The sequence below is a fragment of the Calonectris borealis genome, chromosome 2, assembly GCF_964195595.1.
Source record: "Calonectris borealis chromosome 2, bCalBor7.hap1.2, whole genome shotgun sequence".
NCBI lineage: Eukaryota > Metazoa > Chordata > Aves > Procellariiformes > Procellariidae > Calonectris > Calonectris borealis.
In genome coordinates, this window is record NC_134313.1 from 94,867,360 (window position 1) to 94,939,448 (window position 72,089).

The following is a 72,089-nucleotide window of genomic DNA, read 5'->3' on the forward strand; positions in this document are numbered from 1 at the left end:
ACGATATCTGCATTTTATGTAATTCACATTGAAATACAGCAACTGGTACCTGGGAAATCAGACCTTGATTTTTCCCTATTCCCATCAACACCCAACCACTATCCTGTGCAGCACAGTACTTTCTACGCAGGTGGGAGTGAGGTGTTCAAGAATAAGCAAGAAGCCACCACAGCTTCTTGCCTTGCTTCAGAATCTGTGTTACGAAGGTATTTTAACACCCCTCAGCTGGAGAGCAGCTACCTCATTTATCAATACACAACCAACACCGATGCAGTGCATTTCATTAGGGGCTTCGCAGAGCCGTACCGCGGAAAGTCATAATGCTTCTTCCCCATTTCATTGGGAAAATGAAGCAAACCAGAACTGAAGCAACTTGCCTAGTCACACAGCAGGTTGTAGGAGATTTGGGAACAGAATCCCAAATGCTTCTCAGTCCAGCATGTTATGGGTTAGACAAAGGTGGCTGACTCAATATGCCTTCTTGATAAGCCAAAACCAAAAGACTTTTGCGTCAAAAAGGACTATTGAATTTCCTAGCCTGTCTTACCGCATCGCAGGTGCTCTTGTAACCCTTTCTATGCCGTTTTGGAAATTTATGTGCATATCAGGGATGATAAAATTCTAAGGAAGAAAAGCCCCACTAGAAATATGTGAGATCTCACACAACGAACATTTCCTCCAGTGCAATCAACTTGATGCAAGGTGACCACCCCGGGGAAATGAAGGTCAACTCTAAACATGCCAGAAGCCCCACCTCAGTGCCTTGAAAAGAAAATATGGTTAAGGAAGAGTATTTAAGATCCTTCCAGTGACAGCAAAGTCCAGAGTGCACTTGCAGTGAATTAGTACCTCGCTATAATATACCCCTCGTGGGTTTTGTATTGCGACAAACCTTTTCCCATTCCTCCCCAAAACCTGTAACTGATGGTTAACTTTAGAGTCATACAGCCTTACCCAGCTGAGAAACAATAGAGGTATATTTGCACAGCCTCCAAGAACTGCAGAGATGCAAATGGCTTTCAGTATTCTCAAACAGAAGAGTCATTTTTTCTCTGGGGTAAATGGTAGCACTAGCCACTAACAGCCCAACCAGTTCACTTGTGTGCAACAGAGGCACCTTCCGCATCTTGCAAACGGGCCCAGGCTGCAGACTTCTGCAAAAATGAGGCTTTACTCAGAGGACACAGGCTGTTGCGTGACATACCCTACCTTCCAGAGGAACGGAGATCTTTATCAGGTCTGGTAAGAACCTCACTGCAAACCAGACATTACCAAGTAAATAAGCTACCTAAGAACAGAAGAATCTCATGTCTAAAATCTGAGGATTTGACCAAAGCTTGCACTGCACTCGTGTGGTGGTTTTTTTTTTTTGTTTTGGGTTTTTTTTCTTTTCTTTTCTTCTTCTTTTGAGACGTTCAGGGATTACGTAACTAGTTTTGCTGGGAAAGTTACATGCTGAAGATTTACTTGCAGAGACTTCCAAAATGTAATCCTTGGGAAAATATGCAGTGAGCGTGCATAAATACAGCTGTAATTCTGACATCTTCAACACATACTTTCTCTAAACACAGGGCAGAGTTTTCCCCTACTTGCAAGCTTTCAACAAAGTCTCACCTTGCCTTAAAATGCGAGGAATAGAGACATCAAGCAAAACGCTGTTTGTAATCAGTAACCTGCATAGAATGCTGCTCCACCAATGAACATTGCTTTTTGGCATACAAATAAAAGTTAAATATCCCTTTTTAATTTTTCAAATGTCAGGTTCAACATTGTCATGGATCAGTGTTACTTTTCCAAAACATCCAGTGCTGTACAGGAGCCAGACTGCCACAGAAGGTGACAACATCCACAGAAGTCATGGCAGGCTTGGCAAATGACCACCACTACCACAACAGGACAGATGCACAAACAGCAGAATCAATCAATTAAATCAGCAACCTTATAACATAAGCTTTTTTTTTTTATTAATACACATTTACAGGAAATAAATTGTTTGCAAGCCACACATTGGTACTCGCTTATCCTGACTCAAGAGCTCTGGGATAAATACCAGTTATTTAAAAAAAAAAAAAATCACACAAAAAAAAGGGGAAAAAAATGGGAGGAAGGGAAGAGATTCAAGAAATTGTAACAAAAATCCCATCCCCCGTATCTGACAAATTAAATAAAAACTCATTTGCTTTCAGAGAAAGAAGGGAAGAAGGGGAATCAGAACTCAGATTTTCAAAGGGTCCATTTGTAAATGCATCTGCCCAGATCTAAAGCTGTGCTTTGCTAATGCCTGCGTGAATAGATGACCAAGCAAGCACACAACTTAAAACCACTTCGCACTTCAAGTAGCTTGGACGTCTTGGTTCTGATCTCTCTATTCATAGTTCAATGAATAATGAAGGGTACAAACCTGCGCATTCATAATGGCCTCAACTAAAATGGAAACTGGGTGCAGGTCTGGCTGAAAATCCCATTTTTTGAGACTGCTTGCAAATGAATTTTATTCCCAGTTTACTGCAGATGTGTTTGGCTCACGCGGGCAGAACTGAGTCTCCTACAAGGACTGAGCTATGCAGTAGTTCAATGACAAAAAGGCACCTCCCGCTCACACTTCATTAGATGCCTACCCCTAATAATTACACTAGAGACTGCATGGAAACTACAGGAAGTCATCTTGCTACTCACAAGCTACTCACTTTTGGTAAACTGCAGTTTGCATAATTCACTAGAGCAAAGCACACATTCAAACACGTATGAAGAAGAATTTGCTCCCTGGGTGAGGGCAGAAGGGTAATACTGGACAGCAGCAAATGTAGCAATGAAATAGTTAAACACACAGGAGCTGGGGCACATGGAAAACGAGAGCCACATTTAAAGGTCTGCTGAGGACAAAGTGTGAAAATAGCTGTTTCTGTCGCATGCTTTGTGTCTCCAGGGGTTTCTACAGAAACACTGTACAGTGCAAGATCATCTTCCTCGTGCTGTCTAATATTTTCTAGAGACCATCATTATTTTCCCTCCACCAGTACGATCTTCTTGGGGAGGAGGAAGGACTCTCATAATGCGCTGGCAAAGCCCAATCTCCTTATCAGGTTATGAGCACATGTAAGGACACGCGGGTTTGCCCTCTAGTTCCTTCAAGTTTATTGCACGGTGGGACAGGACTACATGAATCAAGTCAGAACTGCCATTTTCTAGCCCTCACAACAGTTACATATAACATTGAATGAAATGAGAGACACAGTTGGGAACAGTAGTACAGCACCATGGTTGCAGCACAATTTTTACATGTGATTTGGATAAAAATTGCCCTTGAGAGGTGCTAAGTGTCAAAAGGAAGACAAAGCAGCAGTGCATTTTTCATTTGGAAACTACCCTTTGGGGGTAGGGGGAAGCCTCCTCTAAAACTTAAGAGATTTTCCTAATTCACAACGGATTATATTTTAAACATGTTTTCTGTCTCATCAATGCTATATATATACACACATATATAAGACATTGCTATGGGTAACAGATAAGAGAAAGGAGGTAATTATACCACTAATTCAAGCTTCACATAGCAGGCTGCATTGGCTTTAAAGTCTTTTCATAGAAAGATAGGAAGAGGACTGAAACACACATTAATACAACCGCAGCCATCCCACTTACACCGAAGATGAACTGAAATATATTATGAGCAAGGTGCATCTAGCACATTCAAAGCTATCTACAGACACATTAACTTTATTCTAGTGGAGGATATTATTAATTAGTTGAATCCCTGAGATCCCTTAGGAAACATCCACACATTCCCAGCAGTCTATAAACTAACAAGTGCTGGGAGGGGGAGGAGAGGGCAAAAAGAAAAAACCCAAACCCCACTGTGCCTGAGCATCTAACATTGCCTTCACGATGAGTCCCACTGCAAGAACACAGTTCAGCTTTTAGCAACGACTAAAGTGGCCATGAGATCTGGCTACTTAGGCATGACTGATTATACTTTCAGGTCGGTGGGTTTTTTGTTTTTGGTTTTGGTTTTTTTTTTTGATTGTTCGAATGCCAGAATTACCCTCTTAGCAGAAGTAGTGTCAAACCAGAAATTCAGAGGGTTATCTGTGGGAATTTAAATGGGTTTTTTTCCCCCCCTTACACTGTAAGTTTTTAAATTTTTTTTTCCCCGAGAATCATCATCTGCCACTTACATCAGCTTCCTCTGACAAACCACTACTGAGAGCCTCGAGTCTTGGCAGTCTGTAAACCAGCTAAGTTTTACAGCTAATTAAGCCCTAAACCAGTGTCCTATGGAAAAGAAGGTATTTCAAAAGAATAAAAAACTTGGATTCACCACATACCCTGTCGCAATGATGGGCCAGCAATAGTAAGTAAGAGAGCACCATGCAACATCCTCTTGTGGGACTACTATCAAGAGATGCTCGTGCTGCAGATTCTTGAACTCACCTGGAAGAACTTGGTGAAGAGAGGGGAAGTCTCAAGAAGTCTGCGTGCAGGAGAAAAAAGTAATCTAAATACCAAAATGAGTTCATCTTGTACTCTTACCATACCTTCAGGGATACAAACAGTGAGTAGAAACCTTCCAGAGACTATTATTTATTTCAAGAAATACACAAGCAGATCAGGTGTTAACATTTACTTTTATTTATAAAAAAATTGTAGAACGTATTAAATACAAACATTTGGAAAAAGCAATCAAGGCTTCGCTAAGATGCCCAGGAAGAGGAAGACAGAGAATCAAGAAGCTTACCAGGTTTAGAGTTTTTAAACTAGCTGAAGTAATTACTATAATTTTTCACTGACTTCTTTATAGGCAGTGGTCATTATAGCAACCAATGTTATTACTGTCCTTTTTAAAAAGCAGAGATATGATTTGCCATATCTTCCCACTCAACCACAAAATGTTAAGGAAGCAACTCTTTCCAGGTTAAAAATCAGGGTAATAAATACTAAAGCATTTACCCATTACCTACATTGTATAACACTAAACATTTGCTTATAATCACACATGGATATCAAGTTTAGCCCAAAAAAAATCGATTACACATTTCAAATCTGGATATCCAATAAGGTGTTATAAACTTTATCCATTTTCCAGTGAACATCAAAATGAGGACAGTGTTTTGAAGTACAGAAACAAAATAACTGAATGCATCGTCTACACTATAAAGGCCAACTACTAAGAGGTGGACTGGGGTCTAGTCATGTTCCAGATAGCTGGAAAGTCCTACAAACTGCCACTGAAAGGCTGGTTGGAAGACAAATCATGTCACGTTCTCAGTCTGTGGTAGCTCCTCTCCCTTTCTAAAAGGCCAAAGGTAAGAACTGTAGCCACTCTCTCTTCTGCACCTTGTGGTAATGGAGTAAACTATCATTCTGCTCTCTACATGGACAAACCAGGTTCAAGTTTTCTTAGACTGCTGTTGCTCTTTTGCCACTCTTAAATGCCGTATGCAGTACATACAGACCACTAAACAAGATGTAGAAGCAAGAAACTACAGAAAATACCTCTTCTGTCTTTTGGAAAGAGAGAAGCACTTCCGCCTGCTGACAATATGGCACTCCCTCCGTCTTCCTGCTTCACCCTGTATCTGCTTTCGAGCTGCAGCATAATGCACATTGATGTGGCTATATGGCCCTAAAGCCAAATTAAGTTCTAAAAAAAATCCTATTGTGGGACTGAGTCTTTGGGGATAACCAAACTATTAAAAAAATGCTGTACAGAATAATCTCGGACACACGAACATTAACAGATGTCTCCCATTCTGCCTTGTATTTGTCAGAACAGAAAAAAGAATTGCCAATTTACCAGCACTCACAGGGTTACTACCGCAGGGACGGAGTGCCAAAAGTGTTATGGGATACATAGTGTTGGCAGTCAGCTCCAGGATGGACTGACTGGATACCTGCAAGAGCACAGGCAGAATGCTTCTGACAAAGCTGCCCTCTGGGGACGGGCTGAAGTTGCACTACTATTACGAGTAGAGGGTTGAACAAATGGACCAGCATCCCGAACGCATGTCAGACCTTGTTACCGAGGAAAGTGTTTTCCAGTTACTACATCCGCCCTCAGAGCACAGGGGGGACTGCCAATGTGGGCACTGCTGTGCTGGAATACCGACACAGCCAATTATTTGCAGATCAACATCTTTAAGAAGAGCTAAATACTTCTCTTACCAGGCAAACACAGAGTAGTTGCTGTATATACCAAATAGGCAGTGGTTCATTTAGCTACAAGCTTGAAAACAAAGTCAATTCCAGCACGTTTCCCAAATTCAACAGCATCCCTGACCGCAACACAGACATGATTATCCTGCTCTCGCTGTGTGCAGTACACCTAAAGCACTTAGTGCAATGAGAATCCTGATGCAGGCCTGGACCCAGATGAAACGGTCAGGCCAGTTCCACCCCATTCCCTTTTTCCCTTTTTGGCAATTATTGATATGCTAGATCCATATTTTACAAGCCATAACACATATTTTTTGAAGATACTTAATGATAGATATTTAACAGCCAGAGCTTACTTGACCCCAAAAGCCTTGCTCCCATCCAAAGAATTCACTGCCGCCCAAAGCAAGCAGGAAATCACATGAAGAGAAATCTTGTGAAGGCATGGGAGGTCAGAGTACTGAAGAAATTGAAAGAGACAACAGTCTATTTAGTATGCTGACTGCTTCTCACTCAGTGCTCACCTTTTAGCATGATATACATCACATTTAAACAAATGAGGGGTTTGTTTTTGTTTTTCTACCCTGGCTGTTTGGGAGGTATTTCTTATTTTCTGGAATCTTCAAGAAAAATAGGCCTTCCATCCTCTGAGTCAGAGACCAGAAATCATGATCTTGGCATCAGTGCCACCCCCCATTACACCATCAGAAATCAATACACTGCCCAGCATCCCTGGTGACATATTTGAAGTTACACTCTTAGAAGACACCTAAGTCAGGCAATGGCTCCATTCCAGAAACACACAATGTTACCAAGAGTGGAGTGTGGCCCCTAGTTTTAACCTAGTTTAAAATATATTTTACAAATGCTTTCCTACAAATCTGACCACAGCAAAATATATAGTGGTTTTAAAATGGCAGGAAGTTGAATTCAAACAACTCAATTTTTAAACCAGTGAGAAATATGGGCAATTTTAAAAGACAACAATAAACTTCTCAAATACAGACATTTGTGAAATATACATGCACACGCACACTCGCGCGCGCACACGCACCCACTTACTTCACTCAGTGTCAGGTTAAGATTACACAAGGCAATTTTCAAGGTTGCATTTACAACCACAATGACAAGAACAGCATTTTTGAGGTAGCTGAAGTCAAAGAGCAAACCACAGCACAAGCAAAGAAACAGGTGCTCGCACTCACACCGAGCCCACTCTTTGGAGACACGTTATCATGTGCGCAGGGGCGTGTGTTGAAGGGGCACGTGTTCCACGGGGAATGATGTTCAGCGGCACTGGAGACCTGATAAACTATTCTCCAGGCAAGCTTATGTTGGGAGACCAGATGCACAATCGAGGGACCACGGCTTAAATCACTGCATATCAGCTGAGCTGTGGTAACAGTCTCGGTGCTCTCGGTCTGCGGCAGTTCTACCGACAGCTCTGTCTCACGTGCACTGAAGCAAATACAACTGTGGCAGTTGAAGATGTTATTACTCAGAGCTGTCTGTCCCACTTCTCTCCTAGATGCTACTGTTGGTAGAAAGGTACATGTACCCGTATCTCACCTGCTCCAGTTTGCAGCCTAGCATTCAAGTTCAAGCCCACCTCCACGGTATTACTTGCCAATGGACTGTGAACAGGAGCAGCAGAGACACAGACTTGAGTTCCCTTCTTCAGGTGCAATAACATCTTTGCCACATTAATAGTGCAGAGATGTCAAACTGCCACAGCTTGAATCACCAGACTTCGTCTCTCAGAGCCCTTTGCTAGCCTACAACGAAAGGAGTTGAGCTAACCTCACAGCAAATGCCAGGCAATGTGGGCATAAGGGGATAATAGCTGTGGCTGGCTGACCGACTGGCTCAGCCACAGTAACTGGATCATGTCTCTGGGCACACAGAGAGCTTGATCCTGCCCAAATTATAAAACTGTGTGAAACACACTCATACACACACACATAATGTAGTATTTTCTTCAAGAAGCTTTCTACAAATCAACTGTTTGCATGGTTACTGCTGAGAGTCTTGAAGATGGAATGGAAATTATGGCAAGATGTTTTTCAAAGGTAGAAAGAAAAAAATCAGCCTCCTCCGATTAGGTCTCTGTTGTGTAGTTGCTGTATGAGAGAGATGGCACAGATGAGAAGTTATTATTCCACTGCCTTCCTCCAGTATTCTGCTGCAACTCTGCCTGCTCTTTATATTTGCTCAGAAGATTTTTGGCTTCTTGCAGATCCTGAGAAGAGTTTTCCCCATATTCTTCTTTCAGCCACTGCCTGAACTGTAGAAATTGAACATACATATACAATATGATGAAAAAATAACATGAGACTGATGCAGAAGTAATAGTCCCTCCCGTCCTACAGAATTTCAAGAGCCTTTAAGAACACAAGCGGTTTAAAGAAAAGCACTCCAAATATTGCATGTCCTTCAATAGCAGCGCAGAATACATAGGCACAGGAACACACACTTGAAATCACCGAGATCCCTTACATCCCCTAAAATGACACACTTGCGTAACAGCTTGGCTGACTGGAGTAACGTGGAAGAAGGAACACCCACCAAGCAAGAACATCCTGGACTTAAAAGCAGCCTCCTCCTGTTGCATATACAATAAGATGAATAAGCATGGAAGCTAATACGGTCAGCCAACTTGCCCAAGCCACAACAGGCTGCAAGAAGGTTGAAGATCAGAAAGTGAACCACTCATATGGGTTTTTCATCCTAAGCCCACAAACACCAGTAGTAAAAAAAAGTACTGTAGATATCATGAAAGGTATCTTCTAGGAAGAAAAAGACCAGGAGCTTTAAAAGCTATAGAATAGGACCCTTTACGTTACTGACACAAATGACTGAATATGGTACATGGTAACAGATGTACCAGGTCCAGTTGAAGGTCAGTCCAGCTCTGTATCCTGGCATGAGAGTAGCCAGATGTAAATGCCGGAGAAAGAATCAGGCAATGGCAGGGCAATAATGCTGGGACCTTTTCCCTGCTCATTTCCTCAGCTTCCCGCAATTTTCAGCTCAGGTACTTTCAGAGGCTGAGGCAGTATCTTTGTGTTTGATAGGAATAAATGAATTTTTCTGCCATAAGATCACTTTCTGAATCCACAAATTTTTACCACAAGATATCTGGATGCCAACAAGCTCCAAGAGTACATATCGTATAAACCCCCTGCCTTTTCCTTGATTGGGACCTGCCAATTGATAGCTCCCTTTCACATTACAGGGAAGAGTGGAAATCACACCTGTTCACTTTCTCTATTCCACTCAACTTTATTACATCCTTCTCTGTCATTTCTTTGCCAGGTGAATCATTCCTGACAATCTTGTGGCTCTTCTCTGCAGAAGCAGCAAGTAGACAATTCTGTCCCAGTGGGGATAATACTCTTGTGATCATTCTTCAAGCCTTAATTTTCACAGCTTTGTCCTGCTTGCGGCTCATGGATAGCTTTATCCATAAGACCATTTGCTAGGACATCGGGAGACAAGACCTCAACATAGTTACTCCCTCCCATTCCTAAAAGATCGTAAGGTGCTGAGTGAAATCTGAAGCCTCAGGCTACCATGTGGAAGCCTGGAATTGGTGCAAACCATGTTATGACCTCAGTGACTAAACCTCTTCCTGCAAGACCAAGATCTAAAGGACCCCATTCCAGAAACCCCACAGGATACCACCCTACAGCGGCACAGCAAAACACCCATGCTGCTGAAATCAGAAAAAAGTTCACACCCTTGGCAGATGGCATTATTCCACTGAAATCAGGTGTGTAAACAGACACCTGCTAAGGATGTGGTTGCTGTTAAGAGACAGTAGGAAACTACAGCCCAGCCAGTGACTACAGGTGGATATTTCTTTTTGCAACCTACTGCCTCCCCCTCAGTGAAAAAAGGCAGAATGTGCCGTCCATGGTGGATGAAAAAAGAGACGTTACTGTCTTTATCAGGCTATTTGCATATAGCCTTAATTGTCATTGCTGTTAGCCCAGACCAATTAGAGTAGAAATGACTGTAAGGGAGGAAGGAGACAAGTCTGGAAAGTCCCCCTCTGACTTTTGTCTCTTAAAAATCAGTTACTCTACCATTTACACCAGTTCCAAACGATCCAGGAAACATTCAGTTAAATATTAAAAAAAGGCAAATATTTACAGTTGCAAACTGCATCATGCAAAACAAATGGTAATTTCTAAACTCTGAGCTTTCTGCAGCAGAATGACGGGGATGGAATAAAAAACCCAACATCCTTTGCCTCATGTATTTTGCTTTCCGATTTTGGTTTGCCTCTGTTGTTGTTGTTGATTTTTAATAAGCACAATAGGCACAAAAGCCCAGAGAACAGCAACATGCTGAGCAATGGAAAATGAAGGGGACGGCCAGAGTAGGTTAACATAAGTGGAAGTCACCGATCACCCACGGGGAGCCGGTCTTTTGCGTAGGATGGTTCTTTTTAGCGCTAAGAAACTAATTCTTGTTTTATGAAAACCACTTTGCAGTCTTACTGTTCCCTCCATTCTTCTAGTCCTACAAAGCCTTCAAAGGCTAAGGAGAAAAAAAGGGTCAGATTTGAGACTGTTCTACACATCAGAAAATGTATTAAGTCCCAGCCACAGAAGGTGTGGGGCAACACAACACATAAGTCATAATGAGAACCTAGTTTAACTCCTGGATAGCAAAGATTTCTGATTACGATTTCTTTCCTGGTTACTATTCCAAATGAATGTATTGGGGGGAAACCCACTATTTTTATGCAACCGGTACTTACAGGTTGGTCTTTCTGCTGCATTCTGAGCAACTCACTCTTTAGTTTTTACCCCTCTAAAGGTGTCAGTCTTGTATTGTGTCTTAGCACACATGAAGCAATCACTGGATTGAGAGCACAGCTGGGCAGGAGGTGTGTTTAGATGTTGTGCTTTATCTCTTCTCCCATCCAGCATTCCCCGATACCTTCAGTTCTATTCACACCTTCCCAGTGGAGCAGGCTTGGCCAAGAAGCCACTCCCTCAAAGCAAAAATCTGGGAGTCAGATAAACCACCCAGGCCTCAAAATAAATAAGTAGCCCATGATCTGAGACTTGGGGTTGTGTTTTGCAGCTCATTTGTCTGTAGTTCATTTACCTGATCAACATCGTGTTTTTCAAAGTCCTGTAGCTGCCTCTGGAACCCCATGTTAGGATTGGCACAGGATCTCGCTGCGCGGACAACAGACAGTGCATCTTCCCAACCAAAGTCTGTGATGGTCATGATGTAGGCAACCACCAGTGTTACACTCCTGGAGACACCTGCAAGGCTGCATGAAAAAGGAGGTGCAATAAATTGAAGTAGCGCTGTACTTCATCTATCACGGTTAAAAGCATCACTTCCCAACATCACAGCAGACCGCTGTGTTACTTGCCACAGGGAAGAAATATTACAATATTTGAGTCAAACGGTTTTGGTGCCGCTTTTTCAAATGTATCAGAACAAATCTATGACAAGATAGAGAAGGTGAGTTCTGAGTGGTAATTCATATGAGACTGGAAAGGAAGAAATAAGTATTAAGTCTTCACAAAAGCAGGGGACAGTGCACACGTTCTAAGTTAGATTTGGTTTTTAATAACCTAGAAACAAGTCACCCACTTTCTTCTGCTTATATAGATCAGAGCAGTGAAATAAGACGGATTCCTCTCCACCACGAATAAAGGCTTCAATTTCATGGGGCCGAAATGAACTTTAACTGAACTGTTAAAGTACGTATGTCTGGTTGCTCGCGTTCTTTTCCTCTTTCTGCTATCCATGCACTGTGCAACCTCAACTTTCAAGACTCCAGTTTCCCCACGTGAAACACTGGGATAAAGTAAGAATCATTCATTATTACTGGTTTGACAGCACTGGACAAACTATTATTATTGTGAGTATAAAGAATGTGTTTGAGTTACATTTGTACCAGACTTTTTCACTTGGCATTTCGAGAACGTTTTATGCTTTTGAACGGCTTCACAAAATTAAATATATGTTTTTTTAAAACTCTACCAGAATTCAGACTAATTATCCCTGTTTTACATACATGAACTCATGCACAGCCCTATCATGAGTCAGTAGCAAACTGAGGATTTATGCTCAGGGCCTGTGTACAAGTCCAGTGTTCAAATCACGAGATGACTCTGATTCCAGATATAGACTCAGATATGTCACTTGGACATACAGCACAAAGACTACAACCAATAGCAGAGAGCAAGAAAAAACCCAGGGTGGGATTTCCTTTTCTATTCTCTACAGTCACAGGAACATCTCTTCAATCAGAGACTTGCTATTAACAAATGCAACATTTGAATGCTTCAGCAGTTTAAAGAAAAAAAAAAAAAAGAGAAAAAAATCAGTTTCTAGACAAATTTTTTTTTTAACAACTCTGAAGTCACCAAAGTAGCCTTTATAGAAACTAATCAAATTATTAGGATTATGGAAATCACATTTAGAAAGACAGTGATTAAAATAATGGGAAATAAATAATACGTCTCTAGTCAATGCATCTCTAGTCAAATCAATCCTACAAAAAGATTTGATTAGAAGAGAAGGTCAATAAGAATTTCTTGGGCTCCTTTTATCTCCAGGCAGCTGCCCACCCCAGTGACTCAAAAGTCGTAGCATTTAATAGCATTTGCAAATCTTCTGGGGCTCTTCAAATAAAGGGGGCGCTTCAGTCCAAGAGGATTTTGCTATAAAATGGAGATGAACACTAACTTATCATGAAAATGATGAACATCCAAATCGAGGTAGAGAAACCCTTAAGAAGTTTTTTTAGCAAGTGATATACATACCAATGAACTAGGCAGCCTTCACCTGTAAGTCGGCACTCATGGATAAATTTGATGCTCTCTCTGAAATGCCTTGCCCTGAAAACAGAAGCAGAAGGGGAATAAAGAAAGTGCTCTATTTAGTAAAATCACTACTTAGAAAGAGAGAAATGTATCCGAAAGCTCACTTAACACTGTTTCTAGAATTTAGAACTGAATACAGGTCTTACAAGGTAAAAGTTATTACCGCCAATGAAACGCAAAACTCACTAGCATAGTTATTCTCCACTCTACCTGAAGAAGACATCAGTATCTTAGGCACTACAGTGTGATAAACATTAACGAACACTTTATTCTGATGACTGTCAAGTCTGTATTTCAGTTTGTGTTTTATTCCTCTTTAAACCGGTAACTTGACCTCACATGTCCTTGCGTATGCTCAGATGTCAGATGAAACTCAGCACAACTACATGAACAGTTCTCAAGGTATATTATCTCTCCCAAAGAGCCATCCACTACCCGCTACCCAAACTTGTGCTTAACTTTGACTTCACCTCCTCCTTCAAACCATGTACTAGGACACATTTAGATGTTATGACTTTCTTCTCTGCAATATAAAATCTTGCCCTTTTGTCCCTGCTATGAAAAAATTCTCAGTTCAAGCCCTGGCTTCTTCAGCTTCTTCCAGTCTCCTCCCCTCAGACTGCAGCACCCCTTCTGTCTGCCCTTTTTCAGGGTGTCAGCCAAGCCCTGCCTACAGCCTACCTTTTTTAAAGCAGTGGAGGAGAAAATGTGGAGAAGATAAAGACTCAGTTTACAAACCTTAAAGTTTGTACTCTCGTTACCCTTTACACATGCCTCTTCATTGTAAGTCAGGTAAGTCTGAAGGAAAGTAACTGGGCAGCTGTCATCATCTCAGTAAATCTGCAGCATCGCCTCTTTGCATCCCAGTCCCAAGTTGCTCACCCTGCCTCTGCCTTTCAGACTGCAAAGCCTTTGCGGCTGCCTGCAATTTATTGCAGGTGCAAGCAGCACCTTTTAGTTCAATAGAGCTGGAGTTCACTGAGGCCTTTGAGTTCTCTTGCAATTTAAGCTCACAAGCAGCAATGTGTGCAACACAGACAGGGGAAAGAGCTTCTTAAGGAACAGTCAGTACCAGGCTTATTGGCAAAGATGAACCTGAAAGCACACTGCGCTCAACACCCATGAAACACAACGTCCTGTATTCAAGATGTTTCCCCTCTCAGGGTGAATATTATACCACAAGGGTAAAAGAAAAAACCTCAGCCCAGCACCAGCAGCCACACAAAAATCAGGAATACCCACATAAAAGGAAGCTTCCCTTCCTGCCCAACAGTGCAGCTGCTGATACTATAAACACGCAAGACCTGGAGGACGACAACAGTGATGCAACAAAGTGGCAGTGCCTGTGGAACTTGCAAAGGCAAAGATGTCTAAGCTGAAATATCCAAAAAGAGGGATCCCAAAGCCCAGGACTCCCTCTCCAAGGCAGATCTTGCATCACTGGATACAACATGGAGAACACAGCTGGAGAAGACTTGAGTGACTTATCTGGAAGATCTCAAGGCATGATGCAATCTCAAGCTTTAGGACAGCACGTCAACTCAGGATTTTATGTTTCTCAAGAAACCGATCAAGTATGTGGGATGAGTGAAGAAAAGGAAGGAAGCCTTACAAATGCATTTCTACTCAGACTGCCACTCCAAAACATTTTCACTGGCTGAGTTCTAACAAATAGAATCATAGAATCATTAAGGTTGGAAAAGACCTCTAAGATCATCGAGTCCAACCGTCAACCCAACACCACCATGCCCACTACACCATGTCCCTAAGGGCCTCATCTACACGTCTTTTAAATACCTCCAGGGATGGTGACTCAGCCACTTCCCTGGGCAGCCTGGTCCAAGGCCTGACCACTCTTTCAGTAAAGAAATTTCTCCTAATGTCCAGTCTAAACCTCCCCTGGCGCAACTTGAGGCCATTTCCTCTCGTCCTATCGCTTGTTACTTGGGAGAAGAGACCAACACCCACCTCGCTACAACCTCCTTTCAGGTAGCTGTAGAGCGTGATGAGGTCTCCCCTCAGCCTCCTCTTCTCCAGACTAAACAGCCCCAGTTCCCTCAGCCGCTCCTCACAAGACTTGTGCTCCAGGCCCTTCACCAGCTTCGTTGCCCTTCTCTGGACATGCTCCAACACCTCCATGTCCTTCTTGTAGTGAGGGGCCCAAAAGTGAACACAGTATTCGAGGTGCGGCCTCACCAGTGCCGAGTACAGGGGCACGATCACCTCCCTGCTCCTGCTGGCCACACTATTTCTGATACAGGCCAGGATGTCATTGGTCTTCTTGGCCACCTGGGCACACTGCCGGCTCGTGTTCAGCCGGCTGTCAACCAGCACCCCCAGGTCCTTTTCCTCCGGGCAGCTTTCCAGCCACTCTCCCCCAAGCCTGTAGCGTTGCCTGGGGTTGTTGTGGCCCAAGTGCAGGACCCGGTACTTGGCCTTGTTGAACCTCATACAGTTGGCCTTGGCCCATCGATCCAGCCTGTCCAGGTCCCTCTGCAGAGCCTTCCTACCCTCCAGCAGATCAACACTCCCGCCCAGCTTGGTGTTGTCTGCAAACTTACTGAGGGAGCACTCGATCCCCTTGTCCAGATCATTGATAAAGATATTGAACAGGACCGGCCCCAGTACTGAGCCCTGGGGAACACCGCTCGTGACCGGCCGCCAACTGGATTTAACTCCGTTCACCACAGCTCTCTGGGCTCGGCCGTCCAGCCAGTTTTTTACCCAGCAAAGAGTGCACCCGTCTAAGCCATGAGCCGCCAGCTTCTCTAGGAGAATGCCGTGGGAGACAGTGTCAAAGGCTTTACTGAAGTCCAGGCAGACCACATCCACAGCCTTTCCCTCATCCACTAGGCGGGTCACCTGGTCATAGAAGGAGATCAGGTTGGTCAAGCAGGACCTGCCTTCCATGAACCCGTGCTGGCTGGGCCTGATCCCCTGGTTGTCCTGGACATGGCTCGTGAGCACCCTCAAAACCAACCGCTCCATGATCTTCCCTGGCACCGAGGTCAGGCTGACCGGCCTGTAGTTCCCCGGATAATCACGGTGCTCAAGTCTGCCTGTGGGGTATGAGCAGCTTCACATAAATTAACTCAGAGGACAAATGAGACGTTGGGCTGTGTGTGCAAGAGGCACTGCTATTGCACAATGAAGGTGCACTTATCCGAGATTGAATGGATTCAGTCAAATGAAACTTGGTTAGGGCTGGATTGACAACATCCCAATCTTCTCATACACCCATCTTTTCTCTTTCTCTTTAGAAAATCTGGCCAACAGTGCAGCTCCAAGCACCAGTGAATTCACTTCAATGGTCTAGCACAAGTTTTGGTTAAACACTTCAATGCTTTGGTTTGAAAAATATTTGCGAATGAGCATAACACTTTTGCAAGGTACTAAATATAGCTAGCAGTGAACTCCATTCACTCAGTTTTATTTGACCTTCCTTATTGCTGACACTTGGTCTGCTGAAACACTGTCAAATGTAAGTGTTTACAGGCATTCATGAAAACGAGAGGAGAAATAGCCAAGCTTAGAATTAGTGCTGCTCTGTAGAAACATAGCCCCTCCTCACCTTGAGTCAGAGAAAAGGAGAAATGTACTCCTCCACAACCCTATGACAGTGGGGTCTCTGCTAGCTCCAGCAGACAGTTGCCTAAACTAATTTTCAAAGTTATGGTATAAATCATATTCACATGAAAACGAAGATTGAGGACCAGTTAGCTGTGTAGCAAGTGCCAGACACAAAGAAGAATGGCAAGTCTTACATTAACCACAAAACAGTTGATTATCATCTGTAACAGGAAAGCACTTGACAAATGTGTTGATTTGCAGCCTATTTGTTGGACTGAACAGTTACTTCAAGACAATTTATTACATGATATCTGGCTTTTACATCTCCCAGCTTAAAGCTGGGTCCTGAACTGCATCATCTTCACAGTGGGAAAACACCACAGGAAGAACCACCAGTACAGAGCCCCTACTAGCATGTTGTAAAAGTTATCTAAACTTACGCATTAGCAAGCTGGATAATCCAAAACTAGGCTGAGGGCAGAGTTATGATACCAGATCTACATACTCACTTGTTGCTAGTCAGACTTCTATGAATATTATAAAGGTTAAAAAGAAAGCATCCAAATCAGATAGGAAGAAGCATGTTGATGTTTCTTTCCTTTGGCAATGTAAATGCAACAAAGAACCACCTAAATTTCTTTTCTTAATAGATTATCTGGCTTCTGTATTATCACCACTAACAGCCTGACCATTGGAGGTTAGTTCCTTAGAAACACGTAGCCTAAGACAATTAGTTGGAACAGGACAGGAAGGGAAGATTTGATTTCTATAGAATTAACGTTTTAGCAACAGGTTCTGTAGGAGATGACATTTCTGGAGAAGTCAATGGCCTAAGGTAAAAGTCTCACAGTCCAGCGAAAACACTCATTTAACGCCTAGGAAGCACCTCAAGTCTCAAAAGCAACTGCTTGATTCCTATGCTTGGTAGGGGCAGAAGACGGGAGTAGAAGCCAGCTTTTGAGCCACTTCAGTGTCTGAACACCCACATGTTAATAGGGGAATCCCTGCTGTATTTCCCTGGCAATTCATTCCTCTGAGGATGGGAGCTCCACTAAACAAGCTTACTAGGAGTAAATGAGCATTACACACATAAGAAGTCAGAAGTTTCCCTCACAAAAACTGAGCTGAAGGGAATTAAGAGCTCACAGTCCCAAAATTCAGTGGGTAAAGGCTTTCAGTTGGACCGTATCAACCTGCCAGCAGTTGCAAAGTAGCAGCAAAGTTTCTGCTGTTGGGGAAGATAGACAAGACAGCAGTATCTGCTCAGTTGTGCCTGCCAACTATTGCTAAGAAAACACAAGGACCTGCAATGCAGGATGCTGCTTCCCCCCCCCCCCCCAAACACCACCAGAATACCTCTTTTGAAAGAAGAGGGTAGATACACAAAGATGTGGCAGAGGGACCAATTCCCTTTCCTGTTCCTCAGCTATCCCTCCCTCCGCAGAGGGCACTAGTGCGGTTAACCACTCCTAGATAAGATTGTGTCAAATCCTCACAGACTGAACAAAGACAGCTTCTTCTTGCTTTCAGAAGCTTGTATGTGCAAAGCAACATTGCTATTCGCGAGCACCATGATTTGATTTTACTTGAAGATCTGGACTGTATAAAGCAAAAAAGAAAAATCGGTTACTTGTCAAGTTTTATTTTAAGTGATAAAACGTATCAGTATTAGAAGTAATGACATTTGCTTGCAACCACCTGATACCAAAGCAAGTATTTTAGATGCTTGCAGCATAACAGAAACAATACACATGCAAATATTGTATCTTCTTACTGACGCTTTAAGAGCTTTGGTACTGCGCCAGACAACTCAAGCGCCAGAGGTGGTTTTTCAATATTAGCCCTTGATATCTAACAGCAAGGGAGGGGCTGGATTGTACACTGATTAACGTTCATCACAAATGCCATCCTTTCTATTTCCACTCCGAATTGATCCAGATCTCTATTAACAAAGGAAGCAGATTTGCAAAACATTTTCAGAAATGCTACAGATCTCAGAATACCAACAAACAATTAATATGACAACATGTGAATGTTTCCCTCTAATCTCATATTTTTTTCTTTCCCAAAAGGATTTTTTTTTACATTTATTTATTTTTAATTTTTTAAGTATTAGGGCCACAAAAGCTGTCCATGACAAAGGCAGTTAGCTGTCTGCTTTCTCATTACTGATCTGTCTTGAAATTTAGGGGTTTGGGGTGTTTTTTGTTGTGGGTTGGGGGGGGCGATTTTGTGGTGTGGGTTTTTTCCCCCCCTTCCCCTAAAATCATGACAGAAATGCAGAATGAAAAGGTAAATCACCACATATCAAATACCACACTGGAATCTTTCTAGGGTACGAGAAACACATACTCTAAAAATATCCCCTGAAAGCATGAGCCAGAATATTGCTGTGATGTGAGAGAAAAGCAGTGCTGCATTTCCTTCCGTACCTACCAGGCCTCTTTCAACTACTTGTTTCTCTACAAAACTTGGTAGCAGGATGTGGCTGAAACCCCCCTCACCTCTCCCCAACATAAACAGTGAGCTCTAGAAGAAAGAGTTGGTCACCATCCAAGTTCTCTTACAAAACCTGTTTTGATTTCTCTTTGGAATCAAGACTTGCTATGCTTAATGGTTCAAAACATTAAAACCAAGGGCAAGTCAATTACTGTTTCATGAACGTTAGCAGAGATGAGAAAGAGCGAGGCTGGGACACCCTAGTTTCAGTACATATATCCTCAAGGCAAGAGCCACCACAGGGCAGAAACTCCCCGCCGTGCCAGCCTACTACTAACAGCAGCAGGGCCTTCTAAGGCAGGTTCAAGAAGTCCAGAGCAGATAGTTGCAGGGGTAGTTTGCACACTGGGACTTTATCTTGAAGGCCCAACGTGAGGAATTTATTTCAACCCTTGAAGCACCAGGCTTCATACCTCTTTCAAATATTTTCTTCTCATTAATGGCTGGAGATAGCGCTAACAACAAAGAACAGTCAAGCAAAAACATTTACAAAAACAACGGCTAGAATAAACTGGGACTAAATTAGGAGAGGACTCACTAAGGAATTCCTGAAGTTCAAGGCCACAAATGAAGAAGAGTGTTTACATACTGACCCTCCTACAAATCCTCACACACAAAAAGGAGGGTCTGAACCAAAGTGGCTGTGGCCGGAATAAAGGGTTACTGTGTTTTCTTAACGGATTAAAAACCACGTCTGTGTAATACTTGTGAGAGATCAGAATCAGATCTTTCACCTCTTTATAAAACAGGCATCACAGTACTGAGGGATTTCTGGGGTTCTGTGATTTATTTTTAAAGAAAACTTACAAGTTCTGCGAGGGTGAGTCAGCAGCAGGAATGCACAGATACTTCACTCCCTGTGTAAAGAAGCAAAAAGGAATGAGAAGAAAATATCCAAGTTAAATACATTTATCTACCACTGTGCAAGTCCTGCTCTACACTGGTGCACTTTGAGAAAGGCACACCATTATTCAGACAAGCAGAGATCATCTCTATGCAGCCAGATTTTAAAACACTGTTTTCACATCTGCTTTGTTGCTAAGATACCAGCACATAGCTTAGTCATGCTTATCCCAAGGCCCAATAGCAAGCTTTTTAAAATAGAAGCATCTTTACTAAACAGGTGTAAACCTCTTTTTCAAAATCCCATTGTTCTTACATTTCTAGAAAAACTAAGTTGCATCTTCTCCTGCCGTTCCCTTTCTCTGAACAGATGCTACAACCTAAAATTGTGATAAGCAATTTCTTTTGACCCCATGCAATTATTTTTCTTTACCTAGTTGATAAACCAAACAAAATGCATTTCAGAGAAGAAATATATTTGTGGTATGGGTTTTCGTTTTTATTTTTTGGAAAATTCAAGAAGGACAACTGTAAAACTCATCATTTTCTTCCACAAAGTTAGCCTCGCTTTCTTAGTCAGCTATCATAATAAGTTACAAGATCAATTAGGGAAGTTAGATAACCATTTCTGATGCATTAAAAATGTTACTGGGTATATTTAAAACAACACTATAATCATACACTACTGCTTTGCATCGTCAACGCTCATTTTAACTGTCATTTTATTTTCAAAGCTTGTTTTGCTCCTATGACTGTTAAGAAAAAGAACACTTCTGAAAACATATTTAGCTAACTTCTCAAATAGGACTTCCAAGAACATAGGTTGCAGCTCAGACACACAAAAACTAAATCATTCACTGGAAGTCTTTCAACTTATCTCAGATGCAGAGTTATGAATTTTTCAGATGTACTTGTAAAGATAAGGATTCACAGCAAAAGGTCCACCATGAAACGCACCCTAGTTTATCTTTCTGTAACAATGCAAACCCCTGTAATAATCCTGCATGTTCAACAACACACATGGGAAGTCACATATTTATCTGCAAGAGATTCTTTGCCAACAAGATGGAACACAACATGCATCTACCAGCCATTACATTTGCCAGCTGGGGCGGGGGGTGAAAATTTCATTGCTCAACTGTAGTGGCTATCTGAGGCATCATCTTCTCCACCACCACCTTTGCTTTGCTGGGTCAGAAACCCCGCCTTAATTTCCCCTACACACACTTTGTTACTTCACTTGCCATCTTACACCAAAGAGCAATCCCCTTTATAAAAGGTCCCGACCCCTCACACCATGATACGCCATCATGCTAATTCTCTGCAAGATGCATGAAGTTCACCACTATGTCAGAAAGGATGTGTGATACCTCACCCCCATCTCTTCACCTCCACTTAGACATGGCACCAGCCATTTTCTCAACCCACCAGAATCCCTTCAGCCAGTGTCTTCTTCACAGCCACACAGATTTGAGAGCCTGCCCTGTCCGCACCATGCTTTGTCAGACTTCCTTGCTCTGACGGGCCATCCCCAGCGTGCCACAACCGGAGCAGAGATGCTACTGTCTATGGCCTTCTGGTTTGGGGAAGGCCGAGTCAGAGCGGGGAAGGCTCTGCAGACAGTGCTAAGCGTGGAGATGGAGATGTGGCAGTGCCTGATGAGGGAAAAGACACCATCAGGACAACACCAAGCCAGTGACAGCACATGGCATTTTGCGTGACAGCTGCATGGCTGCATGGCAAAATGCAGCTGAGGGGAGAGAGAATGAGAATGATGTCAGTTTGCAAACCAAAGCAGCTTGCTGCTGGAGGCTACGCCATCAACAAGTAACAGTCCCTCCTGCCTTGTATCAGGAGAAGGGATGCCTACTGTGGGAAACCAGGCTGGCTCTACAGCCATAAGCTGATCCACAAGAGCTTGCATAGATACACTCATTCAGAAAGACGATGTAGCAGTAAGACATACATTGATAGGCTGTTGAGCCAAGGATGATAATTATATTGTGACAGATTAATGACGATAATAAGCATCTTGTATGACGCATCTGAGAGGTTTATCTTGAACACCAGTATCACTTCAAGTGAGTCACTCCAATAGAACGAGGGCCTGTGACACGAAAGTAAATTTACATGCTCTTCTTTCCCTCTCTAGACAACTCCATGCCACTAACTCTGCACCACCAAGGGAAAAAACAGGAAGAAAACGGAAGGTAGGAGATGGGTTAACTCCGGAGCGCACTATATGCCTGAAGGTTCGTTCCTCCAGCACGCACTGATACAAGTTGTTCCACAGATTTCAGAAGCTATGCCACATGTTGAGTGCTTTTCACAGGCTGAGTGCAGAGGGGCTTTCAGATCATGTTCACTTTAAAAGCAGAAGTACCACCAGCACAAGTTTAAGACCCACAATGTTCTTTTTTTGTCATGGCTGGCTAGTTCCCATTACCGCAAGCAAGCATGAAACTAGCCTGTGAGAGACCACACACGGTACTGAATGGCTCATCCAGAGCCTGATCCTGGAGGTCTTCAGCACTTAGAACTTCCAGTGAAGCCCACAGCACTCTTTTCACTATTGTGCTTGCAAATGCTCAGCATCAACCTTGTTAATATAGCTTCTCAGACAGGAAATAGTTAAAGTTACTGGAATTTGGTATTTTGACCGATGCATGTCACTCGTACGGTGTTTTTGGAAGGCTGTGGTGATGGACTCCTCCCTGTGAGGAAATAATCACACACTCAACTCAGAAATAGTTAGAGGTGGGATTTCAAAAGTACTGTGCAGTGACCTAACCCGACTCCCACAAAAATCAACAGTGAAACTCTCAGAGACTCTGACCCAAACACAGTTTGGCCAGAGTTGGTAACTCCTGAGGATCCCACCCTACCATCAGGTTTTGCTTCTCTTGGTTGAAATAACAATGATAATAATAGGATCAAGTATCATTCATCAATTGGATACCTGAAATACAACAACGACACAAGATTGTATGGGGCAGGTATTCATAAATGAGACTTCAAGGGATCTTCTGTGTAGATACTCACAGAACTGATTGCTGGAATTAGCTTTTCCTCACATATGCTGGATAGACTTTCTTTTTTAAACATATTGGCAATAGGAAGATAGTTAATTACTGAACCCTGCTGTCTGTGACTGTTTTTTAAAAAAACACTACCCAGGATCATAATATTATTTGTATATTTGCTCCCCAAGACACTGCTGTCCTTCCTGTGCACATACCCTGCAGATAACATCTAAGAACTGTCCCAAAGGGACCTTGCAAAGCAGAACAGTTCATGCCAACCGAACAAGTAAATACCTACAACGTTTTAGATGGGCTACTAGCACGCAAGAAAGATAGAGACATCGCTATTTTATTATATAGCAGTTTGTTTACCATTCTGAAACTGCTAAGCATAAGATATAAGAAGGTAATAATCACTGAAACAGCGACTAAAACAGAATAAGCCAAATCAAAAGATTGTTGAAGAGTCAAGCAGACCAGCTCCTAGTGAAAATTTCAACAAGCTCCAAATCAGTACCTAGTCTGCTGTTTCATTACACAAACTTGCATCTGGTTGCAAATGCAATATCCAAAGTTGCATATTAATAAAGATGGGAAGACAAAATACAAATTTTATGTCAACTATATGGAAGTCTTTATTTTATTAATTTATTTTTAAATTAACTGTTTTGTTTCCTAGGAATGACAATTCTCTAAAAATTATTCAGTGGAGGAAGGACAGAACAACTCAAACTAGGTATTGTATCACTTCACCTACACACACTAAATTAGATGCCACAGAATAGCTAACTCATTCCAAAACATGGTATTTGTTCAAAGCAAAGAGAAAAGCTTGCAATTATAAAACTGGTGAGAAGAGAAATATTATTTTAAATCCTACATGAATTAATACATCCACTTTATTTATTGAATGCTGCTGCTAATATATTGTTATTCAAACATTTCTCCAGCTGACAGCTGTGTCAGTCACGTCTCATCTCTCCAAACAAGCTTTTTCCGAGATTACCTATTAAAAAAAAAACCAAACAATCCAAACTTTTTAATTAAACAGAAGTTATGTATGTTCTCAGGTAATAAAACATTCCATACATATGGAATGTGTTCAAACCCAAGCACCTAGGTCAATGAGATGCTGAACACAGTTTTCTTCTGCTCATCTCGATTCACCGCTACTTTCCACTTGTTACTTTTAAATCATTGCTCACTTTCCTTTCTCCATCAATCACCTTTACCACCAAACACCCCTACCCTCCAACACACACACACTCCTCTATACTTTTTCCCTTATTATTCACATGATGATCCTAACTGATGCCCTCATCAAATAAAAGCAGCACTCCCATTTCTTTTGGTGTATTTAACCTGTTAAGACTACCTCAAAAAATCAGTAAAATAAAATATAATTTACTTTTCTGTTTTCTGTTTCAGCAGACAGAGTAACCACCAAAACTAGATTTCTGTCTCTCTTAGGCCCTGAAACTAAATGCTACAGTTAAACCGATACAGTGAGAGCTAGCAAAACTAGAGCAAGTATTCCGATTTCAAGATTGTCAAAGTTGAAACAAGCGAGAGTTAAGTAAAATTTCTAAAATTCACTGTTATTTGAGAAACAACAACAACACTTGCACAATTTCATCACAGATTCTAGAACTAAGTCAGTTCTGCTGCAGTGAATATTAAGGTATTAAAAACAAAAAGGTTTAGGTGCACACGTATATATGCAGAGGTTTTACACTGCAGTTACGGTATTCATGGAATTGCAGTCATTTCAAATTTCTAATTATTTTAGAGGTCTATCTACTAAGATTGGAAACTGAAGAGTTATCTCACATTTGGAAAAGTCAGTTAGACTATAGAACAACACCCTCCTAATATCATTAGCTTTTAAAAAATATAATTAAATCTTTGTTATTAAATCCAGTATTTTCATGAAGTGCTCAGGAAACGTAACAGTCCTGTTTCTTAAGGAACACACTGTTTCTATTCTACTTACCTATAATCTATTTTAAAAACTCCAGCTTCTTTTTAACGAAACTTGTAAAAACTGCCATTTGGGGTTTTTTAGTAGAACATGCAGAATTTTGCAGTAGCAAAATGACACATCTGTAAGTGGTACATGTCAGATAATGGGTCACTGACTGAGAATAGGATCTCTAAAGAGCACGCACAAATTTAATCGCACAATACCAAGAATAATTTTGACTCCAAACAGGATAAGGTACAAAGAATACTACTGTGAGACAAATGCAGCACCTATATGATGTTTGCTCCTTTGTAATGATCAAAGATGTTCTGAAGTCATTAAGAATGATGCTCAGTTTGATTACACCCTAAATCATACTAAGATACAATTTATCCATGAAAGAAAACTGTCCAGCGATTTTTATACAAAACTGAGTATTCTAGAAAAACAGTATGCATGAGAATAAGAAGGCGGACTAAAAATGCTATTCATTATTCCATGTTTAGGGGATTTTCTAAGTAATGTTTTTTACAGATGTTCTTCAGAACATTGTCCCCACCACTGCTGTATATACAACATTTCAGAGATTCTAGTTAGCACTGGAAACCTGAATCTAGAACTTCAGATATTAAAAGGCGAGTAGAGGGAGAAAGAACCTCAAATTACAAAATCTCTGTTCTTCAAGGGCAGGGGGTGGGGGGAAGAGGTTGTAAAATAAAAAAGTTTAAAAAGAGCAGGATTGTATTTTTGGCATTAAACCTCTCTATTTAAATTTATGTAAAGATACCATCAACGACTTCCAAGAAATTTTTTTTAAACCTAAAACCCTAAACTTAAATTTGTGAACCCAGATGCAAATAGAAAACCTCCAGCACCTGGCAAGTTCTTTCAGGTTAGTCAAAAACCATGTGTTAATTTGAGTCGTCACATCAACAGATGAGGGCAGGACGACTTATTTTTGTTTAGGGGCATTTCAGCAAAAAAGCTAAAGTGGGAAACAGCCAGCACAAAGCTTCCTCAAGCCAAACCAACAAGAGTTTATCAAGGGTTTTGTCCAGTAATGCACCAAACTGAACCTGCTAAACTGAAAACCGTTCAACCGTTTGTTTGTCCTTTCAGTTACTTTCTGTAGCAATCATCATTGGTGCCGATTTTATTAATGACTCATAGAAAACACATTTATGTTTCAGCAAAAAGCAACCACTAATTGACTTTAGTGAACAACACACTCAGGTTTGGTTTTTGAAAAATATTATAAATGAAATTGAAATTACATGAAGAATATGAACAACAGAAAGCGGGATACTCCTGCAATAGAATTTATACATTTGGTTTGTTACCTTGAATAATACAATAGTTTTACAAGTCGTGGGGTTTTTTGCAAAGTTTGTTCTCAGTTTTCTTCAGAAGTAGCCTCAGTGACACTTTTGAAAAGTCCGTACCATTAAGGCTAGAATATGCCAATCACAAATACAAAGTGTCCTGTTAAAGCCCTCCTTCCCCATTTCTCCTCTCTATCATCCTTTCTAAAATTGTAAGAGGGAAATGTTGAAGAATTAAGGATTTTACTTTACTTGCATGAAGAGCTGCACATATTATTTCTAATTCTAAGCCTGAATTCCAATTCTAACCTGGCTCATCTGAAGGAATGCAGAGTGGGAGAAAACACTAACGAGTTTATACTAAATTGTCGTTTATATCCTTTAAGACACGCCAAGAATATTTACAAGACTACATACTTCAGCTGAGAGGAAGGACCTTGTTAGTCTGCCTTGACTAGATGATGTATTCAAGCCCCCAGGCACGTCAGGGCTCATCTAACATCTGAGAGCTACCTATCACACTTGGTCCCTGAACCCTCCGAGTACTGCAACACTCGGTCCCTGAACCCTCCAAGGGGATCTCTGAGTACTGCAATAAACCAATATACCCTACCTACCTCTTTCTTTCAGGGAATGCTGGAACATGATCACTACGCTCCGGAATATGCTCGTACTACAGGCATGGATTAACATACTCTCCACATCACCTCCTCTGCTCAGAGCAGGCCAGAGCATTTGCTCTGTTCTGGTCAACACTGTGTCTAAGCAATGAGAAACACCAGGCATTTACCGGTCTAAACGTCTCTTGTGCGAACAGCTTGCCATTGAAAGCTTCAAACGGTCCTCATCCTCTCCTCCCTGCCATCTGCCACTTCAGGAACGTGCTTCCTCTGACACAGCCAGCGTGTGCTTAGCGATTCAAACAGTGAACGAATTTAGCGCATCACCACAGCAGCCTCTGCCAAGGGCACCTCATGATGAAGGCCCGGCCTGACGCACTTTAAAAGCCGCTTTGTGGAAGTCTCTTGAAGGCTTCTTAGTGGGCTACCAAAGTAATTTTTGAAAAATTAGTCAGAGCTCCCAACTTCACAAGCAGAGCCAAAGCCAGACAGGGCATTACTTCAAACTAGAGAGAATCTTCTGGTGCTGCTACACCTGAAAGAAAAATGGTAGCTATTTTGCTCAGCATGGTCTTCTGAAACATCTCATGAGGGGAAACCCTCACCATGAAAAGGCAGTGAAACAACATAGAAGAAAGTTAAGTTTTTTATTAGAAGAAGTGCTTATACACTTCCTCTTGATGGTAGCATAAAGGCTGAAAATTCACAGCTTCCAGCACTGGTAATGTAAGAGCTTAGTGCTATAGATGGAAATGCAACAGTCCGACTTGACTAAATTATTAATTTGCAGAGCTGATCTTTATACAACAACAATGACCTTGTCATATGATATTAGCAACTCTGATTTTGAAGGCCGTCTCCGTCTTTAATCGTTCCCATAAGTCTTTGGGCTGGATATCAAAGACAGCAGAGCCTGTGCAGAGAACATGTTGCCCAGCCATACCCAGCAGGGACTTCTCTCATCATGTCATCAAGATGCAATTTTCATATATGAGTGAACTCCTACAGCTGAAGACTTCTGTATGCTATCCAACATCGTAACACGGTTTTAATAGACTGGCAGTTCTCACTTGCTGAGCAGCATCTGTCCAGAATTAGCATATGCTTTTTTCTGGAAAAAAAAAAAAAAAAAAAAAAAAAGGCAGCAAGCAGGGCTGATTGGTTTCCCAATATTTCCCTATTTAGTTATTTTGTTTTGAGCAGTGATATGCTTTAGAGTCCAGACAAATGCTTTCTGGACTGGTGTCTGTGTGAGGATATTCCCTTAGATTACAGAACCAAAGAAGAAAGCACTAAGGCAGCTTTCAGCACTTCCAGAGTTATCAGCTGGGGGAACTGGGGACACAACACAGGAATTTTTTTCTTTTGTTTTAGCACAGGGTAATCCCTGTTATACACACACACACACACACACACACACAATGAAATCAGTTCAGAATGTGCAAGCATGAGAGAAAGAAAGAAGTTTCCACAAACTGGTGATGGAAAGAAAGAATTAGAAAACTAAAAGGACATGAGGCTATTCCCCTTCAAAGCTTCAGTAAAAGCTCCCCTATAGTTAACCTCATCACATTAAGTGCTAACAGCAGATATGATAGGTTTCTATAGCAAAAACCAAAATAGCTGCAAAAATACTATCCACAAACTATGCTAAGCAGATTACTTGCATTGTGCTGGAGCTGCCAGTTCCTCTATAGCTTTTTTCTAAAAAACTGCACATGTGTAGTCTAAAGATCATCTGTAAACCTGCAAGACTATCATGCCCAGCTAAAACTGCATTAAGATTTATAATATCCAGCCAGGCTTAAAAACTATGAAATGAGATTCCAGATCTTAATGCAAGCTGATACGAATGCATTATCTATACTAGGTCTGCAGGCTATGACCATTTGATCTTAGAAACTTTTCTCAGTTTTTGATAGGTATTCAGTCATTTAGCTCTTCACTTTCCTGCAAAGGTCTGGATTTACCAGACAGTCATACACCTTTTTTTTTTTTAATTCATAAACTTGATCCAGCACTTCCTCTTGTGATTTCCCCAGCTGCAACTTTCTCATCCTTAACACCTTATAAAACAGGTATATCACAGCATTCAGCAGACATAAAACTGGTGTAGAGAAGTTATACAGCTTCTCCGTAGCACCCTTATTTTTCTACAGCTTCTATTCCTCACACTTACTGGTTCTGTTCCAGTTACAGCATCTTTTTGTTGCCTGTATTCTATTAATGCATTTGATTGTTTACTCGGGGAGTATGAAAGATTGTTCTAAGAGATCAGCACAGATTTTTTTAACTGTGCTCTTCTCTTTCAGTTCAGCTTTTTAGATACTGAATATTTGAAAGCCTATTTCTACTTTGATTAAAATTTTAAAGTTTGCAAGGAAAAAAAAAATCTAAAATTCTTTCTAAGAAGATCTGGCCTGTTAAGTTTTTTATTTTCAAAGATACAGTTCATTTAAGTTGTGCTGGCTGCACAAGCTAACAGACTGGACAAGAAAAATACTTAGTTCAGTCAGCAATTAGCTCTTCTCTACCTTTCCCACCCCTCCACCCACCTACCATAGCAACACTTACTTAGGTAGTCATCTATTCAGGAAAAAGGGGAGGAAAACCACTGCTCTGGAGATAGCATGTACCAGATTAAGATGATATTGTTAATGGCATCAGAATACAAAGGAAAAAAAAAGAATAAATAACTGTCCTCTGTGGGTGCTCTGGTTAACCATGCAGAATGAGGGGGAAAAACCATAACCTATACAGCTAATATTTTAAGAAAGTTAGAGAAAAAGAGCAAATGATTCATAGGCTTCAGAGAGTATTTTCTCAGCAACCAGAAGACATTATTGCAACATTCAAAAAATTCCATATAATGCTTTAAGATCACTCTTTTGGTTGGAGAAGAAATCCCACAAACAGTTAAGACTTGAAACAGAACCATCTGGTATGTGAGTATCACAGGAACACTGTGATTGGCTATTCAGATGAAATGGAGATGCCTAAAACTTATGACAGCTTTGGTACCGAGCAGAGAGAGATGATAATACCCCCCAATCAAAAAAATTCTGCATGTTTTGTTGGGATTTCATTTACTTACACTTCATCCAAATGACTTCAATTGAAACTATCACGAATACTGATATACTCTTTCCTCATCTGAAAAAAACAACACACTAAAAATAAAAACAAAACAAATATTCTGTAGCAACAGAAAGCAAAGAAAGAAAACTGACACACATATAGAAGTGGCACACATGCAAAAACCTACTCTTAATGCAATTTGTCATAAACAGAGTGTACAATGGAAAGCTTTTGTGGCAGAGGACAGTACAGGAATGCCCAGGTAATCTCTTGTTGATTTAAGATCTACATTACTGTGATTGTTATGATGTCTCCAAGATGAGTGCAGCATACAGAGCTTCCTGCGATGCAGCAGTGGTCAGTCTGACAATGGCAACACTATAAATAAATTAATGCCAAAGAACTCCACAACCACAGGCAACTGGTAACATGATTCACACATTTACTAGATCAAACCTCTGGTCCAGGCCAAGAGCAAGAGCAAAATTACTAGTAACTGACAAATGTGTAGCAGACCATGTGAAAGAAGCTGGTAGTTTCAGTCCATTTCCTGACTGATGGACAGGTGTCTACAATGCACACAAGAGTCACCACAACTGCCACCTCAAAGCATCTCAGACAGACCAAGGACTGTGAAATGCTCTGACTGTAAAGTGCAAAGCTCAGAGACCTCTATAACTCAGTCTTACTTGAATCAACTTCCACACAAAAATGGAGCACGCGAGAAAATCCACTGTTGCCTCTGGCAGCATATTTCAGCAATTACTTACCCTCACAGTTAAAGCCTTGCTTACTTCCAGTCTGAATTTGGGTGACATCATTTGTCAGCCATGCATATCACACTGTTCTCTAAGGTGGGTTCTCCGCACGGGGACCCACGGACTGTCATCAGACCATCCCTGCCTCTCTTGTGGCTAATACCTCTCTGGGACAGGGCTTGAAAGACTGTCTGACCAGAAGACCTTCTAGCACCCCTTCCTCCCCCAGGACTCATGCTGCACTCCTTCCTGCATGACACACAGCAATCACTGCCCAATGCGCTGGAGGAAGCATTCTTGCTTTTGCCAGTATTTAAGCGTGTGTATGCGTTGACTGGGGGGGCACGGGGGGAAGAGCAAGAGTGAGGATTATGGATGCTGCAAGTTCAGCTGCTGGGACATAACTGTCCACCACAGCATGCACTTTCCAGAATGGGATGCAGCTGTTTTCAAGTAGCTGCACAATCCACATCAACATCCTATTTGGTTTGGGCCCACATTCATCTCCATGTAACATCCCCCAGAACAGGGTCAAACACCTGGAAAATCCACAGAGAAACACTCTTAGCTTCAGTGGACCTGCAACCAGATTCTTATAAGCAAGATTAACAAGATTTGCCTTTACCTCCTTCACTTAGGTCAGCTGGCACAAAATTTGTCAGACTTCAGATCTAATGCAGCAGAGTAACACCTAGCTGGCATCCTTCGAAGCAACAGAGGGAAGAATTTCTCCAGATTAGTTAAAAGTGCTTCCACATTCTCCGTGGGTCCTGACTGACCGCGCCAGCTTGGTTAGGATATATGGATATCACAATAGTCAGACCTTTTGGCCTCCAACCCCAACAGCTGTTTGTCCTAGCTTTAAAAAGGGAGTTCTACCACGAGATCCAACAAAGTCACTGCCAGATATACTATTATTTAAAGTACACTCCGAGATACCTGTTTCCTCATCCACCTTTCAGTGTCTCTCACATTCTGAACAGAGATTTTAAAACATGAACTAGCTGAGAAGCAGGTGGCAAGAAACCTAATTATTCTCCTCTGTATATGGCTTTTGTGTGGATTTATAAAACATCGGTGAGTGTTCCATGGGCAGCTGTCCAAAGTGCTCTGGAGGAGCCAACTTGATTCACCAGGGCTACTGCCTCTGTGCCTCTGCAGGAACACACATGATGCTGTTGGACACCGCTCTTACTCAGGGGATGACTTCTGTGCATCTGAAATAACAAACCTCGTTCCACATGGCATGCAGTCCTTTCTTTCTCTTGGACACGTCACCAGCAACCTATAGTTTTTTCTGATGGAGTAATAAATGTGCATCTTTAAACTACAAAATGCTTACCTATGTGGTTAAGATCCTGTATAACAATGGTATACTTCATTGGAATAATAGCCTTAGGATGCTCTCTAAATATAAATTAATTTCAAGCTTGGTTTTAGTAGGGGACAAATTTCCTTGAAACAGTTTATACAAAAAGAACTAAGGAGCAATATTGCAATATAGTTCAGGCCAATTTTGGCAAATTCCTCCCAGTCTAAATCGCTTGAAGTCTTACAAAACAATTCTATGTCTTATACTTAATGCAGGCTGCCAATGTCTAAAGGTATACAAAGTCTTAGAATCCAATTGATTTTTAAACCTACTTTTTCCAGATATTCCAGGGCAATAACTTCCTAAGGCCAAACTTTGATTATGAGCCACCCATAAATCAGACATCCATGAGGGTTTGTAAATGATCATTGAGATAATGTCTGAAACCAAATTCCAGTACGAAAGCATTCTTCTTTGGTTTTGGGTTTTTTTGGTTTTGCTTTTGGTTTTTTTAAGTTACTTCTCAACAGGCATACACTATGAAACCTAAACCGATATAACAAATTTTTTTTTGTGAAACTCTTCAATCGTTTTGTAGTAAGTTGGTAAGCTATGAGGAACTAAAGCAACATATATCCAAATACTGCAGTATATATAGCACAGAGGAAAGCACACTTTTTAAAAGGTACTGCGAATATTTTAAACACAATTAAGTAAAAGTGGTCTGTAACATCACAGAGAGGAGCAATGCTGTAAGTTACTAAAGTAGAAAATTTTACAATCTGTAGCAAGTTGGTGTTCACCACACACACTGACGTTTGCTTTTATTGAGTATTGCATTCTTGAGTATGGACAATGAAGCCACGTTGCTTGTTTTCATTCTCTACCCACCACTATCAGCTTTAAGTACTGCATCAGAAGTATTATTGCATCAAAACAGTCATTAGTGAAACTTCAAAATCTGACAAGCAAGAGGTGGGTAATTTGTCACCTCTTTGAGAGCTAAGGTATGCATCCATATTCATTTGTTCCACAGACAGCCAAAAAAAGGCCAAATTCTCTTTGACAACATGTTACTACAACACTATTGAGTTTTCAATATCTAAAAACACTCACCTTCCACAGCTTGCACAGAAAGCTTTGTTTAATGAAATGTTTGTAGCATTTCCCATAGATTGACTAGGAAATACTTGAAATAAAAAATATTGTTAGCAAAAGACAAACGCAACTACCACAGTCCAAGAAAATGCAGCTTTTTACAGATGATCAACATTGACAAAAATACACACAAAAATACACAAAACAGGGAACGTCAAGGGAAAAAAAAAGATTCTCATACCACTGCAATTCCACGTTTAAAGGTCTGAGTAACATCAGACGGATTTCTGAACACAAATGTAAGCCCTCACTTTCCAAGTGTGAAATCTGGGGGGAAAGGGGAAGAGGGAGACATGTAGGGAAAGCATTCCCATTTGACTCCAGTGGACTTGAGAACAAGCCCCAAGCACAGTGTGGATACACATGCTGTAAACAAACCTACCTACACCCTGGCAAAGATGTAAATAACAAAGGAAGTAACACAACCTAACAGATGTTTTCTAGGCCCTTGTTTCTAAACAGAAGCATTTATTTGCAAACAAGCAACACAGTAAGACCATGAATAATAAAGTAATTAATAATCAGCTCAGCTCCCAAACAAACGGAACTTGCAATCTTTCCACTACTTTAAGTACTGGGGAAAAGTTTTAACAGTTGTTTTCCAGATCACCAGCACATAAAGGAGTACATTGCATGCTGAGAAAATAGAAGGCACAGTTGGAGAAACATTTCTTTTAGATGCAGAGGTGAATAAAGCAAGTCTGTCCTCAACCAGCCACTACTTGTTCCCATGCCACTGTAACTTTTGAGACACTATTGTGAACCAGATTGGGAACAGATTTGCGTAAATATAATCCTTCATGTCTTTTGTGGGAGTAGCTAGAGGAAGAAATGGTGACTTGGTTATATTTAACCCACAAAAGCTCCCAGATCTATTTACCATGCAGCCCCACAAACAGATGCACCACCACAAGCGAGGAGGTGGCGTGTGGGCTGCCAAAACTACCACCACCACAAGAAACACTGGCCTGAGGCTGCAGCTGATCTGTGCCGTAATTAGTCTTCCTACTTTTCTAATCATGGTAATAAAACAAAGTAAGTTTCTATTCATTTGAGGGAGCAGCACCCTAGAGGAAACATTACATCTCCCTTACTCAGTACAACTGTTTCTCTCTCCAACTAAGAGCAGGCTTGAAATTCAGTATGTTTCAGACTTAACAAGCATCAGGCACAACAGAAGTCAAATGGACAGTACAATAAGGTCAACCGCTAAAGCTCTGCTTCAGCACACTTCTCAGTTCAAGGTCAACCCTGAATTCACCATTAACTTGATTTTGGTTTTAATCGTGACATTCTAGGGACACCTTTTGTTCAGCTTACCCATTGACTTGCCTGGGAGAGGTGGAAATTCTGCAGTTTAAGGACTGAATTCACTACAGACTTTTTACATGAAGAGAACGAACAGCAGAGATTCCCATCAGCATCTGAGGGGCAACACCAGCAACTACCCACTATTTTGCCATATTTAATGAAAAGTGGAATGCAGGGAAGGAACAAACAAATTTAAGGGGATAACAGTTCCCAACATAAATCAAATAGCAAAATTTTAAGATGTAGCAAAGCCCAGCCAAACTCCCCTCCTTCCAAGATAAGCTGGCATAAAGAAAAAAGCACAACAGCCCAGCACAGGAGACTTGCAGCCTGATCCCAGCTCTTTCACTGCTCAAGATGACACAGCGAGTCAAGTCATTTCAGCTCTTCAGACCAGCTTCCCCTCAGTAAAATGAGGAATAATACTTCATGTTAAAGTGCTGGAGACCTACAGATGCTCTGCTATATTAGATGTATTTTATGAGGGAGCACTGGTTCCTTCCACACCCCAAGCCTAAATAAGGCTATTTTACACAGAAAAAGACTGCAAACCTTGCACAACCATCTGCTATAAAGATTCAAGAAAGGGGCCCAAGTACAAAGGAGGGTTGGTAGTGGGGAAGGGGGAGAAGGAATGTGTTTATGTGATGCTTGAACTCCACACAGAAGGAAACTTACCTTTACTATTAAATTAATAACACAATCCCATTCTTGTGTTATATTGAATGACATCGTAATTGTCTCTTCCTTTGTCAGCTAGATTTCTTGTTGTTATAACGGCAGCAACAACAAAATCTGTGACTGGATCCCAAAACTACAGCTGTCAAACATTTCCACAAGAAAATCAGTCTCAAAACACCAATTGTACAGAACAAGAAATTAACCTCAAGATGACTGTAACAGTCAATGGCAAAGTAAGGATTTACCGTGGAGTCCCCCACACCTCTTACCTCAAGCATAGGGCGGGCACTATCATGGATTGAAAGAATGTGCGTAATGTTATTCTTACTCAATTGCTCTACATCCCGGGCATCTGTGATAAAGGGAAAAAAGGAAGAGAATTTCTTTAATCTCTTGAAATAGCCCACTCTCTTTCCCCTTGTGCATGTTGAAAACCACTTACCATCGGTACATTTCTTTTTGAAGCTTCATAAAGTAAAGCAAAACCCCAAATGCAGCTGTTCTAGAATACCATCATCAGAGCGCGTAACGAGAAGACACATTTCTAACTCCAAAACAAATTATGTACTATATAAAGAACAAGCTTAAGTGACTCAGGAATGTGTTCTTAAGTCAGAAGTTTCATGTATTTTGCATCTGAAATATGTCTGTGTATGCCTATGTGCAGGTGATGGCCATCTGAACAAGCAGTCAGAGCTGTACAAGAAATAGCTTACCTCCTCTCTACCCACAAATCCCCCTTCAGGAGATATATTTTCACTTGGGAGATAGACCTTGTGATATCCAGGTCTGAGAAGTGAAGCCAACCATATCACTTGAAGTGAGGTATTAATGGGCAAGCCAAAACGAGAACTAGATTCTTATTTCCTGCGGACTAGTAGGGAAACGTGCATTTAGACAATACATACCAGAATTTTAAGTCTGAAGAGAGAGAGAGATGATAAAGATATCAAACGTATGAAAAAGCAAAACGCTACAGCAAGGAAGTGCAGTTGTGAAAAGGTGGTTCCTAGACCTGTAACCAAGGGGTTTCAAACATTCAAAACTGGAAAGCAAACTGGGGCGACTGAAAATTTGATGCTAGATATTGTGAAAGCAGTGTTTGTTTCTATGAGAAAGAAGGTAAAATAGATTATCTGTCATCAGTGAGCAACCTTCCCCATCCTAAACCATTAGCATGCCAGAAAATTACCTCAAAGAACCACTAATACAGGTAAAAGTTAGTTTGTGTCCATTTACTTTTGACCTTTTTGCTTGAGAATGGCACAGCACACCATGGCAATTACAGCAGTGGTTTTGTGATGTGAACACCTGCCTTCCAAATCTGCCCGTACAATCTGTTCACATTAGCCTGGTTGCACACAAAAAAAGAGCACTGACCACAAAGGTTTCAAACCGGCTCTCTCTAGGTACAAAAATAACAATAGCATCACCTGTACATTCTTTATGTACGTGCAAGAGTTCAATTAGCATCTCTTGCTTCGTCCTATTCCACTCTACTGTAAAGTTTCAATGCCTCTTCTACATCACAAAGAGGAATTGGACATTCAATTATATTGCCCTATACACAAGATCCACGTGAGCACAATAACAGGCAATTAAATTTAAACCTAATCCAATTATGAAAGCTTCTCTAAGGCTCATAAAATGGAGAGGAGAGTCAAAACTGCATTGATTTCACTTGCTACTGGTCAAGCCCGCATGATCAACACAGATGCCTAATCCTTCAGGAGAGAATTAATACAAACTCCGTCTGAAACAGAATTAAGGTCCAGCTTCACAGAACAATTAAAATTTCCTAAAAATCTCAGAGTGAGCATTTCAAAGAAGAAATGCTCATGTTTGCCAGGAGAGGTCTTCTAATCCACCTGACCTTCAGATTTTTTAACAGTTTATAGGACAATCTTGATTCCTCAGAGAACACCTAAGCAGGCAAGGGTTTGGAAGCCCAGAAGCCATCCTAAGTGTCCCTAAAAATCACTGCTTTCTGTTCTCCAAAGGCTAAGGGCAGATTTCAGAGCCTGCTGGCTGGAACTCACGGTGTTAAAGTATACCTAGCACAACAAGACCCCAATCTCTAATTATCAGTATGACCTACATGGTAAGAAATGGCTTGCCACACAAGGCAAACAGCTTTAAAAGGATATATGATCCAAACTAAATGTTGACTGCTTTGAATCAGTCTGAAAGGCCTAATGGACACAGTACAACTCAAAAGGACTGGAAGATTTTAGTTCTTCAGTTAACCAAGGGCTTAGGCTAAAGGAATTTCAACAAATCAAAACTATACAGTAAGACAGTGAGATTTCAGATATTCCTAGAAACAAGCTGGAAATGGCTATCCTAGACCTACATCCCAGGGTAACCAGGAGGTCCTCAATATATTTAGGAAACAACCATTCAAATCACAAAAGCAGAGGAGAAAAAGCTTCCCAGCCAATGACTGTATTATCTGGATCTAAACTTTAAACAATTTACAAAGGGGAAATTCCCCTGGCACCTGCCATAAGTCTCTACAGATACTACAAACAAAGCTATTTAAACAGCAGTACAAGTGAGATCCTGTCACTCATGGTTTCATACCATAAATTACAAAAAAAATTAAGGGGTTATGTAAACGACCACCAAAAGCCAGAAGAATCACCCTTACCACAGCAATTCTAACTTCTTTACTGTAGCACAGTATTGTACAACCACATGCAGGCTCACATTTTGAAATCACAGCATGAAACACCCCACTTCCAAATTTAAAGATGAAAGAAACCTATCAGAGTCATAGAATCATAGAATCATTAAGGTTGGAAAAGATCTCTAAGATCATTGAGTCCAACCATCAACCCAACACCACCATGCCCACTAAACCATGTTCCCAAGCGCCTCATCTACACGTCTTTTAAATACCTCCAGGGATGGTGACTCAACCACTTCCCTGGGCAGCCTGTTCCAAGGCCTGACCACTCTTTCAGTAAAGAAGTTTCTCCTAATGTTCAATCTAAACCTCCCTTGGCGCAACTTGAGGCCATTTCCTCTTGTCCTATCGCTTGTTACTTGGGAGAAGAGACCAACACCCACCTCGCTACAACCTCCTTTCAGGTAGCTGTAGAGCGCAATGAAGTCTCCCCTCAGCCTCCTCTTCTCCAGACTAAACAGTCCCAGTTGCCTCAGCCGCTCCTCATAAGACTTGTGCTCCAGGCCCTTCACCAGCTTCGTTGCCCTTCTCTGGACACGCTCCAGCACCTCCATGTCCTTCTTGTAGTGAGGGGCCCAAAACTGAACACAGTATCCGAGGTGCGGCCTCACCAGTGACGAGTACAGGGGCACGATCACCTCCCTGCTCCTGCTGGCCACACTATTTCTGATACAGGCCAGGATGCCGTTGGTCTTCTTGGCCACCTGGGCACACTGTCGGCTCATGTTCAGCCGGCTGTCAACCAGCACCCCCAGGTCCTTTTCCTCTGGGCAGCTTTCCAGCCACTCTTCCCCAAGCCTGTAGCGTTGCACAGGGTTGTTGTGGCCCAAGTGCAGGACCCGGCACTTGGCCTTGTTGAACCTCATACAGTTGGCCTCGGTCCATCGATCCAGCCTGTCCAGGTCCCTCTGCAGAGCCTCCCTGCCCTCGAGCAGATCAACACTCCCGCCCAACTTGGTGTCATCTTGGAGTCCATCTTGTGCATCCCTAAAGAGTCCCTCAAACGTGGTATTATTCTTCACAGTAGGTTACCTAATATTCTGTTTCATACAGTAAAACGCTTCTCAGCTGATATGGACTTTTGAGTAACTCTCAAGGAAGCCTTCACGAAACTCTCCCCTCACACAAAAGGACACAATTCACACTGGGGAAGTCTTCCTCTCTCCTTCCCACAACCATATTTAGCTTCTTTTCCCTCAATTTCATTCTGTGACTCCTAGCTTAACCTCTATTCATATGCAGAGTTGCAAACACTTAACAGCAAAGTTATCAAAAGGGGGGCGGGAGCGGGGGTGTCAGAATTTGTTTCCCTGCAGCTCTGGGAAGCCTTACTGTGTGGCTGGGGAGCAAATCACCTACCATATTGTGCTTCCATCCCCCATATGCAAAAGGGAGACAATACTGTTCCAACCACTCCGATTAAGACACATTAATGACTGAAGGACTCCAATACTAGGGTGAAGAAGTCTCAAATTCTCTCTTACTTTAGTATTTTAGTACCTCCATAGAGATGCAAGGTGAGGAACAAAGATTTCTCCCTTTGTAGAGTTAGATGGGAAGAAATAGCTATAGAGTCTTTTCTACCTCTACTGCTAGCAATAAAATACAAAAGCATCCTGCCAGGAACAGAGAAAAAAAAAGCATTACAGTGATATGGGCCTGATCTGCATTTAACTGCAACTCACTTGTGAATTTAGAAGATTAAATGTCTCCACAAAATAAATGCCATTAGTTTAAGTTTATTTTCATTTTGTCACCTTTCCTCCCATTAGCCAGCTATCCCAAACTAAAGACATCCTCCCTTCTTCCTCCTCCAAAGCCCACATTTCTGACTTTGTTGTTAGTCTGAAAAGACAGATGTATAACACAGTAAGCTAGTAAGTATTAAGTTTTCATATAAAATTTTAGGTTATGTATACAAAAACACGGTAAGTGCTTAGAGAAGACAAGTCAGCCCAGTATGTACAACAGTATTAAGTCTCAATCTGCATAGAGACTACAGTTTCATCATTACCAAACTTATTTATTTTTTTAAATAAAGCAACTTTTTGTCTACACTTTATTTTCTGCTTTGGAGAGAATGAGAGATAGACACGTAAAGGAGAACCTCCTGTCCAGTGGTTCAGAGCGCTAAGAGCTATTATTGAGAATGGTTTCCCATCAGGCGAGCTTTGTTCCAGAGTCCAGTGATCCGCACTTACAGAGACACACACACAAACTAAGCATATAAACAAAAACTCCTCATCTCCTCTCCCCACTTCACACTATGTTCTAATACGTATTTTGTCCCAGCCTCTCAAAAGGACCTTTTTCAGGGAGTGAGAAAGGTGAGGAAAAGGGTCCAGTACTCTGTTTAATGAGAGTACCTATAAAACGTCTTCCTTCAAAAGATGAACCTGAAAAAGGGAATGGTGTCTTCACCCTCTCCTGTTTTCAGTACCTAAAATAAAGCCTTAGAAAAAGGAACTTTCCCCCCCAAACTTAAGCAGCTGATAACAGGAATTAATTGGATTTAGAAACACAGCAGAACCACTTGGTGGGCACTGTCTTTTTACACACTTAGTAACGGGAAGGGCAGAAACTTTCCCAAGACTCTCCAGCTCATCCACAGCAACACTGGACTCTTTGGGGGGAATTAAACCTCATATTGTGGCTTTCCCATTCAAATCAAAAAGCCCCCAAATATTCCATTGGAAAAACTTGAATCTTCCAAATATGATTACAAGCAAGGAAGGACACAAGCTCTTTAATATCCAAGGTAGAAAGACTCTTGAGTCTCTGGTGCTTACTACTGCTACACCTTTCGGTTTGGAACCGAACAAGCACCCATTTAGAACCTCCTGTTAGAAGAAATAGTATTTTTTCTATTTGTGCAGAGAAACAGGCTAAAAAGCCCTGTTGTATCAGACTCTTAAGAAATAAAGCACCTATTTTCATTGTGAGTACAGGTGCCTTTCAAGGGACATCAGGTTTCCAGTGCAGAACACAGATGGCCATGCAATCCCACAATAAATTGTCTTTTGAGAGGATTGAATTTCATCTGTAAGGTACAACTGGAACAAACCAAGATTTCCCCCAAATTAGAGGTGGGAAGAAGAGTTAACTTCCTCTTTCTCTTCCCTCATTTTTCTTTCAGCCCCCCACCCTCCTATTTGCAAAGAAATAACTCCTCCTTAACTTTCACTGAAGAAGCCTGAGAGCTCTGTTTCCTTCTGGGCTTTCAGAGCAAACTCAGTCTTGGTATTTTGTATGGACATCTGTGGTTCTTCTTGAATTTTTCTGCCCTCTAGCTGTGCAACCTCAAATACACTCTCTCAGGAACATACCACAATTTTAATGTGCTACTGATGAGCAGAATCATGCTTATAGATCTTACAAGATAACAAGCACTTAAGCACATGCCGAGATCTGTGCTTTTTCAGGAAAGTTTTCCAGAGACGTACTCAAGTCCTGTGGACTTAGAGGGATTTCAGCATGTACTTCAGTGCTTTCCATAATCAGGACTACACATAACTTTCTACCCCAAAGACCCTAAGGTGGTTACAAAAGCCCCTCTCATTCTATGTGCTTAAAAGTTTGCACAGAAGCAGCAGACAAACCAGAAGCAGCAAGCTCAACTCTCATTTCTGCCACAGATTTATTTCACAAGTTTTCCTTGGGCTTCTGTTTATCTCCTAGTCAAATGCAGAAGAGTTTGCACTTCTTATGTCATGGATAGTTTTTTAAGTTGATTAGGCCTAAAAAGACAATAAAAACCCCTATACATAACATAGAAATATTGCTGAATATTGAATAATTCCCCAGTTGGAACAATTGCTGAATGCCTTCTCCAGACAGTGGCCCTCCAGGATTAGTGTTTAATGTCTTTAACATCCTGCTTTCACTCAGCAGGAAGGCACCCATCTGGAACAACTGTGCCTCTTCCCAGTCTGTCAATGTCCCCAGAGGTCCCCCATGCAGCAGGGAGACAGGAGTGTGCATAGAATGGTGTTTTGACCTAGCTACGGAAACCCTGCCTGCCCAGGCTCCCCGAAGAGCCACTGGAGAAAGGAGGGCAGGCTATCCTCCAGAGGGCAGATCAGAGCGATTCAGAGAGATTCCCCTGACTCCCCTTCTGGAGAAGCTCCCTCCTCTCTACCCCTGCACAGAGACCTGCAGGGTGCCACGATGCCTCCGTCCTGTGTCTGGGCGAGATGCACGACGCCGGGGATTCAGCGTTACTCTTCTTACTGACAAGATGCAACTTTATTCAATTCAAGCTATCTGTCTCAAGCTGAAGAAATAGGAGACTGCTCAAAAGTGCATTACAGAAAATAATTTTGTAAACTCATGTCTTTAAAAGTCTAGACATCTAGACATTTCAGCTGCCCAAATCAGGATACTCTAACCAATCCCAACCGTATATGCTGCCGAGTATTTTTCAGTCAATGATCCTCTTTATGGCAGCCTGAAAATTCATTAGTCACTTTTTGAAAAAGTGCCACAAATCAGAACATGCCCCAAGAACATGGTAATCAAACTCCTCCAGAACACTGGTAATTAACCAATAGCCTGTTCCTAAATGGGATGACTTCACTGCACAGAGAGCTCTTTGCAATTGCTCTTAAGTAGTGAAGCAGAGGGGGTGTTGAGGGGCAGGGGGTGCAGAAAAAGATAGAATTTACTTTTGTGTTAGTGAAGTACTGTAACACCAATTTTCTCTCTTCCTCTCCAGATACGGTAGCTAATTTGAGATGATAACAGATACTCATGATGGTAGAACATAATGATTAAATGCAATGTAAGCAAAGGTCATAGCAATAAATAAATGACCATTTTTGTGTTTTTAATCAATTTAAAAAACAGACTCCATAACACAAACACTGAGATTAAAGCCAACCCATCTTTACTCTCTTTTATGGAGGTAGCTGAAGCATTTCAGCCTCTGCTTTTTTTCAGCTAGACTCCCAGAAACACTGCCCACTCACACCACCTTCATGTGCACACCTCTACTTTATGCGTAGAAGTGACCTGACGTGCCATTTAAGGACCATTTGCAAGGCGCACAGCTGAGTGACCAGAGCAGCACGAGCGAGAGGGTCGCAGGCCCTGGCATCGGCAGAGATGCTGACTCACTCTGCAACCTTGGCCAACTCCCCTCAGCTGGTCAAACTGTTCATCAGCTGAAAACAGAACTGCACCAAGAAACAGATGCTCCGGCTGAGTTTCGCTGCCCTGGGCAGACTGTCAAGGGCTTACCAGCAGGGCTGCCACAGCGAAAGCCACTTTCCCTGGGCCCATCCTGCCCACCCTGCCAGAAGCTTGAAACCCAAAGGACTCCACTATCAAACATCCTCCCATCCCGCCCCTCTCCTAAATTACTTGACAGGAAATAAAAAAAAAAAAAAAAAAAGAAAACAAAAAGAGGAAGCAACATGGCTATGACCAAGTTAATTAGTTTTGTCACTGGTACATGCAGTGGTGCATCCAAAGTGTTTTCAAAACTATCCTCTTCCCCTTATTTTCCTTTTTTCCTGCTTGCTTTCTTTTTTCTCCTTTCATTACCTACTTCCACCAGTATAAACTCACCTCCATCCTCTCATTTTCCTCACCGTGGCATAATTAACTCCCTCTCACACACTAGCCATTGTACTTGTGTTTGCAACCCAGTGTGGCAAAAGGCAGCTTTTAACTTCACATGTACCTCCGGGCTGCCTCTCAAGGTGATCGGCTTCACTTCCCAAGGGGCAGCAAGCACTGGACCAGCAACAGGGGTCAGCAGGTCCAGAGGCAGGTAAATTGGGCAAAAACCACTCAACTCACAGGTTTTGGGATGGGGGCAGGGAGGAAGGGTGGGAATGAGGCAGAGAGGAGGTGCAGCACCATCTAAATCCAATGCAGATGTTGTCCAACTTAACAGACCAGCTGTGATATCAGACAGACCAGGAAGGACAGAATATCGCAGTAGCCCCTATGAGTCCTGCTTTGCTGTTGTACCCAAGCATAGGAAATACAGGGTCTACATGTATCAAAACGACTGTACAGGCACAACCGGTTTACTTCTGAGTAGGGACAGTCAGCTGGAACTGATGCTAACAGAGTGCTTTGAGAACAGGTCATTTATTTGGATGCCTACAGAAAGTTTCCTGTGTTTTCTAAATATGGTTCTGTCTTTCTGTACACAAAAAATAAACCTTACGCAAAAAGGAAAAAAAATCCAGAGAATCTTACATCCGCGACACGGACAGCGTGAGTATCAGTGGTCAGACAGCAATCTGCAGACCTATCACTCTCGCAAGCAGTGATAACAGAACTCTTTAGCAGTTGTTATAAATAACCAAAATAATGAAAGCAATGAGCGGGAGGCATACTACGCCTTTACTTATAAGGAGGGCTTGAAATAAGCCTTACAAAGAATCTGCCCGGCTCACAGGCTTGCCTGCCAAGCACAGGAATCGTTTAAGGCAGGCCAATGCTTAGGAATTCCAGCTGAAGCATGCTCTGAGGAGATGGTGTTCATTTTTCTTTTCTTAAAGTACTTGCAGCACAGCGCACGGATGAGAGAGCAAACAAGTTCTTCTTTAAGCGCTACCAGGTGAATCCCGAAATGAAGCAAGATGGGGTTAAAGAAGCTGCAGAGATGTCAGAGAATCCCGTAGGCCTGCGAAACAACACCTTAAGACCCTGCAAAGTAATCCTAGAGATAATGATAAAACTAATCTTACCTTTAAAGTTGCCAATGAACAAGCCAGGCAGAATCTGTGAGAAAGAAATATAGTATCAAATATAGATATCTTGTGGTAAGACAATTTGACAAAGTTCAATTTGCATACAGGATGGAACATACTACTTTAGCAGACTATTGTCTAATGCAATCTAAAAAGCGCTGACAACATTTTGTGCCTCTTTGCAACCTTCTCAAACTACATCGTTCTAGGTACACTGCGCTTTGAGAGCCTTTTGACAGCCGAGGGTTGTTAATCATGTGGACTCTCACATAATGGAGGCTCTCCAAGGATAGCAAAAGTGGTTTACAACTACGAAGTGGGCCTCGCAACACGCCCATCCCCCTGCCCCCCGCAGCAGGATAAGAGTTACCCTCATTTAACTAATGATGAAACTTCATACAGAAAAGGTAATTTGCCTAAAGTTGCTAAGCAAGCTGGACAAAGCACTGCAAAACAACATCCTTCAAGTCTTTTGAAGTGCAAAGCCATGCAAGCCAGGGCTGCAGCACTGTGGGGCTCTTCGACAGAGGAAATCCCTGCATACGACGAGTTGTGTGTTCACATAGAAAGAGGATTGATCAAAGTCCTTGAGTTGCATGTTTCTCTCCCGGATCTACCCACTCACCCCAACACCCCCAGAAGCCTGCAAAGGTCTCAGTTACAGGACTTTCTTTAACGGGGGAGTTTCAAGGTCAGCCCGAGGACCAGCCTGTGCAATCTGAGGACACGTGCACACACACACACAGAGGCAGGTGACACTGCAGTGCTACCCCTCCCACCCTCTCATAACCCTCCCAACTTGGGAACAGCAATAAGGGCACAAAAAACCCCAGGCAAACCAAACAAACATTTTCTGGCCGAGAATTTTGTTCTCTGCCACCTGAAGTCTCTGACCCACGCCCACATCCTTTGAAGAGACCAGAACTGTGGTGGTGAAACCGTACGATCCATTTTTCTTCAGTGCATACAGAGCATACTACCAACACAGATATGTCAGCACTGACTTCCTAAAGCCTTAGCAACACCCAAGTGTCACCACAACAGCAGCAACAGTCTCTCGGGCACAGCTATTTAAAGGGAAAACTCCACCCATTTTGCTCAGTCCGGCAGCCGCGAAGTTCCGAAAGTCATGAAGGACCTTTCATCGGGGATTATCGCCCCAGCCTCCGTTTCACTGCAGCCTTCCTGCTGAAAAGCGACCCAGCTTACCATGCAAAGGTTAGCAGAAGGGCCTGCAAAATAGCTTCTGATCTGCCCTAACTCTAGGGCTTTCATCCGATAAAAACGTCATGCTCACTGTTATTTATCTAGCCTTGCAGAAAACAGAAAGGCTGCAGCACTTCTCACCCTCCCTGCAGCTTTGGTTTGTGCAAACATTCCTCCCTCGCAGCTTTGCTGGGTGCTCTCTCTCTCCCTGCCGTCATACCAGCTCTAACCACGGGGCTCAATTCTGCCGCCAATGTTAAAAGACCGCTTCTCTGGGAGCTTGGCTGTACCCTGAACCGCTTACAAATTAAGGGCTGCTTGACAACACCAGCTAGATGAGAAAATGGTTCTTTAGTGTGGTACAAACAGGCACCTGTAAGTTTTGCACAGATAAGCTCAAACAGCTTTCTCCCCTTTCATTCCCTCTTCATTTGTACAAATTTGACATTCCTACGAAGATAGCAAAAATCAGCAGGGCAGTTTCCAATGCCAGAGTATCAAGTAGAGAAAAGAACCCTTACAACATTCTGCTGTCCCTTTCCGCATGCACAAGACTCATGGTTCCATGGACTGATTCATTATTTTAAGCACACTTGATCACTCTGCTAGAAGTGCAACTCAAAGGCCACCGTCCCAGGCTAAGAATCAGAAGGCGGTAGCTGCTCCAGAGAGTCGAGTACCCAAGGGCCATGGCTAACGGCCAAATTCTGCAAACAAAAAAACATGCTCTAAAGCAAAAGAGAGTTGAGTTATGAATGAATTTCACCAACCAGATCACCCCAGCCAGCTCGCTCAACTTAAGCTTAAAAAATTAAAAAATGAAAAAAGCCTTTCTGATATTTTTAAATAGCTGTCTGGTATTTCCTATCTGCAGCACAAATCTCAAATCACACCACCACTACTGTAGACTATAGCATTTTAGACTCCAGGACATTAGTTCTGCATCAAAAATGTGCTCTCAAGAGAGGATAAAAGCTTAAATTCCAGTCAGAGTCATTAAGGTTAGACATTATAAATTACAGATACCAGCAACGCTGTATGCTAGATAGGAAATTAGGACACCGTGCAAGCAAGGACAGATGTTACCCCTGTTGTCCTAGTCATTCTAGAAGCAAGAAACATTACTATGGGTGAAAGCTACCTGGAAAGAAGTGAATCTTCATGCCGTGCTGACTAATATTTCGGCACTAGACTATGGCTGGGAACTTTCAGCTGTGTCATCTCACACTGCCTTCAGCAACTGCAACTCCAGACTGTGCAAAATGAAGGCCGATGGCTGCTAGGGGCGTGTGAGAGAGAAGGGGTGGGAGTCAGAAGAGTAGATAAATAAGGTGGTTGTTTTTGTGAACTTTTCAACCACTGCTTTATGAATAAAAACTGTAGCCTCTTTATATCATCCGAAACATTGAGAAAATGACCACGGACTAAATAACAGATGTAGAAGAATGCACAACCAAGTGACAAAGACGCCAACGCCTGTCTTCGTTCGTACCTCGCATGAGAACAGCTCACGTTCTCCACTTTGCACAAAGGCAGAGCCCTGCAACAGATGATAGTTACTCCAGTTGCTAATGCTTCTCACCAGTCCTCTCTGAAAATACATCTCTCTGGAAAATGGCTTAAAGGGCTACTTTGCCGCTGCTTCCTACATAGACACATGCGTATAATAAAGCATCTAACTCATTGCCCAACGCTGCTTCTAGATGCTGTAGTACTGATGGGCGCTCCAGAGAAGTTCATGGGACTTTCTGCAGAGACAACCAGGTGCCGTAGAAAGAGCAGACGAGCCCACCTTGTCCAGCGGTACAGGAGAGTGGCATGGGTCAGGGAGAGGGATTCGCCACTGACATGAACTGATGCTGTAACTATCCACACTGATTTACGTTTCTTATTAATCAACTCCTACAACAACAGGGCTTATCTGCCCTTTTTGTAGAGATAACACTCAACTCGCCCCTTCAGAAGAGTCTGCATGAATAATGGGCAGTTAACTGTAACAGGACGAACAAGAACTAAAACCCAGGAAAAACTCTTCACTAAGCATATCCTGTTCACAGATAATCAAATCTAAGTACAACAATCTCTTGTCACCATCTCAGCCGCTAGACTTCAGCTCCTGGAAAACATCTCTGTAATTTTCAACCACAGACTTAAACTTGAACTTTGAATACAAGTCAAAGTTAGACGTCAAGTGGGAAGACAAATCAGGCCACCCAGACAATCTCCTAAGTCAGATCCCATCACTCATCCTGTATTTAAAAGATGTTTAAAAAAAAAAAAAAAAGTAAAGCACTGAAAATTAATAGTAGCTAAGTCAATGCACACTCACTAGCCAATTCTCCTTCTCCGAGCGGAATAAGAAGGGCATTTATGAACCAGTTTAATTTAGTACAAGTCAGGAGGCTTGGGTGGGCTTGAGGAAAAAAAACTAAGCACAGCTAATTTTACAGAGAAAACTAGTAACAAAAGAAAACCCCACCTAAAAAGAATGCCAGGCCTCCCGCCCTTGATCAGCACTAATGGCCACATAAAGTCAGGTGCGATTGCTATTTGCTACGAAATACATCAATATCATGTGACAGAAAAATAGGAGGGGACCATGCCACTGAGAAAGGCTCAGCATCCAAGAGCAGCCACAGCAGCTGTAGCAATCTCTGGAGCTTTTCCTTACCGTACCCATTACAAGTCACCACTAATCCTCTTTCCCTGGCGTCAGTACAAAGAGATTCCCTAAATGAAATAATCCACTATCGAATAAGCTGCTTATTTTCTCCTACCGTCCGCATTTAGCTCTACCACAAAAAACACACTTCAGCTGGAAACTAAGGCAATTTGTATTGACAGACTACACCGAGTCAAGCAAATACCCTCCCAACATTGGCGTTGATGACTCCACGCCTCCCCTTGTCCCTCCGACGTTCGCTGACTCACAAGATCAAAAGGAACAGATGATCCAAGGGCACATTCTGAAGGTGGCAAGTACCAGACCTACACGCAGGACCCCTACAAAAATAAACCCTGATGGCTAGTACCCAACAAGGTTGTAGGCTCCTTAAAGGAGGCAGCTCCTCCCGAAGTGCTGAACATTTCATCCTCTTGGATACAGCCATAAGAAGGGAGGAGAAAAATCAAAGTAGTGCTATGCTCGTCCCAAAAGCTCCAGTTGGTACGTGTCAGGGCAACACTTAACAGAATTAAAATGACCAAATTGCCCGGAGTCACAGATTGCCAATTCCTGCCCACACGGTACCGTACCAAGATGTAATGCAGACAAAGAGTGCTAAGCTTCAAAGTGTTGAGAATTTTTTTTTTTTCTCCCAGATTGCAACTTCAGCATCCCATATCCTGTCCCTCTAAATGTTTTGATAATTTCAAACATTCGCAGAAAAATACTACAAACATACCAGAAGTCTAAAAGAAGTCTGTCCAGCTGTGTTTCTTCCTAACTGGCCACTCTTAGAAGGTACTTCGAAGGAGTGGCTACATATCACAGCATTATCCCCAGACTTTGAAACCAAACATGGAGAGAAGGACCAAGGGAAGTTCTACCTCCTACCCGCTAACGCGGTTGGACTAACCAGCCAGATCTTTCCGCTGCCTAAAGTTTCTATTTCAATGTCTCTGTCCATAGAATGAAAAGGCTTCACTTTCCAGGTGACAGGCTAAGCACTCTGGATATTCACCAATCTGACTTCCAGGGGCAAGGATGTCAGACTTGGACAACTTGCGAGCAGCTATTTCTAGCTCTTCTCCGCTTTGTCGGAGGCCACGCTCACAGTAAAGCTACTCCCAAAGTACTCAAAGCAGGATGTTAGACAGAAGAGATGACTCAACTTCTGTTCCTCATAGTAAGCTATATATAAAAGGCTAGTTACCACCACACTTTCAAACCTGGGTTTAAAACAGAGGTGGAGATACTGAGAAAAATCACAGCTGTCCCTCGATAACCAACCATGACATGCCGGGGAATCGGCGCTTACAGTAAGCCCCCACTGCCAAAAAGCCAACACCCTTTGCAAAACAGATCCATCTTCCTTCCTCGCTGCGATCTCCACTGGGGCCAAGCACTTTCCTGTCCCACTAGCACCGGGGCCAGCCCTCCAGCGACAGCCCGTTATCCACCGGCTGCTCCGCGCCCTCGGAGCTCGCACCGGCCGGCGCGGGCAGATCCCCGCGGGGGCGCGGACCAGCGCCCGCTGTCCTGTTTGAGGGAGGGGGGAGCGAGGGATGGAGAAGTTAACTGATTTGATCCCGCACTCGCTGGCTTCGCCGGGCTGACAGCACAACGCTCCAGGTCCTGCCGCGAGTCAGGGGGGTGCGGGCTCTGCCCCAAGCCGCCCCGCAGCGCACACCCAGCGGGGGACAGAGGCGAGGAGGGAGCCGGCCCCGGCCCGCGGCGGGGAAGGGCCCGGCGCTGCGGCTGACTGAAGCACAGCGCCGGGGGGCACGGCGGCCGTTAGCGACCGTTGGGAGCCGTTGGGGGCGCGGGGCCGCCCCCAGCCCCGCGGGCTCGCTTCGCCCGGGGAGGGGAAGCCCGGGCGGGCATCACCGAAACCAGGGCCCCCCTCCTGCCCGCCCGCCTCCTCCCTGCCTGCGCTGCGGCGGGGAAGGAGGCGCGCCCCGAGGGAGCGGCGCAGCCACGGTCTCCTTCCCTGCCCCCTCGCCTCGGGGCGGGGGACCCCCGAAGTTGAAGGGAAAAGCCTCTCCTGTCCCGGCCTTTGTTCTTTAACCGGGCGCCCGCGGACCGCCCCGGCAGCGCCCGCCGCCCAGGGGCGAGACAAAGGAGGGGGCGCCGCGGCAGCCCGCGGGGAGGGACCGCCACCCCCGGTCACCGCTGCGCCTCGCCCGCGCACATGCACTCACGCGCAGGAACAACGACGAGCGGCGTTACCTTGTTCATCCCATTCCCCATGGCTTAAGCGACCCGCACGCCAGCACCGCGGGAGGAGCCGTCGGCTGCCGGCTAGCGAGCTGCCGGCGGCGGGTCAGCGTGCATGGGACAGTGCTTGCCGGGGGTGACTGGGGACGAGCTAATTGTTAATTAAGGATGGCCGCGGCTTGCCGTTGTTGGGAAGGGTGAGGCGCATCTCCCCCCGCCCTGGCCGGGGCTTTCTCCTGGCGGCTGGAGGCGGGTTTCCGCTCGGCTGCCCGCGGGAGCGGCGAGCCGAGGGGCCGCGCCACCAGGAACTGCCTCCCGCCGCCGCCCCCACGTGCGGTTAAAGCCCCGGCGCGCCGGCCGCGGGCCGCCCTGGGGCTTGTAGTCCGCGCCGCCGCGCCGCCCCGCCGCCACCCGCCCGCCGGAACTACACCTCCCAGCGCCCCCCGCGCCGCCGACCTGCCCCACCTGTAGCGGCCGGCGGCACCCCGCGGGCGCCCGGCGCGGCCCGGCCTCGCCCCATTCCTAAGGGGATGAGTAAGCGCCAGCGGCGGCGGCGGCATCGGGATCGGGATCGGCTCCCGCGGGCGCCGCCCCGCAGAGCCGCGGTGCGGCTCCCCGGCAGGAACCGCCCGCTGCCGGTGCGCCCGGGGAGGGCAGGGCTGGGGGACGCGGCGCTGGAGCGGGCAGGTGCTGCCTGCCTCCTCTGCGGTACCGAAACCGGTTTTGTTTCGACCACAGACGGGCCATGGCAGGCGCAGCGGCCTGCCTGGCAGGTGACACCAGGCCTCGGGCGCCGGAGCTGCCGCCGCAGCCCGCCGCTTGCCAGCCTGTTCCTCTCCGGCGTGCGGTCCCCGGCGCCGGGCCGAGGAGAGGCGCTTGGCCGCCGGCGTGAGGCCCGGGCGGCACGGAGAGCAGGGCCTCGCACAGCGACCTGTGTCCTGTCACAGCATGCTGCCTTGGTCTCCTGATCCCAACCACGCTGCAGGCGCGGAGGGCTGGCGAGTACACAAAGGACATTCATGTCCTTAACTGAGACGAACAGAGAGGAGAAAGCAAATAGCTGGAAGCAAACATCACAGAATCAGACTGACTGAGGTGGAAAGGGACCTCTGGAGGCCATCTGGTCCGAGCCCCTCCTCAGGCAGGGAAGGATGGTCATTGCAGAGTCTTGGCAGGCGTGGCTTCAAAGCCAAGCTTTTGCTCCCTAATGCACAGTTAAACGTGACAGCCATATCCTGCTAGCCACAGGGATGTGTTTTGGGAAGTCTGGTGATTGGGGATTTGGTGGCTAGTGAAGGAAATTTACTCCAAAGAGTTAATATAATAGGGAGTGCAGGCAAGGACACAAGGGATACACACAGTTTAAATATGTGGGGACAGGACATTAATATGTAAGATCTCTCCCGTTAACCAGCCCAATAACACCCCCCAAAAAAGTGAAATCCTTAGTAGCTCAAATGCAAAACAAAGACGAGGGATGCTGCTCTGTGGCCACCTTCAGGTTCCCTATGCATTTATACATGCATCAGAGTGAAATGTGTATAATATTTTATAGAAATACTTAAAATATCCTACTGTGGACAATTGCATCTTTATTCTCAGCAGTTGTTGTTACATAAACAAATACTATACTGAAAAAAAAACCACAAAAATCAACAAAACATAACTACACAGGTATTCGTGTGTCACCTGTGACTCGAAGCTCCGTCAAGTCAAGATGTCATTTATTGGGCAGACTTTGGTAGGACTGGGCAGGTCAGGGGCATCTGCAGCCCAAGGTAGGCAGTGGAAAGATGAAAGATGGAGAACAGGGTAAAGCCAACAGGCAGCAAAGCCAGGTATCAAATAATTGACGGATGAACTCTGAAATGATGGATAGATGAGTGATGGGGGACTGTTACGTAGAGGCAGTGGTTGCCAGTACAAGCACACTCTAAGGGGACGATTTCACAACCTCCAGTTGCAATCAAATGCCGGCTGTTGCCAAAGAGGCAGTCGCACGTCCTCCATGCTACCCTCAACAGTACAGCTGAGACCCTTTCCTTAAGCAACCCTGACACTTGTCTGACCCAACACCAAACTCGTTCAGAGAACTAACCCCATAGAAAGCTGGAGGGTGACAAGCCCGCTCCCCCTGGGGTCAGACCAGTGTACACGGAGACAGGGAGTAGGACCACCTGCCTCTGCAGTGGCTTGTCGTTGGATTGCCACATCTTCAAAAACCGGTGCTGTTCCCACAGAAGCCGATGACACGCTTGAAAGCCAACAGAAGGTCAGCCATCAGTTTAACTGCCTATGAAGCTGGAAAACTCTTGCCTTGAAACAGCCATGTCATCACCCAGATGCTTAAATTTCAGGGGAAGGGAACACACCCGAGAGCAGCGCTGCTGGAGGAGCGCAGCCCAGGGCAGCTGAGGCAGGACGGGCTCCCGAGCGGTCTGCAGCTGGCAGGCAGTTCGGTCGCGGCTTCCGTGACAGTGGTGTGTCGAGTGACCGGTGAGGAGGCAGGGTGCTCGCAAGAGGTTTGCTGAGTAATCTTATCCTGGGGTTGTAAGAGGAGAGCAAGCAGCATCGACTGCTGAGGCTAGGCCACTTCTGCTCTGTCTGAATTGGGTGGCCCTGGGAGCACTGCTGAGCTACACCTCAACCCATGTTAGGGGAGGCTCAGTGTGAGCCAGCCCCTGCTGCTTTCTGCATACCTGAGTCTCCCCCACGGAACTGTGCCAGCAGGGCAGTAGGAAGCCAACACATGCTTCAACCTGGATCGTTTGGGATCAGGACCTTGGCTTCACCCCAGCCTCTCGGACTTCGCGGTATGCCTGGCCCTGCCTCAGCTCGCAGCAGAACAGGGGAACACCAGGGAGAGACTCCTTTTGCTTTTGAACCATTCCTGAACCTCCTCCTCCCTGAGGCTCCCACAGAGTTTGGGGTGTGTATCATGTCATCGGTGGCCACAAAAACATCAGAGCCAGGAAGGATAGCCACCCGACTTAATGTACTGCACTTCTCGCCTCCCTTCCCCCTCAATACTGCTGAAAAGCATAGCAGTGAGCTTTATCACAGATATTGGCTTTAATATTTAATTGGCAAAGCTCTCCAGAATGTAATTTACTTTATTCTCATGCTGTGCAAAATATGTCTGAGGTCCAAAAGGTATGAATCACAGCTTGCCATAATAACTACTAAACACATTCTGCCCCCAAAATGAAAGAATTCCTTGTCAGCAACTCTGGCAAGTAGTTTCTTTTTGTGAGACAAAAGGATAAACAATAAATAATATCCCTGATAACTGCAGGGATCCGTGTTGTGCTAAGAGGTCCATGGTAACTGGAAGGCCTTGCGGTCAATATGCTGGAAGTCTGGGCTGGTCAATTCAGTTCCCCATAACTCCGTTTCTCCATCTGTAAAATGCAAATAACAGTATTTCTGATCTTTGCAAAGAGCCCTGAAAAGTACTGTGCATGGGCAATTCACGTGAAATTGTTATGTTATATTAGACAATACAGATGTCATACAAGTATATATGTAACTTAGTCATCTGACGTTTTTTTGAATGGGAAGTGTCACGCATTCCCATTCTTCTGAATGGGAAGTGTGATTCTCCGTTTTATTTTCAAGTTTCATGACTCCCTTCAGGATGCCTACTTCAGCCTGCAGTGCTTTCCTTTATTAGAATTTTACTGCACGCATGCAGCTTTTTACAGTGAAAGAGCAAAAACTAGAGTGGGAGAGTGTAACATACCAAGATTAAAAAGCAGTGGGAGGAAATCCACTTCTCTCTTAAACATTTACCATGATGTACAGTATCTCCTCTTCCTCCCCACAGGTCTAGAGGGGGAATCCTGATACTGTTGCCAGACCTGTCTGTCTTGCCAGTTATTCCAAAAATAGATTGTTTTAGTCCTTCAGCTGTTGTTTAATAAACTACCACAGAATGCATTTATGGGGGCAGGTCTTCAGCAAGCCTAAATCATCATAAAGTGTTTATTCATTGTCACTTCTCAAGATCTTATTCCTTGTGCTTAGTATCTGCACTGTTTTTAGTATTTTGAAAGCCCATTTTGAAAAGCAAGCTATCCTGAGATGACTGGACTGAATAAATGAACTCAGAAAATAAAAGCAAAAAACTCTTGCTGAATTTCACAGCTTTCAGTATCCCTGAAAAGAGAGATCACTTTAGCATGGCCTGTAATCCTACAAATCCAGGGATTTTTCTACTTTTTCGTGATATGAGGGTGACAAATTGAGTAATCTCTACTTCTTGACTTTGCACCAAATGGCAATGCCAACTCTTCAGCAGCAGCGATCGTCGTCTAGGCAATTGCCTGAAAACTAACAAACAACCAAACTGATACTGAAACTGAACCTTCTTAAAAAAATCAGACAAAACTTCTGCTTTGACAGTAGGTTGAGCTTACTATGTTAAAAATAAGTAAGTAAATACTCTCTACTTCTTATCTTCTGATCTCACTTCCTGTAAACCCTGAGCTGACATTCAGCCATGGGCAGAAGGCACGTCAGCTATCCATGATCTGTCAGGAACTGATAAGACCTGGGCTGGGTTGCCCTGAAGCGGTGTCACAACTTAGTTCTCAGAGGTGGCAAGAAAGGAGATGAAAGGGACAATTGGTCACAAATAGCCAGTGGAATGGTTTTCCTCTGAAATAGAGTGATTTGACAGAAAGGAACTGTTTCACCAGAAATAAATAACAAAACCTTAAAATTCATAAATAGCAGTGGGCTTGTTTTCTAACTGTGCTGAGAGGGAAGTCAGTGGAAGGGAAAGAGCTTGGAGGACTCATTGCCCTTTCTTTTAATATTTCTGCTTAGTAATAAACATTGCTTGCTAAAGCATTTCAAAGCATGTTTTCTGGATAGAAGAGAGAGCACCCTGATATACTGCCATGTATCCACAGAGCAGAATTCATTCGTCATTTGCTAAATTCACTGTCTTAAAGCCAGATTTGGCTTTTATTATGTCACAGTGAATCTGCAGTAACTTCATCAAAATCAACGATGTTGCAGCAAGCTTACGTCCTGACACTAAGGGGAGTTACCACTGTGGTTTACTTCGGCAAAATCAGCTTTCAAGAAGCTTCTCTCAACAGGCAGAGTAACTGGAAGATCATCATCTCCTTCTGCCTCGTACTCCTCTCGCTTCCCCTTCCATTAAAAGATAATATCAACAGAATATGGAGTACACCAGGGTGAAAGGGCTGAGCCAGCAGATGAGGCCAAAGCGGCACAAAGGAGGGCTTTGCAGAAGGCAGGTCTCAAAAAAAAGGAACCGAACAATTGAGACAGGAGATAAAATGCTAAAGAATGGCTGAGAAAAGCGTATAGGATAATTTAGATGTAGGTTAGCTGCCATGGCAACCATGTACCAAATTACTGCACTTCCACGTCTCTAAATCTGCCAGCAGCTACTTTTGCTTGTGTGTACTTCAGGCTTTAAAAAAAAAAAGAACCCACCTTAAAATTCATGATGGATTGCAAATGAAGTGCAGATACTGGGATTGCTGTGGGGTGCTTGTTTTAAACATTTAGAAAATAGAGATAGAAAAAATAGGCCTTGAAAATTCTGATTTCACTAAGTGGTTAAAAAATACGTAATTTCTTTAACATTTATAGCAGTCAGTTCTAACCCGTAATTTGTACTGCTTTGACTTGCACATATTTACCGGGTCAACATGACACTTTTACCTCCAATGTGTATATAAGAAAGAAATTGGTCCTAGCAGCAGCTCTATTTATTTTTCACTGTAAGAAACTGCCATGTTATAAAAAGAGTAAGACATTTTCTTTTAATCCGGGATTCTTTGGAAATACGGTAAAATATTAGATCCCTAAAGAATAGAAACAAGGCTATCAAAAAGCATGCTGCAAGGCACATGTATATTACTAGTTACTAAGAATAGTCCATTGCTGAGTGTGAGTGAAAATATCCAAATGCGTTCCCTCGATAAGCTAGGTATGTATGTGTTTCCCTGGGCACAGGTCGACGTGTCCTCAAATGGAAAAATAATGTTATAATAACCAAACCTCTGCTTCCAGTTCATATACATGTAATCCTAGGGGAACACAGCCTTCACAACACCTCTCTGCAGGAAGCCAATAGACCATAACATCCATTGGACTTCTCTTACACAGTCCATGAAAACTCTTCAGAGTAGAAAGAGGTCAGTTTTGAAGTTCCCATTGAAACTTGGTGAATATCACTGAGATGTGCAGCCATCAGTTGAGAGCTATTAGGGTGTGACCCGCCAAAGGCAGCAGGAATCTTTGAATCAGCTGCAGAAGCAGCTGTGGTCAGTGCCAGGAGGTAGTTCCCCGTCCCTCCACCATCACATGATACTCAGCGGAGACTGTGGTATTCAGTAATCACGGCCAGCCTCCAGCCAAAACATAGGGCAGAGACCTTTATTTTGATGACATTTTCCCAACAGCTTCTGCTTAATGGGATATGTCTTAAGATGTTTGGAAAATTGAAAACAGTTAAAGCTACAGTTCTCTATTCCATATTTTGTTTTCTCGGCCAAAATCTAAGATAGTAGCCCTTAAATACCGCTTGTGAAAAACACAATCCATACTTATATTTCCAATATATTCACCACATTCTTCAAGAACATTCAGTTACTCTTGAGGCCCTTGCACAATGCTTGTACTGGTGGCTCATTCCTGATACAACAATATTATCATCCAGAGTTAGTTATTCGATTTTCCTTGCAGAGTTTTCACTTGGTTTGGTTATTTTGGCCTGTTGCAGTTACCTATCTGACCGTGGCAACAGAGTACCTCCAAAGTTGCCTTCAAGCTACCTGGTTATCTAGAAAGTCTGGCAGTATGTCTCCAGTGCATCTGGGATTCTGCATGTCCAGGACACTTCAGTGGGCTGTCTGTGAGCGGTCTGTGGGGCAGCTGAGAATGGGAGATGAGCGGGAAGCAGAGCACAGAGCACGCTTACAGCCAAGAAACATGCCTCTTTGGGTGTATAGGTGTAAACCACTACGATGTTCTCCAGTTAAGCAGCAGATTCAGTGCCCCTTGCCTGCCTGCCTTCTGCAAGTTATAATAAAAAATGTGTTTTCTCCCTAAGCATACGGCCACCTGAGACATCCTGGATCAGTATGATTGCAACTACTCTCAGCAACTGTTTCGTACCTTTGGGGATGTGAACCATGTCAAGCTCAGGAAGCAGTAACAATGCCAGGATTTCAAATTCTACTGTTTGCCTCTACATCTGTCTCCCCATACTTCTGCAAACCGCGTTCTTCTAACATCACCTCCTGCTGAGCGTTGTGTCTGCTGAGCAAAGTATCAACTGCTGACAAACTATTCCACCGTTGTGGCCTCGTTAAGTACAGATTACATCTGATGTTGATATGTAAACCTGTACTCAACTGCACATGGTGTAAATTCAGGGTCATTAAACTAAAGACATTTTCAGACATTATAATATCCCATATACCTTGTCCAGCACAACAGGCACAGTCATCAGTAAAGTTATGTCACAGAAGGTAAGAATTACAAGTCTGGGGTGGGTCCCATTTGCTTTTAGGTTGACAGCTCATTGATCATCTTTTCAGCCAGTGTCTTTTTCCAAGGGAAGAACTACTGAAACTGCTGATACTGTCTTCCTTGTATACACTCTGTTCACTATGCTGATGTCTGTCTCTTTCTGCACCTACTGGACACCTTGCAGTTGCAGGACGTATTGCTTACATCTGTCTCTGAGCTCTTCAAGTGTTTCTGTGATGTTTTCTTGTGGTATTTTGGAGTCTCAGTCATCCCCTCTGCTAAAGCACCAGCAACACCCAGCAAGCTTTTAACCTGTCAAGGGTTAATTCAGGGTCTCCTTGTGGTCTCTTCTGAGGCTTTTTTGTTTGTTCTGATCCTTTGGTCCTTTGTCTGGGACTTGATTACATGCACAACTTGAGACACATTGGTTCTCAGGTTGTATACTTCTCTATAGTTTCACTTTCCTTTGTGACTCCAGGTTAGATCTACTCTCTCGAACAGTTCATTTTTCATAAGGATATGAGAGCAGCTGTTCTAGGACATAGCAAAGATCCATATAACCCCACATCTTCTCTCAACAGTGGCAAGTAGTGGACACCTATGAGAAACAGGGTGAGTACAGAGGGTTCCTTCCCTTTTCCTATCTTCCAGTTCCTGGCAACCAGCAGGTCAGGTTTCTGAGCTAAGGGCACACCCAGTCCCTGGTCTGCATGTTAAGCTGCTGTTTTTATGTTTACATTTACAGTGACTCCAAGATCTCTTTCTTGAGTGACAACTGCTCATTCAGAACTGTTGGCATTTATTAGGGCTGTATTTTTCCCGTATGCACTGTTTTGTATTTTCTCTGCCATTTTACTACCCAGTCTGTCGATAATGTGAGATCCCTGTACTACCTTCTCAGGCAGCTTTTGTTTTTGACTACTGGAAACAGCTTTGTATCATCAGCACCTTGGCTATCCACCATCTCTTCCAGCCCATTTGTTGTCAATGTGTTGGACAATGCAGGACCTGGCACGGTCTCCTTCCCCTGCCTTCCTCTTGCAACTTCCTTTAATTGTGAAAAATGATCAGTAGCTCCTACCTTTGCTTTTCATCCTCTAGCCAGTTAATAATCCACAAAAGGACCTTCCTTCAAACTAAGGTTTTTTAATGAGCCTTTTGGGGTTTGAGGAATCCTGTGAAAAGATTTCTGAAAAATACCATTATACAAATGCTGGGGGAAATTGGGATGGGGAGAAGGGTGGGGAGCAAGGAGATGTATTTGTCTCTGGGACCAGAAAGTTTTTAGTTTTCCTTATGTCTAAGCTTCCCCTTAACCTGACAAAATTTTGTAGTCTGCCAGAGCACTACTTGTGAAAAAGCAGTTTATTTCCACTGAAATCCATCTGGCAATGCTGATGACACAGGCTGAATGTTCTGCTTATCAGTAGACTTACTAAGTTTTGTTTCATTAACTTATGTCTTTGAACCTGCTTCTGTAAGCAAAAATACTTCCGTCTCTTCATTGTGAACAACTGTACATTGTTCAGAAGGAGTCATACCCACCTGTGGGAATGCAATAGTCAAACTGTAGTTAGACTTGGGTAGGGTTAATGCAAATTTACACTGAAGTCCATGAAGGCACAGTCAGGGTTTGTATTTTTACTGCCTAACGGGAACAGCTTATGCTGCCAGTCAATGAAGCTTTATCATTGATTTCAGCAGGAACAGGAATACTATTTGTCATAAAAGATTCACTTGACCTAATCTTTTTGTAAATAAAGAAATCAGACATTCAGGAAATTTCACAGTGTCTTTTTTCATTTGATTATTATTTCACCTGCTTTGAGGGTTACTTTATGTGTCGTCTGGCAGAAAATGAAACTCATTTTATACTCTTAATATCCGAATAGAGCTATAATGCATGTAGATGGGCTTGTATTTAGGAGTGGTGCCAACACTGAGTAATTTTAACATATTATATAGTTGATAATATCTGACCAAATATTCTAGAATAAGTCATTATAGAAATGAAGGTAGGTTTCCTGTGTGGCTTACAATATCATACTAAAATACAAAAGAAACCTGACTGGGTTTCAGTTATGAAATAATAGATACTGAGCCATTTTCAGATTTGCTCCATATTGCCAAAGTGTTTAAGCAGGTGTGTTTCACAAAGTTTGTGAAACAAAAGCTCAGCTGAAAGCAAATCAACATTAGGAAGCAAAACCAGTGCTGAGTGATAGTGCTTAAAAACTGAGAAACAAGAGTGGTTTTAAACAGCAACTGAAAAGATGCTTTGATGTTTTTTAAAGCACTCCTTTATACTCTAAAAACATGTTACAGTTTTCTGCAGTTATGTACAAGTCATTGCATCTTATATTAGTGTTACTTCTGTAGTTTGGATTATACCCATCAAACATTAACTTTTTTCTTGTAGTATGAGCATGTCAGCAGTTTTTGAAGATTAGGAAAACATGTTCATGAACCTAACTGCTAAAAACCATTTTTTTTTTCCCAGAGCATTATCTTATGTATACAAATGGGGAGAAATGGCAACGAATCTAAAAGCCTCAGTACCTTCACGTGACCAGCAATTATCCTGTCAGTTTGTAGGAACAGGCAAACCCCTTTGCAGTGAACGCAAGGGTAGGCCAAATATTATTTGCTGAATTCAGGTGATATCTGTAATCAATATCCTAACTCGACCTCAGCTGAGAAAGTACCCTTCCCTTGCACTGCGAGCTGAATGCCTTCCATCACCGCGCAGAACGACAAGCGGTCTCCCTCTGAAACACAACAAGGCTCAGCAGTAGCACAGGCAGAAGTATTTGAGTCAAAGACTGCTATCAGAGGCAAAGGTGGACAACATGACCTGAGGGGAAACGAAGAAAATCTTAAGAATTGTGGCTGAGTTCACCTAAGTCCCTAAAAGCCTTGAATTCATTTGAATTCACTGAAGGCAAATCACTTCATGCCTTAGTGTACAGAAGCCTTCTGACAGCAGGGCTTGTATTGTGTAGCTCTCTGACATGACTTAGGAAGATAAGACATGAACAATGGAAAGTTATTAACATGAATAATTTTCCATGCAAATTGGAAGCAGCACAGAACAATAGGATGGCTGTGGCTTAATGGCACCAGGTTGTCTGCAGGGCTGAACATAAAATATCACAGTAGGAAAGAAATAACAAAGACAAAAGCTACTAGAACAAAACTGCTTTCAAAAATGAACTGGGACAGCTGGACCACAAGATGCTTTTTGCTGGAAGTGGTTCCAGAGATTCAGAGCCCAGAAAACAGGCCTGAAAAGCCAGAGCTAAAACACAACTGCAGATTTGCTAGACCTGAAGAACTTCATGAACTCAATGCATGTGTCTGAACACCTTCACCAGATTCACCTTCATTCCACATCTTGGGGTCAGCAGGATTATGATAGATGTATTTGCAAAAGGCTAGCATCTATATTAATCATGTATGTTGGCCTTTTCAATACAGGAAACAGAGAAGCAATATAAAGAGATAGCAAGTTAACATTTCCATATGTCACTCTGTGTATTGTCTTTTCTGAAAGAAGAGTCGTCAGTAGAAAGGATGTAGGAAGGAGGAGGGCTAGTGGAAGTTGTACATATTGAGAGACACGGCCCCTGGGGTAGGTAGATGCTGCTGTGACTTTCCCAAGACATATTTCTGCTATGTGTGTTGCTACAACTCACAGCTGAGCAGCAGAGCCGGTGCTAGTCCAGGTGACAACAGCTTATGCTGGTTGAAATACCAATCCCAAGAAGCTCAAGGGCAAAAAAGTTCACACAGCAAACAGAGAGAGCAGCTGTTCCACCGGCTCTTTTGTCCTCTCCTTGCTGAAGCCTCCTCCACTTATACGTAACTAACACCCATAGGAGTGATCATACAGAAGAAAAGTATTTCCATTTGACATTTTGGTGGACAATCTATGTAGCAGCAGATTGCTATCTGAAACACGCAGACCTCTTTTGGTTTATTTACTCTGACAGTTTAAAACACAAGTGACAGGAAATAATGTTTTCTGCAGTTTGTCAGGAAACAGAACAAGGCAAAGCACCGACTCTCGAGGAACAGGAGCTATCACATCCTGTCCATGCTGCACATTCAGTGCCTCTCTGCCCCTAAAAGAAATTTGAAGTAGATCTTTCGTAAAAGGGGTTGATTTTGCTGAGTCAAATCAAACTACTGCATGTCTCTGTCTTCAAAAACTCCCAACGTAGTTTATGTTCTATTGGAAACCAAAAAGTGACAGTCAGCCAGCTCCGGTCCATCAAGTGCAACACTCACTGAAATCAATAGAGCTGTATCCCTTCCCCCTCAGTCTGAACGTTGTCCAAGAGGTTGGTGATATAGAAGAGGTCACTTAACCATTTCTAGTAACTGAGGGAGGGAGGGTGGGAGGGCGGAAAGAAGGGAGGGAGAGAGGGAAGAAGGAAGGAAGGGAGGGAGGGAGGAAAGAAGAAGGAAGGAAGGAAGGAAGGAAGGAAGGAAGGAAGGAAGGAGTGATTCCCTCAGAATAAGATTGCTGTATGTCGATATTTGGGAAGTCTACACTGCTGCTGCCTCTGTGAGCCTTTCTGTGGTTACACAGAAGATTTCGGTCTCTGTGCTATTAGTCTGGCACCTTCAATGCATACGTGGTTCTCTACTGAAAACTTTGATGCTAAATCTTAAAATCAAGAAGCTGGTTTCTTCTGCCAATGTGCCAAAGCCAGAATGAGGAAGAAAATATAAATTTGCTTTCTTTATTCTGTTGCAGTGATGAATCATTACTCAATCCAACAGCCAAAGCACCAAGTTTTCTGCATATGTGGAAGCAAGATTAACCTGTTTCTGCAGTACATATTTATCCAACTCCCCTTTTATCCTTCCCCTTAATCTTTGTCCCTCACTCATCTCACCATTCCTCTCTGTCCCCTTCTTGCTCCCAAATCACAGCTCCAAGCTTTACTATCTTTCATTTCCTAGAGACCAAACTGCAGAAGAATAAAACATGAAGGGTAGATGAGTCAAACACTAGTTACAACTGACTGCTTGTTTGCCTTTTTATGAAAGTCTGCCTTTTACCTTCATTTCTGCCCTCCTAGAATCTGGGCTTCAGCCACTGAGAATGAAAGCAACCATGCAGAATAGTTTGATTTTGAACCTTTTTTCCAGAAGAGTGGCTGAATTTTTCTGGCTAAACTGGTTTCCAGTATAACAGTAAAGTTGGGCTTTCAAGTAAATCAAAATATCTACTTTCTAAACCAGCTTATGGGAAGAAATGGGATGAAGAAAGATGAGAATGAGTATTGTTAAAACTTTAATGCTTTTACCACCAAATTCATCATTTTCCATGGAAATAATATCTTATTTAAAATTAATCAAAAATTTCTATGGGGAAAACACATCTCAAGTCAGTAAGCCTTCCTTCCAAACTACTTGTTCATCTGGAAGCTTTGGAGCTTGAGAATAATTCACAGGTACCTATATTACCTACACAAGTGTGGAACATGCTGCTGTGTAAGATATGGACTCAGAAGACTCCATCATGGAAAAGAGATGCCTGTCGAAGGATGTGTTTAGAGATCTATTAAAGTAGGTGCCATAGAGAAAGTGAATAGGTAATAGCTGTCCCTAGTCTCTCCTCCAATACAAGAGTTAAGGGGCATCAGATAAAACTTGCACAGAGCAGGCTAGAACAAAGGAAGTGGTCCTTTATACGTTGAGCTGAATTGTGGAAATCCTTGCTGCAAAAGAGTGTGTGTACAAAGGTGCTATATGGGCTCGATAAGCAACTGGAAAAATCCATAAAGGATCACTGAATGGGAAAACCTTTGGCAATGGAAGTCCATGAGCTACACATTACTGAAGGCCAAAAGAAGATTCTGGAAAAGTTTTTAATTCCCCCCCCCAGGCATCTGCTCTCAGCCACCACTGGAAAAGGGCTAAAAGGACATTCCATCTGACCAGTGTGACCAGGCACAACTGTTCCTTTGTCCTTCAACTTTGACTCAAAATAAGGATCTTTTATATACAGCAGTATCTACTGCTCATTGAGCTCACCAAAGGTATTGTTCAGCTTTATGAATTCAGCCAGACTTAATATCTCAAGGGCAGTTCTACTCTGTAAAGTGCTTCCAGTAATGGGGTTTCATGTTTGTCATCTTCCGTATTTCCAGTCATAAATGTGTTTATTTTCATGTATAACATGATAGCGTAAATCCAGCCTGATCTCTAGAGCTCGTGATGGCTTCCTTCCTTCTTGAAATTTTTCTCCAGAAAAATGTCCCTTAATATTTTCTATGCAAACTCACTGCTTTCAGAGTGACTGGAATATAATAGGAAACAAAGGAAGTGCTCCTGTATACATTGAGTCAAGCTGTGGAAGTCCTTGCTGCAAAAGACAGAACTTTTTCACACAGAACTGAATCAAATAGTTGGTCACAACTACAAGCTGGGCAGAGATAAAACCAGGGGAAAACCCCTTCTCTGGTCACCAATGCAAGTGATGATGTCAGCTGTTCCTACAGAAGGTGAAATTCTTCCATGGTGACTTCAGAACGGAGTCTCATTTAAACTGGCCTTTGGCTCTTCTTGGCTTTAGACACAGATCTCTCTTTAGTGAGCCTTCAGTGATCCTATCGTGATGTTAGTTTGGTGGCTGACCAGAGAGAAGGTTGCTATTTCAGCAAAAATGCAGGAGAAATGGTGACAGTTATGTGGGCAGCAGCAAAGTCAGAAGCACTACACTTCTTGGAAATGAAAGACAGGCCTTGAAGTTACTTCTGGATTAAGAAACAGAAGAAAACTATTCAGTTCCTGAGACCAGGTACCCACCTTAGCTGCATCCTAACATTGGCTTGGCTGGAGTTTGACCTCAAAACACAAGCTACTTGTATTTCACTGGCATCTTGGCAGTGAAGCCTAGAAGCACAAACTTGTGAGGAACTACGGCTCACTCCAGCAGGTAATCTAGAACTTACACAAGGTGCAAGTCTCTCCTTAGGACCTGAAATGTACTACTTCTACCAGCTGAATAAACGTCCAGGTTGCTGTTTAGCTGGAAGCCTGCTACATGCTTTGCATGCCTGTTGTGTGCTTGTGACATTCAAGCTATTGTTTCATTATTTTGTGGCCCCCTGAGACACCCTTTGATAATACAGTAGTTCTGCCTTGCCTTGGGGAGGGTATCACTTTGTGTGTGTGGCATAGAGGTGAGAAAAGTGAGTTGGTCCGGCACCTACACAAGTACACGGCATTACTAGATTGTGAGATGTAACTCCCAGTCTCAAATATTACTACTTATGCATTTTTTCCATCACAGTTAATATTCTCAGTAGTTTCAATTGTCATCTATGGGTAGAATTTAAAAAACTGCAAAGCGTCAGCCTAACTCTGCATCCACCAAAATCAACAGCATTTTTATTGACTTTGGTTTTGGGTGGTGGTTGCGCACTATGAGGCATTTCATCTTACATTTTGAAAGCCAAAAAACTTCCAAACAGAAGACCCACTGTTGAAGGCATTCTGGCTAAATTAAATCCTTCTTTTGAATTCTGGCTCTCATTCCCCAGAATATTTTAAACATTGGGAAAGGTATCTGACCATGAACATTTCAGACAGATGGGGACATAAACCTGGGTTAGAAATATGGGCAGGTCAGCCATTGAAAGAGATAACATCTGCAAAATCACGTAAGAATTAATTGTCTATCTACCAGTGTAAATAAAACTTAAGTTCTCTTATCCCTAGAGCTCATAGGAGTTTTTTAGAAAAGTCTCAACTCTTTCTGTGCCATGCTTCAAGGGCTTATACAAAATTGCCTTTGACCTGCCAGTCCTGAAACCTCATTCACTGACAACTTCTGGCACTTTGTCCTAATGCTGAAATCATCCTTTTAAAATTAAGTCATTGTACCATTCTCCAACATCCAACACGGTCCTCTAGAGTTTCACGCCTGGCCATAGGGAGCGTGGTTAAGCACTCAGACAGGTGCCCGGAGAGACTTTGTGTAACCAAAACCCAACTAGGCAAGGCCTGAGCAACCTGATCTGACTGTGACATGCTCCCTCTTTTGGGCAGGAGCTTGGACTAAGTGACCTCCAGAGATCCCTTCCAACCTCAGTTAGTCTCGGACTCACCGATTCTGCTTCTTTTTTCCTTATATTACTTACTACTAAGCGATCTCACATAAGAATGCAGCTATCGTAGCTCTCCCCTGCTAGCCTTAGCCTTTCACCATTTTTTTCCTGGGCCTTTCCTCTGCCATCCTAATGAATACCCTGTTTCGGTATTTTCTCATAGTGTCTAGCCATCAGCTTTAAAGACAACACAGACAGAACTTTAAGCCTTTCTCCCAGAAACCTTCTCCACAATCTCAGTCATCAAGACAACCCAAACATCTTCAGCTCAGTCTCACTGTTATATGCCATCTTTTACTCATTCAGCTCTGTGAGCCTACATATGCAAGCTGTATCTAAACATTGCAGTTTCTTTGGACATCAGATCTCTTACTCTCATCCCTTCCTTTCAGTCATCAGAGATCTAAGATAGGGATCCCGAGATGAGAGTTTTATATTTGGTATTATATCTACTTCTATACATCATTTTGTGTGGTTTTTTTTTCTGCAGTCTTTGATGACTCACTTAAGATATTCTACAGTATCACAGATTTTTTGCTTTCCATTATTTTCATGTCCTCAGTTAATTAAAAAAGATAATTTCTATAAGCTAAAAATGGAGATTAATTCCATGATCTTAGCTCTCCTTCCAGTTCTCATGTCCCATCTTTATTATTGGATGACAAGAAAGGTGGTAGCAAAGATACTGGATTTGAGATTCATAAAACTGGGGTTATTTTCTGCATTTCAGTAGGTCTACAGTGCAGAGCTTCATATGAATTAGTTCAGAGACAACAGTAGTTCAGCTGGAATACACGAAGACTTTGAAACATCTAATTTACATTGTGAAAGTAGAATTCTTTATTTAAAGCTACCTTTGGTATCTATTTACCTACTGAAGTCTAAAGGGTAAACATATCCAAAGGCTATGCTAAAAACTGCACCTCAGGAAAATGGAGATAACACTATTTCCTCCCTCTTACCCTTCTTCATCTGCTTATGCTGATCTTAACATCTTTGCAGCCAGGAATATATTTTATTATATGTTTCCAAAGCATAACTGGACATCCACTCTTTTGAATTAATGTAGGGATTTAAGCAGAAATTAATAAAAACACCAACAGGTTTTACTGCTTCATCTTTTAAAGGGCAGCCTTTTAAGCAATGCATCTTTCCTTATGCTGCAGCCTTTCAGAAGAGATTCCTATTTTCTAAGAGAACCAATGAGATTAACTTTTTTCATTTCATTTTGGTCCTGTAAGTAAGGCTAGGAAATGCAGCTGAAACTAAAATCTTCCATACGGTTTCTGTTTTCTGTGCATATTTTTGAATATCAGGTGACATATGTGGGTGGGGGAACTTCAAGATTAGCCTTAATCAAATCTCAGCTTTCGCTGGAACTTCCCAAAGCCTTTCTCACCCTTTGCTCCTGACTCAAACATTTTGCTAGTTTTGGGTGCATTCCAATTAGAACTTAAAATACTTGGTTTTGGTTTGTTGTCTTGCACTGTTCCAAGTACTTCCAAGTTTCATTTCATCATTCAGATCTATCCCTTTAGTCTTCCATCCTGAAGTTAGCTCTAAAATGTTACCTCTGTATCTGAGATACAGACCACATTCAGACAAATCTTCTGGTGATTTCCAGAAGTCCAATGGTCTGAATAAGGGAGAAAAAATTGATCTTCTACCACAGGCAATGGAGACGAAATTTACAGAAGCAGACTGAACCCATACTGACAGCAGCTTCTTGATACCATTTTAGAAAGAAAAGATGAAAGATAGCTTCACTATGTTTCTGTGTAGAAAGATCACTCATTCCAGTAATGATCAGCAGAAGAACTTGATAATATAAGAGGGTGGGTTCATAAAGAGAGTTGGAGAGTGAACAAATAATCCAGAACAAAGTAAATTCTTTTAACCATCTTTCTCGGATGAAAAGATTAATCTTCATAAAAGGACAAGGAAAATGTAAACTTAGAGCTAGAATTTATGATCAGAAAGAAGATACTTGTGAAAAGAGGTTGACTTCACTCAAAAAATCCCAGGGCAAAAGCATTAAGATGAGTCCTTACAGCTATCTAGTGTCTAAAAGAATGGGTCTCCTTTCTGAACTTTAAGGATGTTACAGAATATGTGCTAAATCATACCAGAAGCCATCAATTTCTTTCAAGTGATAACTGATTAAATATGCTGTGATTTTCCTGCTCACTTTAGCTTGCTTTCAGTTGCTCATGCCTTTTCTTCAGCTTTCTCCTCCTTATCACCTCACAAGTATAAGTTTTTATCATCTCTCCTCATTTAACATCTTCTCTTGCCATCACGATCCTTCCCTATTCCAGCTCCTGGTCTATTTTGCACCTCCTTGCATCACTCCCTCTCTCTTTTTCTTAACCTTTTTTCCCGTCTGTCTGTTTCTCCTCCAAATACAAATAACCTTGATTATATTCTATCCTTAAGTCTGCTACTTCTACAGCTTTCTCTCTCTCATCTCTATTGAAATAAGATTCATTAGGGGGCAGGTAAATATAATTTTTATTAATAAGGCAAAATGCCTAAAATTATGGCCAATATTCACATACCAGAAATTGAGCAGCAAATTTGTCTCTTCAAAATCAGTGCAATGTTAACATAGCTCTTCCTGTTGATTTTAAAATGTATTTTTCTGAACTCTATCAATTATTTCTAGTTGTTAATTTCCAGTATCTATGTTATTTTTCTTCCTTTTCACCATATACCTTTATTAGTTTGGGTTTGTTTTGATTAGTTTGCATTGCATTGGTGAGGTTTTTGGTTTGGGTTGGGGTTTTTTTACCAAACCAGCTACTCAGTTTTTATTCTTTACATGCATTTTCATTTCTTTTGACTAATTCATTCTATACTACCAGTCTTCTCCCTTAACGAGCTACAGCTGTTTCCTGCAGGCTTTATACTTGGAACGTGGAAGAGCTCTTTCTTTTAGAATTATTTAGCAATGTGGTCTCACTTAGCAAGTAAACCTAACTAATGATTTCAGATACTCCTGGTATGTTGAACATGGCACCTATAAGCACACTGTCTAGAGGTATTTTTTTAATTACATCTCAGGCCTCCTCCAGTTCAGTTCCTGGCAATTGAATTCAACTAAACTACTTTCACCATAGTCTCTAGTGACTTCTTCTTAACTGAAGCTTACAATTCTAGGACCGCAGGCTTCCCATTCTTGGTCTGCCAGTTGTTCTTGACACAACTACAACGTCATTTCTGAAAATTTGGCACGTATTGGCTTCAGGGTCTCCATTCTCTCCTAATTCTCCTCCGACCTCTATAACAGCTCACAAAGCTGTTTGGGGGCATCTTCATTCCACTCCAGCACTCCAAGGGGGACAGGGTGTTCTGTCAAACCCCTGGGTTTGGTTCCCTTCCCTTCTGCCCCTTATCTCTGAATAATCACTCCCCTGGTGCGCTTAACAACTTCATGCTCATCACTTACAAATCCACATTTCCACTCTAGGCATGAATCATTCTAGCCAGGCTAACAACTCAGCCTGACTTTCTGACAACTCACTGTGGATGTGTAATCATCAGTGTAAGCTTAATATCGTTAATCATTCTCCCCCAGTAGTTTCTTTTCCTAGCTTTGGCAACACAGTCTTGCACCATGCAAATGTTTCGGCAAAGACAAACTTTCTACCTTGATATTTTGATTTAATCTCCTTTCTTGAGACATCTCTTATTCTTGCTTTTTTTATCATATTAAGTATAATTTTACCAGTCTTCTGTTTGTAGGACGTGTCATAGTGTAACTCTAATCTACTTACTGCGTTGTTTGCTATTGAAATGCTGAGTTACAAGAGGGTCCTTCCGAATAATTTGTAATACAGCCACCTATCAAATTTTGAGATCTACACCTTTGTATCTTCTTCTATCCTATTATATGCACCTTCACATTTCCCTTTAAAATGCTCCTTTGTTATGAGTCCTAAAAAATTATGCTATAGTGAGACAATTCAAGTTCCCTCTTCCTTACCAGACTGTGTTCCTCTGTCACCTTTTTGGGTTACTCTTAGACTATAAGCTCTAATAGGAGAAAACCACCTTGATAGCAATGGGTTTTGCGGTACCTGAGTAAAAATTCTAATTTTAATAGAAATATATGCAAATTAATAAACAAATTAATAAATAATATGTTGTCCTTGTATTAATGGTATTCCTAAAGACTATAACACTTCTGTAAATTACACATTTTCCAAATAAAATTTGCTTCTAAAGTATCCTGACTGAGATTTGTAAATGCTTCCATAATTAAGATGATTTTGTACCAAATTATACAGTTTAATCATACTTATTTCCTAGAGTAGATGCATCAGTAGCTCCCTCATTCCACCACAGTCAAGTAAAATGAGTATACTGTAAAGAATCTACTACAACGGCAAAGTGTTGCACAAAGCCTATTGCAAATGAGTTTTACTCTAATTTCCAGGCACACCACCATACAACATCTATTTTCAGTCTGGACACCCTGGAAATCAATAAGCAATAAATAAATACAGTACAAATGAAGAGCTCTGATGAGCTCCCTAACACTTACATCTGAGCAGATTTTTTAAAAATACTTTTTTATAAATCAGCATCCAGTGCATTGCAGAGATACATATACGTGTGCCACTACTGGCATATGAGATGAGTGCCAGGTGAGGTGATTATGCTGTTGCAAGACCCAAAAAAAGGCTTTCTTCATATAGAGATTTATTTAACCAGTGCAGATTCTTGATCTATATATAAGATTTTACAACAGTATAATTGGAAATAACAGCTACAGAGGAACATCCTAAAATTGCTAGAAAATAAAAACGTGAATTGGCAACAAAAGAACATCTATAAATATATCATGTAACCACTTACTATACAGACACACATGTAAAAATTTTAGGAAAAGGTGGCAATGATAGAAATAGCTTAAGAAATAGAAATTCTACATATTATACAAAATTCTTAAGAAGCGGAAGTAATTTGACTTCTAGATTTTTTTCTGAATTTAAATGAATGAATTTGTTCTCATTAAATGCTGTGTGGCATGCTATAATTAATGTAACACTACACTCTGCTGAGAGATGTATCTGATTTGTTTAAGGAAATGCCAAGGTAAGGAAAATAAAAGAAACCTGTGCTTTTCACCTTTCAGGGAAGTTCTTATGGGATCCAAAATTGATCCACATTGTTATCAACATTTGAATATTTCTTAATACATCTTCTGCTGTCACCTATCATACAGTTTTCATAAGATGGGAAAAAAACCAGCACCGTACTCTTCCCAGTCTTTCATCTATAGTAAGATCAAACCACTAACATTTCTATTATCATTCAGGTAGAAAATTATATTCTGGTCTAAAGATCCTGTGAAAGAAATAGAAAAATTTCTGTTGGTTTGGATAGGTTCAAAACTGAGGTTCAAAAAGACTTCTTTTTCTGAGTTGTTTCACAGAACAAACTACTTAAATGGAGGCAAATGTATATATAAATTCTCATCCTAAACACAGCGTAGGATGATGTCCACAGTTAACTTGACCTAGTGATGTGTTAGATCAATGGCATAACACCAGTAATCAAAATTGGACCTGAAAATTAGTATTGAAAGCATGGGTTCAACTTCTAGATATATTCACAAGCAGCTGAGCTACACAGCCTACTTCCTATGGTACTGTACCTGCCCATGTATTCACACACATATAGATATCTTCCCTGCATAACATCTTACTGGCTTGTGACCCAACATGGTAGATAAAATTTCTACATCACAACTAGTGAACCTAAGCTTTGTTTTTTAATTGTGCAAACATCAGAGGCCTCCTCTGTTCTTC

At 42.5% G+C, this 72,089-nt stretch overlaps 1 protein-coding gene across 9 annotated transcripts; it reads right to left on the reverse strand.

Annotated features, from left to right (window-relative positions):
* Positions 1-4,603: 4,603 nt before the first annotated feature.
* On the reverse strand, positions 4,604-51,391 carry DUSP22 (dual specificity phosphatase 22). Of its 9 annotated transcripts, none has more exons than XM_075142582.1 (7): positions 51,095-51,170; positions 44,542-44,575; positions 35,418-35,500; positions 19,887-19,936; positions 12,951-13,025; positions 11,272-11,443; positions 4,604-8,434 (listed from the first exon to the last, which is right to left on the reverse strand). In XM_075142582.1, the coding sequence occupies exons 3-7, from the start codon at positions 35,424-35,426 to the stop codon at positions 8,249-8,251; spliced, it is 492 nt and encodes a 163-aa protein (XP_074998683.1). In that variant the 5' UTR covers positions 35,427-35,500; positions 44,542-44,575; positions 51,095-51,170; the 3' UTR covers positions 4,604-8,248. The 9 variants fall into 9 exon arrangements, with proteins under 9 accessions (XP_074998683.1, XP_074998678.1, XP_074998681.1 ...); XM_075142577.1 differs by lacking the exon at positions 51,095-51,170 and adding an exon at positions 50,642-50,945; XM_075142580.1 differs by lacking the exons at positions 35,418-35,500; positions 51,095-51,170 and adding an exon at positions 51,348-51,391.
* Between the last annotated feature and the right edge of the window lie 20,698 nt (positions 51,392-72,089).

Bases quoted from the DNA above. Each gene is read 5' to 3' on its own strand.
- DUSP22 (XM_075142578.1), bottom strand. From the start codon at position 51,149: ATGGGGCGAGGCCGGGCCGCGCCGGGCGCCCGCGGGGTGCCGCCGGCC. The intron at 35,501-51,094 runs GTGGGGCAGGTC...CCTTTATCACAG, and splicing joins GGTGCCGCCGGCCGCTACAG to ATGCCCGGGATGTAGAGCAA. The intron at 8,435-11,271 runs GTAAATGAACTA...CAATTTCTACAG, and splicing joins AAAAACACGATGTTGATCAG to TTCAGGCAGTGGCTGAAAGA.